The sequence below is a fragment of the Phalangium opilio genome, unplaced genomic scaffold (genome assembly GCF_054372755.1).
Source record: "Phalangium opilio isolate 3A_F unplaced genomic scaffold, DU_Popi_V2 ptg000231l_1, whole genome shotgun sequence".
Classification (NCBI taxonomy): Eukaryota; Metazoa; Arthropoda; class Arachnida; order Opiliones; family Phalangiidae; genus Phalangium; species Phalangium opilio.
Window position 1 is genome coordinate 202959 of NW_028324222.1, and position 72089 is coordinate 275047.

A 72089-nucleotide genomic window follows, 5' to 3' on the forward strand; every position below is an offset into this window, starting at 1 on the left:
AACTAGACATGCAGGGCACCCGCAGTGCCACAACCCCTGGGCGCATGCCGGCTCGACCAAAGCCGGCAGCCCGCGCGCTGGGGAAACCCCGGCCGTATAGGACTTCGGATCTAATACTAAACGGCCCTCTGCTTGTCCCAACCCTGGCATCCCTACGTACAAAAGGGAAACACAAAAACATCTTCACAAGTTTTAAACGGATCTTTGCCTTAGTCCGAAACCTCAACAGAGGACGGATACACTTAGTCTGGCACCTCCACGATGACCAACCGGCATAAGAAGCTCTACCGGCTACACTCATCGCTTCACAGGTGCACGCAAACCCCCGCCACCAGGACAAGGTGGTATCCATGGGGGGAGTAGATAGGGACAGTGTATGTTAGATTTATATTCCCCTGCACCGTTCGTGGAGAACACAACAGGGGTAAGAGAAAAGTTATGGTTATAAATACAAAGTTAAAGTTAAGAAAGAGGGGAAATCAATGGAAACAGCGGAGTTTTTTTAAGTACCAATTTGTATTTTTTTTGATGGAAAGTATAGTTTGATTGTTTCATATATATATATATTATCATTTTTTGTTTAAATAACTATAATTTTTTTGGTTGCAGAGCGTAAATAAATAGATAAAAAACAATTGAATAAATAAATAAATAAATAAATAAAGAAATAAATAAATAAATAGTCTTCAATTATTGTTATATGCAGAATTTATTAAATTTGTTCGCTATGCGAGAGTAAATGGAAACTTTTATTGATGAAAATATAGAGATTTTTAAGGCTGGAAACACCATTTGGGGATGATGCCAGCTCTGACAAAGTCAGTCCTGTATCGCGAGTGATGAAGCCCTCAGTTAAAGGACAGGAGGAGACGTAATGGGTGACGTCTGCTTGGATATGGCCGCAAGCACAATCGGGGCTTGGTAAATGGCCAAGTTTATATAAGTACAATGGAAATTTTCCATGATTGGTAAAAACTTGAGACAGATAATAGTCGGTTCCGGGCCCAGCCTCCGAGACAATGGGGAAGAAAGTGTGTTAGGCGACCCGTATCACCATTATCCCAGAGCTGCTGCCAATGACGAATTGAAGTTTTTGAAGCGAATCTTTGATGGAATTTCGAGAGCGAGGGAGGTCAACAAAAAGGCTAGAATGATTGGAAGCAGCTGATTTTGCCAGCAAATCAGCGCGTTCGTTCCCGACCGCGCCCACATGGGCCTTTGTCCATGTAACTCGGATAAGAGGGGGAGAATGTAGTGTTTCTTTTATTAGTTGGATGGCAGAGTGAGTGGTTGTGCGGTTTCGTAGAGACATAACAACGGAAAGACTGTCTGTGTATATAGTAGCTGAGGTATCCGGCTCGTGAACTTCAACCCAATGAACGGTTTGGGTTAAAGCTGTGAGCTCAGCGTCATAAATTGTGCTGTGTAAAGGAGACGAATTTCCCTGTAGAAAATTTCTTGTTGATCATAAAATACTACGAAAGCACACCCTACAGCGTCTTCCGACTTAGAACCATCAGTATAAACTTCCAAGCCGATACCAGAAGGTTCCAATATGGGACAAGGAAATGATAATTTTTTTGCAGGGTGAGTTGTAAACTTCGGGCGATCATACGCGTAGGGGAAACCCTCCAAGTGTAGATCGAGATGGATGGAAGGTATACGTAGATTGTAGCTTCAAAACAAGGAAGCTTCCTTACTAGCCGTGAGATGCACTGGGGCAATGCCCGTAAGCACCTGAAGAGCAGCAATAGAGGTTGTGCGGTAGGCCCGAGCTATACGGATAAGAAAGGTGCGTTGGATGGAGCTTAGTTTCCGGAGCATGGCAGAGTTGTTTTGTTCGCGGTACCACACACCAGCGGCATAAACTATTATTCTCTCGATAGCGGATTTATAAATTGCCTTGAGGGCCTGGCCGGGGACGCCCCAGATACTGCGGGCGATAAGGGCTACTTGTTGGGTGAGACCAGTGACTTTTTCGTGTATATGGTCAAGATGTTTTAGGTAAGACTGGTTCAAGGCAATTATAATGCCAAGGACGGAGAGCTCTGAAACACTCGGAATATTTGCACCGTTAATCCGGTAATTTGGCGGGCGGTAGAATGTTATGCCTATTGATTTACTTGAAGAGAAGGAGAGTTTATTACGAACACTCCATCCCTCCAGGAGAGAAAGCAAAGCAACGGCGTTAGTTTGAAGCGTACCGCTGGACGTAGCCCAGATGATGTTTAGTAAGTCATCGACAAAAGATTGGATGTCTGTGCCTAAGGGAATTGGTAAGTCAAAAACTGAGTCGCACGCGACACTCCACAGAACAGGACCCAAACAAGATCCTTGCGGGACACCGCGGGCGAGCTTTTTCGTCAGCGTGATGTTAGGAGTGGATATAATAGCTGAACGTTGGTCCAGATTAGTGGTCGGCATTTGGATAGGATAATATCTGTTTGTTTTATCTTTATTCATAATTTGAAATTATCCACGGGAAGTCTATGATTAATGCAAGGTAATCACGAATAATTATCTGATTATTATCCATTAATAACTGATTAACCAAAATTCTGTGGATTATCTTGTCCAAACGCCGAACACTAGTCCAGATAACTCCGCAGAGTAAGATTTTTGGGCAGTTTTTCCTTTTTAGGGAGAAAAGAATGGCGGGAATCCAATTATTATCGAACGCCCCTTCGATGTCAAGAGATATGAGGGACGTGTGCATCCTCTCAGATTGGTTTTCTTCGATGATGGAATCGGCGCGAAACAAGTCGTGTGTGGTGGACTTGCCCGAGCGAAACCCAAAATGACGTTTGTGGACAAGACTGTTGGACTCAAGAAAGTAGCTAAGGCGTTCAGTAAGTAGTTTATCTAAGACCTTCCCTAGAGACTCAGGTAAGCATATGGGACGGTAGGATCTCGGATTTGAAGGATCCCGGTCTGGCTTGTTCAGAAGAAGAAGCTTAGAAGCTTTCCATGCCACTGGAAAGTATTGGAGCGGCAAGCAGCTATTGTATAAATTCAAGAGAACTGACGGGTTGGCTATATGAACCTGTTTGATGACTTCAATCGGAATGGCGCTGACTCCAACAGCGCGATTAGGCGGAAGGTTGGAGAGAACTTCCGCAAGCTCGTCCAGTGAAAGAGGTAAGTCATTCGCGCTGTTTGGCGGGTCCATGACAGAGTTTCGAACGTCAACGTGATACGAAAGATCTTCAGTTGGGTCATCAGGGAGGAACAGAGCACCAGTAATTGCTGTTAAAGTATCATCAACTGTGGTGGTAAGGCTACCATCAGGAAGACTAGCGCAAGATAGTATAGAGGGGCGATGCAACCTGCGTGTACAGATCTTATACGGGATTGAGAATGGATCAGCAACATCACCTCGGAGCAAAACGATTGCCACGAAATGAGTTTGGCTTTTTTTGATTGCTAGTTTGAAACGGGCCGATTCAAGTTTAAAGACAGTGAGGTATTGGGGGCGCAGAAAAGGGTTCTTGCAAAGTTGAAAACGGCGACGAAGCGCATTGACCTTCTTGCGTTGTGTGTGTAAAGCGGGCGACCACCAAGGGACTGTTTTGTAAGCAGGCTTTGAGGATTTTTTCTTAAGATTTGTGAAACACAGATGAGTAAGACAGTCAGTGAGAGAGGTAACGAACGAGTCTACTTCCGCGGGAGTTGACAAGAGAACCCCGTCTAGACTCTCTAGAGCCGCTGAGGCCTCAGTCTGGAAGTGTGGCCAATCAACATTTCGAATATTATAACCAGCATTGTAGTGGTTGGTTGTAGGAGTGGAGTGGAAGGAGTAACAAATTAATCGGTGGTCGGACCATGAAACATCGTCCAGTATGCACCAGTCAGAGAAACGATCAGCGGTATCCAAACTGGTAAGCGTCAGGTCAATGTAGCTTTTGCCATGGCCGTCAAATGTTTGGCCACAGGTGGGATCATTATGAACGTAAAAATTTGAGCCGTTAATGAAGTCAACATTAGAATGACCTCTTGGATCTGACGTAGGAGATCCCCAGAGGACATGCTGAGCATTGAAATCGCCACCGATGAGCATGTTGCCCCGCCCATAATCGGCGATAATGGTAGACATGCCATGCAGGAATTGATCGTAATTGCATGTAGGGGTAGCGTAGAGTAGATAGGGACATTGTTTGTGTTTTTATATACCCCTGCACCGTACTATGTACACAACAGTGGTAAAGATATGGACCACCTGGACGTAATGGCAAGAGCGGTGTGGAAATGAGATGAAGCGAATAAGATATTTGGCTAGGTAAGAAAATTACTAGCAGAGCTATGATATGTATCTAATGATAAGCGAGAAATTAGGATAATAAAAATATGGATGATATGCCAAGGGAACGGACTAGGCGTAAGATGGCTGATTAATAAATAGATGAGAAGATTTAGAAAAATAATGATATAAGACTAAGGTTATGGAACCGTAACCTGTATTCAGTAAATAGAGTATTGTAGGTACTTGTAAGTGCTTGTAGGTACTTGTGGGTGCTTGTAGGTACTTGTGGGTGCTTGTAGGTACTTATGGTTGCTTGTGGGTACTTATGGTTGCTTGTGGGTACTTATGGTTGCTTGTGGGTACTTATGGTTGCTTGTGGGTACTTGTGAGTGCTTGTGGGTACTTGTGAGTGCTTGTGGGTACTTGTGAGTGCTTGTAGGTACTTGTGAGTGCTTGTAGGTACTTGTGGGTGCTTGTAGGTACTTGTAAGTGCTTGTAGGTACTTCTGGGTGCTTGTAGGTACTTGTGGGTGCTTGTAGGTACTTGTGGGTACTTGCCCCGGGTACTTGTGGGGGCTTGTAGGTACTAGTGGGTACTTGCCCCGGGTACTTGTGGGGGCTTGTAGGTACTAGAGGGTAGTAGTGCGTACTTGTAGGTACTTGTGGATGCTTGTAGGTACTTGAAGGTACTTGTGGGTGCTTGTAGATACTCGTGGGTACTAGTGGGTGCTTGTAGGTACTTGTGGGCACTTGTAGGTACTTGTGGTTACTTGTAGGTACTTGTGCGAAGTATATGGGGAAAAGCATGGAGATCTCAGGGAAATTTGTTTTCCAAAAGTTGTATGAACCTTGTTATGGAATATATCTTATAAACTTATGGTTTTAGTTAAATAAAGTTCTTCCAAGAAGCGATATCTAGTTTACGAGGAAGAAGGTATAAGATGGCTAAGTATTCGCGCGCCATAGTCCGAGTCACACTTTCAAAATACAAGGGGGACGTAAAAGGAGGCCGGGCTATTTCGCCTCTCCTCAGTCGGAAAATACGTAGTTTTCGTCATTCGCGTCGCGTTTACGTGAGTTTTCTGGTCCGTGACCAAATAAGGATTTTTTAAACAGGACATTAGGCCAGCGACTTTCCTGACTTGGAATAAATAAACTGGTCCATGACCATTGACCAGAGCACGTCGTCTGCTAAACTAAAGAAGTGGATAATTAATTAGAATTTTAATGTGTGGAGTCTGGTTACCCTTGAACTTTCTTAGTAGTCTCGTGGACCACTGACCCTCCTCCGATTTAATTTTTGAACTGGACCAGGCAATTTTTAAAATGGTCATTTGCCCTGTGTCACCGCCTTATTTCCCACGCTGGCGCGAGTTGCTTTGCGTTGTCGAGCGCGTGATGGAGTCGGCTATGCCTGGAGTCCCAACCTTGAAGGAGAGAGGAATGGAGTGGAAACCCCCATACGTATAGCGTCGCCTGTGTACCCCAACCTACGGCACCACAGTCCTCCCAGCATCCTCAGCGGTTAGGTAGGGTCGTACTGGACGAAATTGTAAAGGGCGCTCCCTCTATCTTCAAAATATAAAACTAGTTCTCATACAAATAGAATGGCGCTACGCGGCAGCACTTAGCAATCGCTTAGCGAAGGGTAGGGGCGTGCGCGAGGTACATTGGGAGAGATAGGTGCTGCAGGTCGCCCATCATCATTTCCAATCCATCTCAACTTCCTTATCCCTGTCCCAACCTCCGCGACTTCCAACCACTAGCATAGCCCACTCGATCGCGCTCTCTTTTCCCCGGCTACATATTTTGAAGATGGCACTTTTTAGGCGTATTAACAATCTAGGATCATCTTTTTGAACTTTTAGGGTAGCCCTGACTATATTTTGTTTAAGGTTTTAAGCTTAAAATCAAAAAGACGTTAGTTTATGCTACAAAATAGTTTGAAATTGACAATCTCGGATCGTCTTTGTGAAGTTTTAAGGATATCCGAATTTCATATTGGGCTTATGACAATTTTGAGCTAAATGTTAAACGGACATAAATCAGCATTTTTAAAAATTTTGAAAATTGTCAATTTGGTCCTATTTCTGGAATTTTTAGGGGGGCGCCTCGCGTTTCAATAAATGATTGTAAAAAATTGTATTATGTTAATTACAATAAGAATACAAAGTTTTAATGATATACGTTTTTTTCCGAAGTATCATTATAAATAAATGTCTGATTGAGCTAAAGTTATGGCCCCCTTTATACATGTTTCTGCTTAGTGCAGATTTTGAAAATGTAAAACAGTTTCTTAACATTCCTAATTAAAATGAAGACTGAAGGAACAGATATTAATCAAAAATGTCTTGATTAGAATCAAGACCTAAAAAGTATCGATAAGACTGAGGTTATCACTTGTCTGAAGGATCAGATATTAATTTTTCTTTTTAATTGAAACTTAAATGCATGGTTAAGAAAAAACAACGTTCCATTACCGTTTACCGTTGAAATAAATTATTTTACTGGTAATCAATTTCAAAAATTTACTTATCTCGGCTTTTCGACCACAATTCCATTCCCCGAAAACATTTTATCATTACATTAATTACTTTTGGGAAATAACGTGTCAAAAAAACCTATAAAACAATAAAAAACTGTAAAAGCGGTCTGTTTTGCCTTGACAACAACCTTTTAAAAGTTGAAAGGACTATATAACCATTTCGAGACTAACAGGACCTGAGCAAACTATAGCATAACCTGCTACTAGTATTGATGTAAACTGGAGTTGAAATTTCATCATGTGCGACCTGAGGCCCTGAAACTCTCCCATAGTCCCCAGTGTGTGTAGAACATAATTTTTCGCTGTTATCTGCCAAAATCAATCTTTCTTCCCCTTCATCGCGGTAGTCAGTTGTGTGGATGCAAATGACACTGCAATGAAGGGTGATTCATGGGCTAGAATATATGTATCTTTGAAGGATTTATACGAAAGTTACATAAATCTAGCCCATGAATTAAAGTTGGTCTCTTTTCAGGCAATGCCCGAAAAAGACAGTTGGAAAAAATTAAAGTTGGTGCCTTTTCCGTTGGAAAATTGAGTTTGGTCTTTTCTCACCCAACAAAAGCGGCACGAGTTAAAGCAAGACATCTTTAGTTGGACTTTTAAGAGCATAGCTGAGCAACTGATAACTTTCTCCGCGAAACACAGAGCTTATATACTAAATGACCGAGAGCAGATTTAATATTAAACAAGTTCTCTAGATAAAAAAATTTATTTTTTAAGGACCACACCCTGTCGACCACACCCTGAAACGTACTATTAAAGCCCAACGTCTTATATAATAACCGCTTGAAAACAGGTTGAAACCGGCTCAATCTAACCAGGGCGTTGTCTTTTTTATCAGAATCGGGTAAGGTCGATTACCTAGCTACGTAGATTTTTCAAGGGTAACGACTTTAAAAGATTAAGAATTTTTAAAGTTTTTTTGATGAAGATAAACGGCGTGTATTTTAAGATCGTCCATAGCTCAGTGGTTAAAGGCAGGGTCTACTAATGTAATGCCCAAAAAGGTGGCGAGTTCAAATCCCGGCCAGTCTACCGAGCTATGGACGATCTTTTTATGTATAAAATAAGGTTTGTTTAAGAAGTTGGGGTTAGTTGATAAACAGACGTTAGTCATGAATGACGACTTTTTTTTAACTTTAGCGTCTAATACGTGTCTAGATATATACCCAAACAATACCCAATCAAGTTTTAAAAATTATTTGCATCAACCTCTTAACTTGACTAGCGATTATGAAGTTGGGCTGGCAGAAATCATATTTCCAAATCATTGGGTGAATATAAGCGAAGAGTTTAACAAGTTTGAAATTCAGGTTGTAAGTGACCCAAACCGTGACAACTATGCAGCTGTTAGAGAGCCTGTTGAATATCAAAAAATAGAGATACCTGTCAATCGTTATACCAAGACCAAAGAGTACGAACTGCCCCAAAATTTTGTCGAGCTGTTAAATGATGATGTAAACAGTCATCCGTATTTAAAAGGCAAATTATCTTTTAAATTAGTGAATAAATATAAAGACGGGGCCCTGGGAAAACAGTTAGATACAAACTTTCCCGTTTACCTGCAAGTTTTAGGAGAGGAAAACATACGGTTCAAAATACCAGCTGATTCCCCCTTGACCACGCTATTTGAATTTAAAGAGAATAATTACGAAGATGTTCCCTATATATCCAAATATCCTGTATCAAAGCATGCTAAAAATATAAGTTTAAATTACACTCATAATTACGTGGAAATCGAAATTGATAATGTTGGAGATAGTTTTAAAAAAAAATTTGATTACAAGTACATTCCCAAAGCCGCCATTAAACGTAAAACAAGCCACGAGGTTCCGCCAATAAGAAAAAAGCCCCAGCCGGAATATAAACCTGTACCGCCATCTATACCTATTTTACCGCGAACTACGCCTTTTCTCCCGATACCTATTGCTACGACTGAACCCGTAGTATTTGTACAACCACAGCCATCCAAAATAACCCCTCCCGCACCACCACCACCCAAAATAACTATTCCAAAACAAACCTCTCCAAAGCCTTATTATCCAACATATTCAGGGCCTGACCCCTCTAAAACGCCAGCTTCAGGTAAACAGTTACCTCCAACTTCGACTAAACCAATACCTCCAAGTTCAAATAAACCGATACCTCCAAGTTCGGATAAACTAATACCTCCGAGCTCAACTAATTCAGCCGCTACTACAACAATTAATTCAACATCTACCACAACAACTAAACCAACATCTACTACAACAACAACAACTAGGCCAACTCCGTCTACTTCAGATCCCTTAAAGATTCTGACTACAGAGCCACCAAAGGCTGAATTACCAAAGCCAAAGCCGGAGCCAACGAAGTCCGAACTACCAAAACCAAAGGCTGAATTACCGAAGCCAAAGCCGGAGCCAACGAAGTCCGAACTACCAAAACCAAAGGCTGAATTACCGAAGCCAAAGCCGGAGCCAACGAAGTCCGAACTACCAAAACCAAAGGCTGAATTACCGAAGCCAAAGCCGGAGCCAGATCCTCTGAAACTTCCGGATCCCCCCAAAATTCCAGCTCCGGACCCATATAAGCCTGATCTATCAAAACAAGAGGCCCCGAAACCCTCTACCTTCGAGCCACTGACGCCGACCCCCTCGCCAACGGAGGTTGAAGAAATATATATATTTCCAGACCCCCCAAAACCTGACTTACCGAAGCCCGACTCACCGAAACCCGAATTACCGAACCCCGACCTATCGAAACCCGACCTATCCAAGCCTGATCTCTCAAAATCTCCAGACTCTACAACATCCTCTACTTTTGAGCTACCCGTATTACCGACCCCCTCCCCACCAGCGATTGATGAAAAACCCTTGTTTCCGCAGCCGGTTGATCCGCCAAAGAAAAAACCAGAGCCAACTATCTCTGAAAAGCCTAAGCAAATTAACCCCGAAGATTATGATAACTATAAGATATTGTTCTTACCGCAAACTTTTAGAGCCAGTAAAACGCCAGAGAAAAACGCCGAAGGGCTTTATAAAGCCGTAACGCGTACTTTAGAAAAATTAGTATTTAAAAAAATTGAAGTAACATATCACACTATAGATAATCGGGGTGATGCTATCATGTATAATTTTAAAACACCGGAATGGGTGGAAATTAAATTTTCTCCCCAATTAGCTAAATTGTTTGATCTTGACCCCAATAAATACTACACAGGACGCAATCAATCTGGTCCTTTGAGGATGACGGTACAAGAATATACCATAAACGAAAACAATGCATATCTAGAATATCGAGTTAATAGAACCATAATGCGCTATACCCCCTGGGAAGAACCGTGGCTTTATTTCTTTTTTAAAATGTCAAGCGAGTTTAGATCGACAGATGATTATAAGATTTACGAAGATATTGCCGAAAACCTCCAAATAACGGCGCGCAATTTTGACCCTTTAAGATTGCAAAAGGCCGAATTTAGCGTTATTAAACAAGGAGCGGAGCATTATTTTAGAGTCCATTGTCCGGCAAAAATTGAAATGCTCTTCCCAAAAGAATTGCGTGATATATTAAATTTAGAAGCTGAATACGTTGGTGGGACGTTTCTATCCACTAAACCTTTAGAGCGTAATTTTACACATTTCAAAACAACTAATGACACATTTGTCAATTATCGCGTTCATGACTCGCTAATGTATCTATTTACTAGGACTAATTTTACAAAAATTAAAATACCCGCGGGCGAATATACCTGCGATTTGACGGCGACCGGGGCCGTAATTCCCTTCTCTTTACATTTAAAAATTATAAATCAGTTATTGGGTGTTCAAAAATATATGCCTCGCCAGTATTTTAAAATGTACATTCTCAAAACGGAAACGGAAAATAGATACTATGTTCGTCTCGAAATAGAGCCAGGTGTTCGCGTATCAGTAGCTGGTCCAATGGCCAAGTTATTTAACATTCCCGAAGAGGGAGAATTTTTTCAACACAGTCACTCGGGAGTAGCTTTGGTAAATCCCCGATTAAGATCAATGACATTGACAGATAATAATAATTTTTGGACTAGCGAATACGATGTGGATAGATTTCCAGAAGATCCCGACTATGCTGACCAGCCGTATTTACCCGGGTCTCAAGCCAGACGAGTTGATAATTTCGCGTGCGAGATACCTCCCGGGGTATATTATCATATTAGCGATGTTTTAAGTGCTATGAGCGAAGCCATGTCACCGACGCATAGAAAAAGTCTAAAATTTACGCAGAATGTAGACGGAACCGTGACGGTTTCAAAACTGAACGATACGGTCTCAATTTTGTTTCCCAAAACAACACCCGGGAGGGGGCTGGGGAGACTGCTAGGCTTTAGTGCCAATCAATTAGATCGGTATCTTAATAACGAGACTTCGGAGTATCCCGCGGATATCATGAGAGGCGTCGATGCCATGTTTGTTTATACCAATATTATCCGTCAACAAGTAGTGGGTGGTCAAGCCCCCCTGCTACGTTTTATAAAAATGCCGGCTTTTTCGCTGCTAGACGAAGAGAACCAGGAAATATTTAATAATATCGACTTTTATCCAATTTCAACCAGCGATATACAAGAAATTGAAATTGAATTGAAATCCGATTACGAGGAAAATATCCCGTTTAATTTGGGCAAAGTATATATTAAACTGTTTTTTAGGCGTCGACGTCAATAGAACAGGAGCAATGGTGCCTAACAGATACACTCTGTATTTCCAAAGAGGATCGTCCCTTCCGGCTTTACACGCAAACGTTTTCCAATCGGGGGATCGTTTTAGTGTTGGCGGCATCTTTAATTCTTTATTGCGCAAAATTACGCCCTTTATTAGGCCGGCCATTAGTACTTTAGCATCCGAAGCTGTTGGGTTAACGAGTAGAGTAATTAGCGATGCCCAAAACCCCGGAATATCACCTCGAGAATCGATTAAACGAAATGTCAAACAATCAATAAATTCCCTACTACATAAAGGCGTGGACCGGTTCGTCAACACTCAAAGCGGGACGGGCCGAAAACGAAAGAGGACTGCTAAAACAAGCCGGAGCAAACGTGTTAAGCAACGCACTAAACGCGATTTTCTAGACTAAACATGTCGACCTACGAAAGTGTTCTTTCCGACTTTGAAGTATTTGAAAAGCCAGTGGTGAATAATAATATTGTTGGGACTAAAACGACTGCTCATTATCCCATTGCCCCCCTAACTAATGCTAAATATATAGAATTTATTATTCCTCCCTCTAACAATTATCATGATTTGACTAAAACTCTTTTGAGATTAAAATTTCGCGTTTTACACGAGGACGGCACGGTCGTTCCAGATGCGGAAAAGAAAGTTTCGGTAACAAATTTAATAATTGCCTCGCTATTTTGTCAAGTAGAATTATTTCTCAATGGCGTCGCTGTCCAGCAACCGAATAATATGTACCCATATATGGCCTATTTTAAAATACTTTTAAATTATGGACAAACGGCTGCCAATTCCTGGTTAACTTCTATGTTATATTATTTGGATACCATTATCGATCCGGCGACGGCTTTAGAAGACGCCAATATTAACAAAAAAGATAATGGTATTGGTCGTCGCGCTAAACGCGTGGCACAATCAAAGACGTGCGATGTAATTGGCGAATTATTTTTGGATATGTTCAAAACGCCCAAATTCTTCCTAGATAATATCGAGGTGCGAATTAGACTTCATCGAAGCTCCACGGATTTCGCTATTATTCACAATGAAACGGGCAAAAAGTATAAGATTGATTTAACGGAATGCACCTTGTTTACGCGCGAAATTGAGGTTAATCCCGAACTGCAACTAGCTCACGCTCAGATGTTAAACTCGGGAATAAACGCTCGCTACGAAGTAAACTCTATTGTTATGAAAAATTTCTTAATAACCACCGGAACGCAAGATTTTATTAGGGACAGCTTGTTTACGGGGCAATTACCCTCGCGAACTGTCGTGGCTTTCGTTACTAATAAAAAATTTGTAGGGGAAGGAACTTCTAACCCCCTGGATCTCCAACACTTCAAACTCGATTTCATGCAATTCTCTTTAAATTCGCAAAATTATCCCGATATCCCCTTTACGCCTAATTTTGCCGACGACCAGTACGTTAGATGTTACAATTCTTTATTCGAGGGTCTCGAGATATTAGGTCTTGACCGAGGAAATATAATTTCTTACGATTTATATAAGAAGGGCTTTTTTGTCGTTGTTTTTGATTTGAGTAGAGAACATCTCGCTTCGTTAGGTCTAAATTCCATGCCTCAGACTGGTAACTTGCGATTATCGTTAAGATTTAGCTCTCCGCTAACCGAAAACGTCACGTGCATTGTCATGGCCGAATTTCCAAACAACCAATTAATAATATCTAAAAACAGAGAAATTATTTATAATCACCCCAACGTATAAAAGACTAAAACTTTATAAATACAATATCAGTCGCGAGCCAATATGCACCAAGTACACACGGTCACGCCAAAGCTCGACATTTGCGTCATTGAATCGATTGAACCTAAAATATTAATTCAAAGATCGGATACGCGTACAAAAACTATATTAAAACCTAACGCCTGGTACGCATTGTTTCGGTTTCAAAATGAACTCACGTCCTTTTTTGACGGAAAAATACCTCGCTATCATATTTGGTTGCCCGTCAAAGAGCGCATCAAGCTGGAATGCTTCGTCAACTCGAAAGATGAACGTCTAATCGATCTTCGATACTATGAACGAGGCAGCGGCAGTCGTTATTTCCTCAACTTTAGCACCAGCGAAGGATTCAGCCTGAACAAAACAGGATGGCAGACATTGATCGACTTAAAGCCATTGATTGACGAGGATCTCAAGGCTAAAGGGATAGCTGTCTGTCGCATGCGCGAATTAATTTTAAACGAGCTCACTACCACTTTGTTTGACGTCACTTCCACTTGCGCCAACGTCGAGTGTCGAAAACAAATATGCCACTCTCAAAGCTGCTCGGAATTTGACACAAATTTCAGCGATCGAGTCGAACGTAATTTGCACGAAGCGCTGCCTCAACTGGATCGTGAGAAAATTTTGCATCAATTTGAGACCGAACACGGATGGATCGAGGATCAAGAGGATATTTACGCTTATTTTGTTAACAGTTTTGCCGATTTAAAGAATGCCTTGATTTATGGCTATTAAGATAAATGTACTGATATATCGTATTTGTTTAACTGATATTGTTTTTATAAAATACCTTTGCGTGTATTAAATAAAGTTGTTTATTGGTAAACCATTTAGTCGTTATTTATACTTGTTAAGACATGGACGCTAAAATTAGAAAAATTTATTACGACATGGCTAATCCGGCCGCCTATGGGTCGCTAGCCAGATTACAAAAGGCCTTACCGGACGTGCCAAAAGCAAAATTAATCGCCTTTCTCGAGAAACAACCTGCCTACACGAAACATCGATTTCGACGTTTCCGATTCAAAACTAACCAGGTGTACGCCTCGACTATCGATGACGTTGTTCAAGCTGATTTGTTGGATCTACCGAAATTAAAACGTTTTAATAAAAATGTTCGCTATGTTTTGTGCGTCATTGACGTCTTAAGCCGCTACGGATGGACAGTACCTCTTAGAAACAAAACATCTGGCGAGGTTATCGAGGCTTTTAAAAAAATATTTCGAGAGAGGATCCCTTTAAAAATATACACGGACTACGGTGGGGAATTTAGTTCGCGCAACTTTGACTCCTTCTTGAAACGGCACAATGTGCAAATACATTTTGCCCGGAGTCAGCATAAGGCCAGTCTCGCGGAACGCTTTATTAGAACAATTAAGGAACAAATTGCCCGGGTTATTACGGCCACAGGGAATAAAAATTACGTTAAATATTTACCTTTAATTACTAAAGCTTATAATGAACGGGTTCATTCAACTACTGGAATTGCACCGGTTCATGTTAATATAGATAACGAATCAATCATTTGGAATAAACTGTACGGGAAATCAAACGGTCTTACTCGATACGCACCGAGGCTTAAAGTTGGCGACTACGTGCGTCTCTCTATAGCTAGTAGAGTATTTAGAAAAACCAGCTCGGGAGGCACCTTTACTGACGAAATATTTCGAGTTGTTGACGTCATACCCAGGTCACCACCCGTCTATCGCGTAGCGGATTTAAAGGGGGAGCAAATTTTGGGTGTTTTTTACAGCGCCGAATTACAAAAAGTCTCGTTACCCGAGACGGGTCTTGTCAAGAATAAATTATGAACACTTCGCAAATAAACGCTCTTTTAACTTGCGACAAAAGAACGCGACCCTACTATTTAGGATGCTTCCCAGTAGACAGACTCCCAGAACGGCCAAAAAGGTCCAAATTTTGCTTTATATTCAATAATGAAGCAGCTGGAGAGGCTGGAGAACATTGGATAGCGTGCTTTTCTAACAATGACACGGTGGAAATGTTTTGCACTTACGGAAATTCGCCGCGATACTATAAAGTTAATTTAAAACGATACGGGAAACGAGTTGTTTACAATAAACAACAAATTCAACATCCATTTTTTCAACTGTGCGGCATCCATTGCTGTTTATACCTAGCACTCCGCTGTCAGGGCGTGGCTAGAAAGACGATATTAGACGCCATCTATGACCAGAATCTTAAACTTAACGACTATGTCGCTTTATTATATTTATCTTTACATTTAAAAAAACATGTACACAGATATTGTTCGCAATAAAACAATTTTTTATTTGTCTAAATATTACATTTTTTTATTAATCAATATCACGCCATATATTATGCCTCTTTCTCCTCTCGTTAGATGGAACCAGCGGTCCTAAGTTTTGAAGTTCGTCTTTCTTTTTCCGAGGTTTTTTCTTTTTTTTCTTGTTCTTCTGTTTAGCGGAGGCCGTCTCAAACAGGTTTTCCAAGTCCGTTAAATTGTCCCCGTTTTCCTCCGCTAAATTCTCTTGTTCATCGACAATTTCCTCTTGTAAATCGTCGTCACGATTTGCATAACCGACAGCTCCTTCTTCTAGCTCTCTTTTTGGCGTGAAAAATGTGTTTTGCAAATGATTTGCAAGAACTTCGGCTTGCCGTTTCACCATATCTCCAACATAGGTCGGCCCATATTGCTGGTAAAAATCTTCTCGTGTTGGTGTCCCCGCAGCCGTTTCGCTTTTTAAAACTTTTTGCCGAGGCTCGGTTCGTTTAGGCGTAGTAAAAGAACTGCCCGAAGCGCTTGTTGTCGGTGATGACGTGGCATAGCTCGGCCATGACAATTGTTTTTTTCGTGGGGGCATTTTAGGGGTGACCGGTAATGGCGGCGTGGGGACATTTGGCATTGTTTGTGTTACGACTTCAAATTTAGGTAAAGGAATTTGTTTCTCGATACTTAAATATTTCTTAAAAGCGTCTAAATATTTATATAATTTATCGTAGGCATTCAATGGCGATTTTAAAATATCCTCAATCTCTCGGTCCAAAGCAGAGTGTTCTTGGGCAGCTGTTGAAGTTACTGCGCTAGCGGGCACAAGAACCATTTGTTTCATAGTTTAGCAGCTATGGCTTGGACAATTGAAGGCAAGATTGCGGCAAGCAACGTCGTAAGAAAACCACCTGATTGCTGCAACAACAGCTTTTTTTTGCTTTTCTGCGACAAGGTACTTGATCCGAGTTGTCTAATAATTTTCTTGTACTTTGCTAGCTTTTTCTTACGGTCTTTACTCAAATAAATACCCCCGCCCTTTAAATTCTTACAAATTGTCTGAATGCTCTTTAATTGAGGCGCGCTACTATTGTTTAAGAGGGTTCGCCGTTGTTTACAGCTAGTTTGACGCAAACTCTGTAAATAAGGGACAAATTTGGCAAACTTGGTCGAGGGACGCGCTACGACGAGCCGGGAGCGTTTTGCTGATCGACGTTTAACGCGTGGGGCCATTATTCAAATGACAATTAAATTTAATCGACATAGACATACATAGGTGATTCGTGAGGTAGAACTCGCGACCTTAATCGTAAATTTTCCGGAGTTTCTTGTTTTAAATCAATTAACAAATAGCTATAGGGTTCTTTAGTGGCTAGTCTGTACGCCTCCATTATACGCTTCGGGTTATCTGGACTTATTTGTTGCGCTAAATATCTAATAGAGGCGACATCTCGAGGATTTTTCATTATTATAAAATAGGAAGAGTTTTGAGAAATTATCCGCGATTGGCTACCCTTGGGAAACAGTTGTTGAGTAATAATAATAACCGTATACCCTAAATGATGCGACGTCACGCACACTAAATCGGCAATATGAGCTTGTTTAAATAATTGGCTAGCTAAGTCGTCTAGTATCAAGTAGGAGTCGCGATTCATTTCCCAAAAGTCCGGATCCGCCGTTGGCAAGCCTTGAATAAATTGAATTCCCGGAATCAATTGTTTCAATTTTTCGTAGTTTGGCTGCCAGGCGGCGTAGCAATAAATAACCTTTTTATGCGGTGGGTCAAACATAAGCTGATGATTTTGCCATAAGTTACTTAAAAGAAAACTTTTCCCCGCTTGCGTTGGCCCCACGATTAGAAACTGGGCGGGTGTTTGGAACTTTAAAGAATGCGAGACTGACTCGGTTGGATTCATCTTGATTAATAAACATTTTTATTTTAATTAACAGTTTATATATATATATAATCAAAAATACAATTAACCCAAAACCCAAAGACCCTTAATAAACACAAATTAGAAAATATTTAAACAATATAAACGAAACCCTTTTACCCAAAAAAAAAATCCCCTATGAAGTAATTGTTTTTTTAAAAAGTTTCTCTTCTAATTCCAGACAACGCTGGCGGAAGCGTTGGGCGTTGAGGAGGTTAAAGTTGACGCGAGACTCGGAGGGTAGTTGGTACACACGCACTACAGAAGAAAACACGACGGATTTATGCGCACGCGCACTTTTTCGTTTCCCGACCGCTCGTTGTTGGTGGCTGGGCATGTTTGGATTAGAGGCTCGCAAACATCCTCGCCCTCGCTGGTCGGGAAGTCGGGAAACCCCTGACGCAGTGGTTTATTGTTGCACGGTTTTTTGGAAACCATCGGACACGATGGGCTGTGTTTCCGATGTTCCCTCGATGGATGGTCCGTGCAACGCCACTGGTACAAGGCGATGCCGCAAAAGGCGCAGCGCGTCGTCTGTGTTTCTACATCTGCAAGATAGAAACCGTCTTTGGCCAGGGCTTCGATAGGAACGCAAGATTCCCACAAGCCCTCAAAAGTATGTCTTCGCCTAGCCTCGTAATTCATGCGAAAGAGATGTTGAAGCGGGTGTTGCCTCTTTGAAACCGTAGGGTCGACTGGTTGTCAAATCGGCGTTCAACAATCTCTTATTCGAGGTTTGGCGAAATCTTTTGGTGATTTTAACGGCCTCTAGCTGCAGCTTGTATTTATCCCGTTTAAAATTAAAAGGGACATTGACTGTAACTTCCTTTTCCGGATTCATCGCTACACTTTCAAAGGTTTCAAAGTCAAGTTTTTCAAGATTTTCTCGATTTAACGTCAACCCTTTAATTTTCTTGACTTCTTTTCCTTTGCTAGTGCGAAACGAGTAACGTTTGGCACCGGTACTACAAAAGGAAGTTATATAATCACCGCCGAGTTCGTCCGCCCAGCAACCAATATGATTGCCAGTTGGAATGTCAAACTTTCCCGGTAGATGGCGGTAGATTATCGAGTCGGTGTCACAATACAAAGCTGCGCGGTCTAATTGAAGCAGCATCTTGTTCAATTCGAGTCGCCCGTAGCAAGAAACAAAGCTCCCCACAATGGCCGACCCCAGTTTGTAGTCTAGAATGTAATCGCTTTTGGCTTTGTACGATAAGAGAGCGATCGACTCCGTAACTGGCCGTAAGTCGACTAATTCCAGAGTGTAATCGCTCGCGTATCGTATCAATTCGTAATAATTGTTGATAAAGATGCTGCGAATCTTTCCCGTATTTAACGCCATGCGACCCCAAAGAGAATTTAAATTAATTTTAGCGATATTACGCAGGGAAGGATTTGTTTGAATATCCGCCACTGTCAGAGAAAGCTTTTCATTCTTGTTTATATCAGCGATATACGCCTCTTTTTGCAGAGGCGTTTGCGCGTGAGCGGGAAATCCGGAATTCTTCACTTTCAAGGCGATAAAATCGGTCATGTACTGGGCGAAGAAATATTCCGTTTTTGGATAATGGTACACCTCGAATATATCGAGGAGTTTATAACCATGTTCCATAGCGGCATAGACTTCGACCGTTGGCCAGACTGATTCGAAAGCCCGTTCATTAACAGTGTGATCGCAGATTTCCGCTCGCAATTCTAGGCACGTGCGACAGAGGGCGTAGGCTAATTTACCACCGCTGCGAAAGGGAATTAAGGGGATGTGGAGATCTTGAGGGGGCAGCAGACGACAACTCATAACGCCAAAATACCACCCTGGCGATTTGTCAAAATCTCTGTTATAGATTATGGGGTGGCCGCTAGGGTACGGACAATCACGACAAACTTTCGGGTACAAAGAAATAATATCCTTGTAGAAAATTTTCTCCTCACCTTGCACGTGGCAGTTAAGAACAAAATTTTCCGTTCGTCCCCCATAGAGAGCGCTACGGGCTGATATTTGAGGTCGAAAAGTTAAACTTTTGCAGAAAGCCTTTGCTTCGGCGTTTTCTTTTAAAAGCTTAGCAAATTGACACTCAAAAATCGAGGTATATTCATACCCGACCATCTTCTCTTTAATAAACAGCTCTCTATCTAGAGTCCGTTCGTACAGAAATCTGTTGCTGGCTTTGAGTTGGGTATTGTAGGCATTAAGTTTTTGACATGGACAACCGTGAAAGTAGCAACCGTGGAAATCGTAGATTTTGGGCGGAGTTTCGCTATAGCCGTCGACTAAATAGCGCCCCACCCGATATTCACCCCCATAGCTTAAAGCCGTTCGCAATTTTATATTTTCCGTTTTCTCCACCCAAGCGAGATATTTTAAGCTAATCTGACTGTGATTAAATTTTGCGTTATAGCCGTTAGAAGGAACAATACCCATGCTGTAAGGTTTATAGTAATTGTTAAGATAAATAGTGGTTAAAGCACCCGCCAAAGTAATATTTTTTAAGCAAAAAGGGTCTAATTTTGTTAGATCTACGTAAATTTTTCTAAAAGCTTCGACGCCTTGTCTTAGGACTTTGACGTCTTGAATGCAATATTTAATAAGCTCCTCTTTGATGTTGTAAATAGATCCTTCCATTGACGCGTACCAAGCTTGAAAATCTCGATAATCATTGGCCTTCATTTGAGCTACGTTAAAGTACGAAGCTTCAGGGATGACGCCAATGTAATTAAGATTTTCTTCGGTATGAAAATCAAATGGAAAGAATCCTTTCGCCACATCGCCGAGGCTAAACATGCTGGTGAAATTACGCAGAGGTTGACTAATGTAATTAAAGCTATCGAGGAATCTAATTTGCGGTCCCTCAAGATGAATCATGAGAATTTTACTACCGTCAAAAATAACGGCAGGGGTAACGTGTCTATGAACTAAAGCGTTAAGAATTAAGAAGTTATCAAAAGCTTTCGCGTAATGAGCTACGACTTGAGTGTTAGTAAAGCGCGGTTGGTACGTCTTACGTTTTTGTCCAGTCAAAACTACCTGCTCTACGCTAAATAAATAATTTAAAAATTGCTCGACGCAATTGGCGCCGTAAAAAATTTTAGTTTCAAAGCCGGCTTCAGTCTCTACGTCGCAAACTAATAAAATAGGGACGTGGATATTATTTCTAAGAATAGTCTCAATGTCGTAATAAATAAACCGCGAGGCTTTCATTTTGGTTTCCAAAGGCATAACAAAATGTTCACCTGGCGGATGGACTATTTTACACTGAGAGCATTTGTGATTGCAGTCGTGATCGTCACCCATTAGTCGCCCACATTCTAAACATCGTTTTTGGCTCGCGCAGGTGCCATTAAGTAAATGAGTTTCGTAGCAGGGGCCCGGGAAAAAGTAGCGGTGGCATTCGTCGCAACGTTTTAAAGCATCCTCGTTGGTTAAATGAAAAGCTTCTCCTTGACACCGAAAACATATATAGGGTTTTGTATCCTCGGGGCATTTATGCTCTTTTAACAATTTGTATTTGTAAAAGGATTTTAAGCATAAATCGCAAGAGACACAACCGCCCATCATACCGTGCCAAGTTTTCGCGGGGTGGATATGATCGCCAATTTTTAATAAATAAATAAATTTAGGAGCTTGGGGGCCTTTGAAAAATATGGTAAAATTATTCGCAGCATCAACGATTACGATTCGATAATGGGGAGCTAAATAATTTTGAAATTTTTGAATATCTTCTAGAGTAACAAAACCCTCGGGGACGCCGGCTTTCCTGTGCAAGATTTTCGCAATATTACCTTGAAGGTCGCTACTGCGTCTCAGTTTGTCAAAATTGTTCCGGTTAAAGGGCTGACCTTGATTTTTTTGTCGATAAAAATTGCGATCGGCCAGCTCTTTACCCAAAACTAAACTCCGAGCAAAACAAAGGTTATCATTATTCTCCATAAAAATAAATTGGTTATTTTGTTTAACGAAATAATCCAAATTAACCAAAGTTCTATTTTTTATGGACTTATAATAAACTCCTATATTCGCGTCGAGGTTTAAAAAAATAATGTCAAACTGAAAATCTTCCCCATTAAAGACAAAGTCCCGACTAGATTGCGTTACTCTATAGATGGTTCGCATGATTCGCTTACTGGTGAATTTGTCAATTTTTATAAATTTAATATTAACGGGAGTCGTCAATCCGGGGGAGCTTAAAACAAATCGAACCCGATTATACCCGGGATTCTCGGTTACTAATTTACGTATAACTTCGTCGAGAATTTTTCGAAAAATTCGAAAAAAATCTCGCGTTGGAATGTCATTCAAATTTTTAAAAGCTATACGCAAATCAATTTGTTTACAATGCCACTTGCGACTCGTTTTGTCAATCTGCCGCTCAATTGTGTAGTACCGGTTTACCTGTGCGTGTTCCTCTCCGCCACTACCCTCCGAGTCACTCCCGCTGCTGCCGCTGCTCGAACTCATTTTTTGAATCTCTATCAGAAATAAAAAAAATTGGAACAAAATTTTGGTTTGTAAATTTATTGTTAATAAGATACGTACTTTGCTAGGCGGCTGCTGAGCGGCTTCTGCGTCGTTCTTCACGTCGTTCACCAAGCGATGGAAAGCGTTAAGAAGTTTGATGGCGTCTTTGTTTTTAGCGTCAACGACTCTTTTTAGCCGCTTATGTCTACACTCCCACAGTTTGTCCGCCTGGGCGTCTTTTATATCTTTAAATTTGTAGACACTTATGTCTACAAAATAGTCCCCTTTTCGCGGGGGGATTTTAGTTTCGAAATATTGCCCGTCGCTTCTCAAGCGATAGGACCCCTCAACCCCGTTGACGCCGACAACGTGTTTCTGCAACACGTCCTGGACAAACTCCTCGTCGTCAGAATCGAGGAGGATCTCAACGGGGTCGGGTTTTACAAATTGACTCAGCGTTCGTTGACCGCTGCTGGATCCTTGTCGATTATTAGGAGAAGACGGTGGAGATTCAAACATAGATTGAGACTCTTGGTACTTGTTCATGGCTGGATCGATTGTGAGAATCCAATACCAATGCTCAAGCTTTTATACCCAAAATCTTAGACCATTTTTTTTTTTTAGAATACAGGCTTAGACATGGTTTTTTTTATTAAGAGTTTAAAAAATATAATTATGTCTGATACGCTATTTTTAATTTGACCTAAAAAACATTTTTTTATTGTGGAGTTGGTACTAAAGATTATAGAAGACATTAGGATATCTATCTATATAAAAAATACCTCTATAGTTTAATATTAATATACATTTATTTAGATTTAAATCATGTCAAAAAAACAATTTCCGTCCCTCCCAAAGTAATTAGTTTTAACCTTCACTAATAAATTGTTTTTCTTATATAAAGCGATCTCGTGAGAATTATTCAAATTATTCGAAACACGCCTAAACAAGCTTTTGCATACGAATAATATTTGTCCCCTTAGGCATTTATCAAAGTAACTTCTTTTTAACCTTCGCTAAAGGGTTTTTTATATAACACGATCTCGTTTGAATTATTTAAAACACACCTAGACAACTTTTTTGCATACGAAAAAAAAACTTAGACCTCGGAGAGATTTTGTAATTTTATACCTATATATCTAATTAACTTTTTGGCTATTTATTGAATTTTAAAAATCTTGAAAGTATTGGCTAGACACTATTAGATTTGACCTCGCTAATTTTGTATATAAGCCCCAAGTTTCAAAATGAAAGTTATCAGTTGTTTAACTTCTGTTTCTGAAACACTATCCCAAAAACTTTAAGATGTCTTTTTCGACCGCTCCTCGTTTGCCCTGCCTGCCCGTGATCAAAATCCATCCGGCAGCGCTTACTCCCCGTCGTGCCACCCCCCAGTCGGCCGGACTGGACTTATATTGTCCAGTCGATACCATAATCGACCCTCACGGTATCAAAATTGTGTCGACTGGGTTAGGCGTGATGCTGCCCGAGAACAGCTACGGCCGCCTTGTTGGCCGTAGCAGCTTAACAGCCCAAGGGCTGTTTGTTGCCGAGGGGACGATAGGTATGTTTATTAGTTATTTTATAGTGTGTAAAAGTATAATAATTCTTAACAATAATAGACGCCGACTATCGGGGACCCCTAAAAGTCGTCATCGCCAACGTCGGGGACACCGCCTACAATATTCGGCGGGGCAATAGGCTTGCCCAATTGATAGTGACACCGGTTATATTGCTAAGACCGGTGGAAACGGCGGTAAATATTTTCAAGTTTTTTAATTTAGAATTCAACTTGTAACATGTTTTTATGTTGTTTCTAGACTTTGACCCCGACGACACGCGGCAGTGGGGGGTTTGGGTCGACCGGTGTTTAATCTTTTTAAATGGTGGTGGGTTTTTTCATATAAATATTTGTTATTGTATATATTATATTGTTTGTTATTAAAAATTTTTATTTCTATATTTGTTATTCTTGTCAGACTTATAATTATAGGCTTATTTTCTAACTCCACCTTAATTAGCCTATCCAATGATATTATCTCTTTACTTACGCTCCGCCTAATGTGACAAATAGGATCCAATTAAAACTGCCGCTTAACTCTCTAGTATGTTACGTATAGCACGTACTAGCAATTTAAATATCATTTGTTATCATAGCCCTCGCAATATGTTGTGCCTCATTTTCTTTTTTGTTTACGGGTTAATAGTCAACGTTTTGTTAACTCTTTACGAAATTGAACGGCGAAGCAGAAAACAATTAGAAAATAAACCCAAACGTCCCTCCGCCGATTGCACTTCCGAGTCAAATAACGATACAGGGTCAACGTGAAAAAATGAACTCTTTAAAACATGTTTGTTTATCCTTGCTGGTTGTTGATTATTTTGTAATATATATTCTGTATTTATTTATCACCCATATCTGTACATCTTATAAAAAGTAAATATTTGATGTCTTAAAATCTGTGTTTTTTATTAACTTTAGGCTTACAGAAAGCTGGAGTGGTTAAAGGGCAACACCCAATGCTAGCAAGCCAGGGATGACGTCAAGGTTGACTATAGTTTTAGTTTTAGTTTAAGTTAAGAAGATGATGTCATGGGGGTTGAAACTAACAGCTCGGGCTAGTCCAGACTTGTCTGAAAAGTTTGGTTTGAGTCTGGTGGATGGGGAGAGGGCGGCCATCTTGAGGTGGCGGCCATCTTGGATTCATGCGTATTTGTATAGCTATCACTACTGAAACCCCCATACGTATAGCGTCGCCTGTGTACCCCAACCTACGGCACCACAGTCCTCCCAGCATCCTCAGCGGTTAGGTAGGGTCGTACTGGACGAAATTGTAAAGGGCGCTCCCTCTATCTTCAAAATATAAAACTAGTTCTCATACAAATAGAATGGCGCTACGCGGCAGCACTTAGCAATCGCTTAGCGAAGGGTAGGGGCGTGCGCGAGGTACATTGGGAGAGATAGGTGCTGCAGGTCGCCCATCATCATTTCCAATCCATCTCAACTTCCTTATCCCTGTCCCAACCTCCGCGACTTCCAACCACTAGCATAGCCCACTCGATCGCGCTCTCTTTTCCCCGGCTACATATTTTGAAGATGGCACTTTTTAGGCGTATTAACAATCTGGGATCATCTTTGTGAACTTTTAGGGTAGCCCTGACTATATTTTGTTTAAGGTTTTAAGCTTAAAATCAAAAAGACGTTAGTTTATGCTACAAAATAGTTTGAAATTGACAATCTCGGATCGTCTTTGTGAAGTTTTAAGGATATCCGAATTTCATATTGGGCTTATGACAATTTTGAGCTAAATGTTAAACGGACATAAATCAGCATTTTTAAAAATTTTGAAAATTGTCAATTTGGTCCTATTTCTGGAATTTTTAGGGGGGCGCCTCGCGTTTCAATAAATGATTGTAAAAAATTGTATTATGTTAATTACAATAAGAATACAAAGTTTTAATGATATACGTTTTTTTCCGAAGTATCATTATAAATAAATGTCTGATTGAGCTAAAGTTATGGCCCCCTTTATACATGTTTCTGCTTAGTGCAGATTTTGAAAATGTAAAACAGTTTCTTAACATTCCTAATTAAAATGAAGACTGAAGGAACAGATATTAATCAAAAATGTCTTGATTAGAATCAAGACCTAAAAAGTATCGATAAGACTGAGGTTATCACTTGTCTGAAGGATCAGATATTAATTTTTCTTTTTAATTGAAACTTAAATGCATGGTTAAGAAAAAACAACGTTCCATTACCGTTTACCGTTGAAATAAATTATTTTACTGGTAATCAATTTCAAAAATTTACTTATCTCGGCTTTTCGACCACAATTCCATTCCCCGAAAACATTTTATCATTACATTAATTACTTTTGGGAAATAACGTGTCAAAAAAACCTATAAAACAATAAAAAACTGTAAAAGCGGTCTGTTTTGCCTTGACAACAACCTTTTAAAAGTTGAAAGGACTATATAACCCTTTCGAGACTAACAGGACCTGAGCAAACTATAGCATAACCTGCTACTAGTATTGATGTAAACTGGAGTTGAAATTTCATCATGTGCGACCTGAGGCCCTGAAACTCTCCCATAGTCCCAGTGTGTGTAGAACATAATTTTTCGCTGTTATCTGCCAAAATCAATCTTTCTAGGTAGTTTCGCCTCCTCACTTGAATTTTTCATGATATATTAAGGTTTGAACGAACAAAATTCTAGATTACTATTTTCACTACCATGTCCCTCTGCTAACTTGAAGCAAACTTTCCTCTCTTTTTGCTGCTCATTACCGGTGCCATTCCCTTGACTTTCTGTTAGTTATAACTACTATCATGAGTTTATTTATTTCAAACAAAAATATAAAAAAATGGATTCTTTTTCCTTTTGTGCTACTTAGAATTTACAAATGTATATAACGTTGTGCCGTGCCATATCAAATAGTCTCTCAAATAGTCTCTAACCATTGTTAGAAACTAGAGAGAGAAATTGGGCAGTAACACTGACAATGACCTGAACTATGAGAAAGACCAATACGGCGGTGAACTAAAGTACACTTGATATTACAGCATTTTGCAAAACCGCGAGTAAAAATCTTACTGTCCCTATTGAATTTGGCGCCATTGGTTTTTGAATAATTAAAATGTTCCACTGCGAAGCGTGCCGGTCTTGAATGGGGATGTAACGTCTTTAGGTACCTTATAAAATGCAAAACCATACACGTACTCTTCCAAAAGTAATTAATGTAATGATAAAATGTTTTCGGGGAATGGAATTGTGGTCGAAAAGCCGAGATAAGTAAATTTTTGAAATTGATTGCCAGTAAAATAATTTATTTCAACGGAAAACGGTAATGGAACGTTGTTTTTTCTTAACCATGCATTTAAGTTTCAATTAAAAAGAAAAATTAATATCTGATCCTTCAGACAAGTGATAACCTCAGTCTTATCGATACTTTTTAGGTCTTGATTCTAATCAAGACATTTTTGATTAATATGAAATGAAATGAAAGGAGGATTTATTATACAAGATTATCGTTTGTTCTCCTTATGTTAATTATTATATATTGCAAAATACGCGTAGTGTATAGAGTTAAGCTGTTTTTCCCTAAAAATATACGAAAGCATGATAAAACCTTGAGATAAAAGTACCCTCAAAACTCCAAAAAGAACTCCCTATTCAAAATTGAAACCTTATCAATAAATCTATTTACTGTAAAATTTTCTAACCAAAAGTAGGCCTACTTTCCTAAGCCGACAGGTAAAAATTGTAAAGAAGGGACGATGAAAAATGGGAGCGGTACTTTAGCCCTTTCTCTCTCCTACCCTTATTGAACTTGACGTTTTAACCCGTCTTACCCACGACTGGCCGGAGCAATAAACGTAGATAAAATCGCTTTCCCATGTCGCCTTCCCTTCTAATTGTCCTGGGACTAGCCATTTCCTTTGTACAACTAAAATTTTCAAGATCAGTGATTGGCTAAAACCTTAACCCAGCTTTCAAATGTAACAATTTCTCCTCTTTTTTTGTAACAAGAAAATATTGTATTCTATTTTTATCACCATTCCGAAAAGCTCCTCCAAACCGAAAGGGTCGATTCTGAGCTACCCTAAGATCGAATCCATCCAAAAAACTTAGAATTTTACCTTTATTTACTATGAAATTTACCTTTATTTACTATGAAATAAAACTTTTATGTTTAATTTAACCGAAGTCCATTCAATTATTTAATCAAAATTAAATAGTTAGTCGGGACATCAAAACGCGATATCTACTGTTTCAGTCCGGTAGTTATACGCCATCAATAACCAGCCATAAGCTCTCCCAGTTACTACACCTTAGGTTAAAGGGGGTAGTAAAGCTAGAAAGATTTCCACCCTTGGCACGCGCGGACTACATTCCCCTCGTTCCCCTTTCTTCTCCCTTTACTGAATGCCACTTTCATTTTCTGTACGAGCTTTTTCCAACAATATCGTCAAATACAATGGAACTAATGAAATTAGGTTTGCCCGTGGCGTTAGAAAAAGGGTCTAGTGCACCGTGGGTCACTAGTTGCGCTTGTCGTCATAATTGCGAAAGAACAAAAGGCAGAAATGTTTGCCCGTGCAAATGTCTAGGGTTAAATTGCACAGATATGTGTTCTTGTGGGAACGTGGGCAAGAAGGAGGTTGGGTGCAAAAACAAAAGTTTGTCGAAAGAGAAAACGTCAAGCGCCAAAAAAGGCGAAAAACGCGGTAGAGACCGGATATATACACAAGAATTAGAAGAAGCGGAAATAGAAAGTAGTGCTCCATCACCGACATCGAAATTTTCGGAAGATTCAGATGATGACGATTTCATCCCACACGCGTCATTCCAAGAAGAGGCTGCGTTAGAAGAGAGCTCTAAGGTAAGATAACTTTCCAATAAAAATTCAAATCCCGTATGGAAATAATAAGACTTTCTTTATAGCCTAATTTGTCTACTCACTGTGAAGCAGCGAATACTTCTTCTGATTCTGAGAGCGAACAAGTAATTGTATATCAGGCTTTGATTCGAAGTGCTAATAAATGCAAATTCAATTCTATCTACTACTTAGGAAGTAGTGTCCAAAAAAAGGAGGAGAAAAAAGACACATAGACCGAAAAAATTAACATTAAGCGAGGAAATTCTAGAAGCAAGCGATTCAAATGAAGAGGTATGCCATTCAACAATTTTCCGAGCAATTTTCTCATTAACGCAACATCAATTTATAATCTTAAAAAATGTAGGAAGAGGTTCGTTCAAGTTCAATCTAAAAGGAAGAAAAAAGCGTCCCTAAAACGAAGCCAGCACAAAAACGTAAAAAAACTGGAAGTAAGGTCTTGAAGGAAGCAATGGAAAAAATAGACCAGTCTTTCATGGAAAACCTAACTGACAGCCTTGAAAAGCATCATGCCTCTCTACAGGTAATCAAAAGTGATATCATGGATAAAGCATGCGCGTGACGAAATTTGTTTTCAAGCTATGGGACAGGCAAGTCCCCATCTCCGACGGCAGCTTATTCAATGTATACTCTGTTTCAGCTTCGGTTGTCAGCACGCTAAAACGTAGGTCTCTATGTTGGAGCGGCTTAGCGGTAACCTATAACGTGGCTTTGTGCGTGCTGACAAGAGACGAATAGTCTTTTTCAGATTTTACTGAAAATCATTTCTTTCGTCGGTTGTAAGCGCGCAAAAAGCTACGTTAGATAGCTACCAAGCTTTGCGAGTTCTGACAACTGAAGCTGGAACAGGGTGTGTATCTCACGTCGGAGATAAGGAGTTCTGTCATATAGCGAGAAAACAAATTTCCTCAGCCCATTCTTTTTACCATAGTTCAGCTTTGCAGTAAACACTAAATAAAACAATTTTTAAATATTTTCAAATAATTAATCAGGTTTTAATTAATCGAATGTCACCAGAACATAAAGATTGCCTTTTATCCAAAATCAGCAAAATTTTAGCTCAATTTGAAGTTTTAGCGAAAGAAGGTAAATAGCCTATAGTCTTTGAGCGGATTATAAGAAATACTGGGTTTATAATAAGCTTTGGTGTAAATGAAACCGCTGAAAGACGTTTTTTGGTTGAAATTGACATTTCCGTTTTTAGTTCTTGGTGAAATTTCTACGCAAAATGAAGCTGATAATCGAGAAAATGAGGCGGAGTGGGACGAATGGGAGACTCCTAACTCAGCCTTTTGTATTGACGTTGAAAATACAGAAACGGAACCCCTTACACCCTCTAATGACCCCCCCCCCCCGCGATACCATCGACATCCACTGCTTTGGAAAAGACTACCCCAGGTCCTGAGCCATCTCCAACACCCCCCGGGAAACACCCTAAGAAATGTGTGTGTTTGCGATGCAGAGAAATGCCCTTATTAATAGAAAACAAGTGCTGCAGGGATCCGGAATGTATAACAACATCAGAGTTCAGTTTACTCTGTTTGGAGCCTTTCGTCTTGGTTTTGAACATGAGAATGCGGAACGGGCTTCTACTTGATCGGGACATGCTAATTATCGCAAATAACCGATTAAGATTTGCCGCGTACTCCAACCTTTGCCTTTAGTTGTACGGGCGGTTAGGGGTTGGAAACCGTTTAGTACTCCCGTCGTGTGCTATACTAAGAATTAGGGCACGTTTCCCGAGCGAAAACGGTCAATACAGAGGATTTCGCAGAGGATATTATCCTGACTAAGTCCCACATAAGAAGTGAAGAAATAAAAATTTGCCTATCTAAGAGACTTTCTTTGTTTTAACTTCGATTATTTTCAATCTACGTAGTTTCTCGGACAATGTTCTACCTTACAAATATGTCTATCTGTAAACTGACAACATACGGATTTTACGTAAAGGCCTATATTGTATCTGGTACTTCCTCCGTTATCTCTGGTAAGACAAGGTGCATCTCATGCTTGTGACAATAGGGAGCTTAGGGGTTAAAAAAAGTGTTGTTTCGTCCTTCCCGAGAATAGCATGGCCCGAAAATACAGGGTGTAATTTAACTTACTCTAAGGGCAAAATGCCATGGAACGGACTGTACTGTATGCAAACGTCTATCTGTTAGCTCAGTGTCATCCCCCCTACTAGGCGCGTACAGTATCACCTCTTACAAGAGCGCCGCGGCCCGCGCGCCTAGAGGGAAGGATAAACAGTCTACACCCGCTCTCTAACGACACTAGCCTATTTCGGTCTTAGCTACCTTTTTGGAACATCCTTTCATGATCTTATACTTTAACCAGGGAGGGGGATTGTTGCTCTAAGGTTAAATTTACAATAATATAGGGGGAAAAGGGTGGGTAGGAATTTTTATCTCTTTCCCTAAATTCTAGCCTCTTCATATACTCCCCCCTTCTCTCAGCTAGAAAACGAAATCTGTCACCTCCATCATTCTTTAGTTCATGTTCTATCATAGAGAATATAGAAAGGGAGTCGAATTCTGGGAATAGAATATAAGTTAAAAACAATTTGTGACGAACAGTTCCGGGTGAGGTCGATTTGGCTGTGTCGAAGAAACACGTTTCTGTAACGACACTACACGAAACCGCTTATTTGAGCTACCTTGCCTTTACCATAGTCGAAGGCAAATTCCACTCCTTTTCTTAAACCTCTCTGTTTCCCTTTGGGGTATATGGAACCAAAACTACCTATACCTCTTCATGTTTTTTTTTCTGTTAGGGAGGGGACATAAAATATTTCTATGGAAAGGAGAAGGGCGTGCAGCGTGCACTAGTCACTGGACAGAAAGTGCTTTTGAACAGTTTTGTGTATCTTTTAAAAACTGTCTTTCAACAAGTTTTTACAACTGTAATCAAAAGTGGATGGGAAATAAATCTTGGCTAATGTATTACTGCCGTTTCTTTTCGCCTTCTCTAAATATTTCTCAATAACAGAATTTCACATTGATTTGACATTTTCGGAGTAATAGGCGAGAACTCTACACCCTGCTGAGAGAAAAATCTTCCTTACAGACCACGGAGCTGATACAATAGAGTAATTTCTTTACCATATAAGGCAACGTCATAACCCTCTTATCTCTTACCTTAGTGATATCCCCCCTTCCCTTCCCTTCCGGGGGCAAATAGTATTCTCTAGTACAAAGTTGCCCCTAACGTAGGGGATACACAGTTCACACCCCCTCTCAACCGAAATTACTCTATACAGCATGTATTGTAGATACAATACACATCGGTGTACCATTTTACAAAAGGACGCTCAGAGGGAGGGATACAGTCTACTCTGCTATAGTAACAACCAAAATCAAAGCAGCAACCCCCCCTTTCGAAACAGTAGTCTTAGGCTGATCTCGGTAGTAGCAGCCTATTCTTATAGACAATTTCGATATAACTAAGAGAGTAAGACACAGGGGTAAAACTTTTCCTTCAACCTCGCTTTTTGCAGAGGCAATGTACGGTATCAACCCACATGTAAGTCTCAATACTGAGGGTTAGAGAGCTGCATGGAAATGGTAACATAGATAATATACACAAGGATCGGAAGGTATGCCTTCCGTAGTGTATCTCTCTTTGCCGCGCCTGTGCGGGGGGGCCGCACGCCAAACTTCTGCAGTTGACTTCCGCTTCTGCGCAGACGAGGTCTGCCTGCTCGTTTTTCGTGCATGACTCGCCGTACGCATGCGCTGGTATCCGGAAGTAGAACCTACCCAGTTTGTACAAAGCGCGGCAAGCTCTCCCCCGACCTTCTGATCCTGGTGTTTATTATCTATGATGGTAAATGGGGTAACCCTCCTCTCTGGGGTAACCATGGAAAACCGTGGGAATGGATGGCTTTTTTTAGTAATATTACATATTCGGATCGGGCTCTACATAAGGCACTCGCCCAGGCATTTGACTACTAAAAAAATGCCTTGATTACTAAAATTAATCGAAATCTGGGGGTTCACTAGTCAACTTGACTAGTAAAAAATAATGTCCCAAATATTCGTGAACCATGCGTCTCACTAGTCAGTCACAGTGACTACTAAAAAAAATTGGGATAGTGGGGCTCACTAGTTAGCAGTCTGGGAAATAAGGATATTTTTTGAACTAGTCCTTGTGACCAGTGACCCCGCTAGTCCCCGAAATAATTAAATAAACTCGTCCCAGCCTTTGTTCTCCTATAGATTTGCAATTAATAAACTGGTCCTGAGGACCAGTAACCCCCACTTCTTGAATTAAAAAACTAGTCCAAGCAATTAATAAACTGGTTTTGGACCAGAGGAAGTGTGCTATTTCCCAGACTGCTAGTCAGGCTGACTTCTAAAAAAATATCCTTATGTAGAGCCCTGGCCTCCACTGCAAGATGGATGATATGGAGGGCCGACTTAATATAATTATAGGAAAGTGAGTGGTAGCCCTGCTTACGCTAGTGGCCCCTGGTTCATCTGCGGAAAACAAATGTTTTGTCGTCCGCAACATATTCGGTCCGCCATCGCGATTCGCCAAAAGAAATATCCACCTACCTCACCCCCCGCCAAACCAAGTAAATGAACCAGGTGTCAGCAGGATCGAGCTCCAAAAATCACTTAACACCCCCCCAAGGCTAAGTCGGCCCTCCATATCATCCTCCTTGATTCAAGACAGACAGAGTGACCATTGGCAGTGCGGGACGATTTTACGTGACTTTATATGTTATGAAAATCTTTTTTTTATAAGAATTCCCGATAATTAGCCTGTGGTTCGTAAATTCAATTTGTAGCCTTTACGCGTGTCTATTTAATTATAAAGAAATGGTATGAAATTATAAAAATACAGATGTAAAAACGATAGCATCCAACATATTTTTAAGCTTTGGTTAGAAAGGTATTAGTCTTTTCATAGGGTGCTAACAACTGACTAGGGGGAAGAGATAGTCTGACGTCACGCAGCCCCTCGTTTATAAATTGAGATTGGATATGACGTTGGACGTCTAGGCCTACGATTGCGTCTTCGAAAAGCGGAAAGTAAGTGAATACATTTTACTATTAACTTGATTGAGTTTCCTCTTAATTTTACTCGAAAAAATCTAACTTAATTAACCACCCCTTGGAGGGAAAAAACCAGTCCTAATCTCCTAGGCAAAAAAGGGAGCCGATGTAAAATACAAAGATGGCCGCCTCCACTCGCTCTTCAACATCCCCTCGTCATGAAGAGGCTGTTTTGGCAACCCGGCTATCACGAAGAACGCAATGATAGCCGGGTTGCCAAAAACTCTGATTCCTCAACATCCGCTCGTCAAGAAAAGCGCAATGATAGCCAGGTTGCCGAAAAACCTGAATCCACAACATCCTCTCATCAAGAAGAGCGCAATGATAGCCGGGTTGCCGAAAATCAGGATTCCTAAACTTCCTCTTACGAAGCTGTTAATTAGTAAACGGTAATTAATAAAGGATAGAACAAATTGAAAATAAACTTATTGATAGCGGTTATAAGAACATCAAAAGAGAAAATCATTTCGAAAATAGGACAGAAAAATCTTCGATGACAAGAGCCAATAATCAGTTGCGAGGTCAAATCTTGGAAAGGATTGGAAAAATTAAGACTGCCGACTCCTCCGGTATGTTTGCTTTCTTTTCATATCCTTGAAGAAATTTTGAGGCGCGACCTTTCTAAATTGCAAAATTTAGGTTCTAAATTACAAAATTTAGGTACTGCCAACTCATTTCAAATTAAAATCAAGGGCCCCGGCAAGCAGCTTAACCCCGGCAAGCAGCCTAACCCCGGCAAAGAGCTTAACCCTGACAAAGAGCTTAACCCCGACAAAGAGCTTAACCCTGACCCAGACCTGGAACCAGCCAGAGACCTTGAACCAACCCGTGAGCTTCAAGCAGCTGGAGATCTTCACACAGCTCAAGACCTTAACCCTGACCAGGAGCTTAAGTCTAACCTAGAGAGTAACACGGAACAAGACAACAAAAAGGAGTTAGTCAAAGTAAACAGTGAACGGTAAGTATCCCTGTTACGTTTATCGATAATCATGTACGTTTAGTCTGACTAATTTTTTTTCTCATAAACTTCACAAACCAACATCAGTCAAAAGGAAATTGATCGACTCACCGCTCTAAGTCCTAGTGACGAACTGAACGTTATTTTAAACATGGCCAAAGAAAATAATGCGCATGAATTTTTTACAAAATCAACTGCGATTTTAAAATTAATTCATACCGACAAGGCCTCCGAAAAACTTCCCAACGAATCTCAAGCCGTTAAAAGTCCGTTTCATTTCGTCCATTCCCAGAAATATTCCGAAATCATAGCTAACTGAAATTTTGTCTTTAAACCTCAGCGTAGCGAGGAGCAGAATTAGAGAAGTATTGCAAGAAGAAAAAGCGGCTGCCAAAGCTCAAGAAAATAAAACTCATCAAATTGTAATGCAAAAACATATTCAACCGTTCGTCGAACTCCGGGTCGTTGAACAATGCGTTTTAAACGAAGAAGAGAGCGTAATTTGGGGTTACCTTCAAGATTAGGATAAAGTTACAATAACTGGTCCGGAAAGTAGTCTTATTCGTATTAGCGACGCCATCCGGCAAAAAGAAAATCTGATTTCTTTGGCGATTAGTTTCTGGTTTTTTTCTTTTTTCCTCGCAACACTCTAATAAACCTCGAATCATGTTTTTTCAGCCTGGCAATTTACCCACTATTCCATATCCACTTACCGAGAAAACACTTCAAATTTTGGCTCCATCCGGAATCCTTAATTTTGTCTTGTCGAATTGGAGGAAATGCGGTGTTTACGTTAAGATAGATAAAAATCGGATGTCATGCACGACCCTAGTTGCTTTAAAACACAACGCATTCACTTCAATCACCAAAAACTTCTCCCTCTTGGTATTTAAGCTTTTCCTATACATTTATATATATAATTAAACACTTGAATAAACGCTTCATTTTAGATCTCCACCTTTCAAGAGGCGTTTATCGAAATATAACAGTCATTGCAAAATTATCTCTCTTTAGACAACCTTAATTCCAAAGTCGAAAATGTAAAATTCACTTTTCAAAAGAACGGCGTGACGCTAAACGGAGGTGGCGAAAATTTTGAACTCGCTAAAAAGTTTATTGAATCCCAAATAAGTTTAGTTAAGGCTGAAACCCTTAACTTTTGCAACAATTTTGACCGATCCAGCAAAGGTCAGTGTTTAGAAATGTCTCAATTTTTTTTATACTTTTTAAAATCTGCATTTATTTCCTCAGATCTCAACCTCCTCCTCGAGGAAATCAATTCGAAAATTTACTTACAACAAAATCCGTCGTCTGAAACGTCTTTCGTGGATCACATTCGAAACAAAGTACGAATTTTCCTCTTTTCATTTGTTACATCAACCTTAGAAAACTTCTCGAGCATTAGACTCGTGATTCCCCAAGAAATCGAGCGTTGGGCTTAGGTCAGGGTCGTTAATCACCAACAATTAGAGCTTTAGGCTTATCTCAGGTCATTAGTCCCCAACAATTAGAGCTTTAGGCTTATCTCAGGTCATTAGTCCCCATATAGGAGTGGATGGGGTTGGCGCTTTCGCCTCGAATCCAATGGTTCACCCCCCCCCGTGTTAAGTCCCTGACAGTGGCACTGGGTGATAACCCCGAAGGACAAGCCCATCCGCGTTCAGTTTGCAAGTTCTTTCCTAGTTTTCCTTCACGGTCGAAAACCCAGTTTCTCCTTTCCATCGAAAATTGTTGAGGGTAACGTAGGGCGTTGTCAGTTACAACTTAAGTCTTATCTCCGTGTCTTTAAATCTAATTACTTCATTTTTTAAAAGGTGTCCGACGGCGTAAAACTACCAGACATTTTTAGTGTAGCGCCCTAATCCCCTCTATTCAACCGGAACAAATTACGAAGAAAATCAGTCTCGCGAACAAAACATTTTACTTTGTCTGCGGAACGTTTGAGCAAAATTTAGAACTTTTGAAAGAAAATCTTCACGTTGAAATTGTCGTTAACCAAATTAATTACGAATTAACAATCTCGGGATTGATTAAAAATGTTGACGAAGCTATCGAAAGCTTGTGCCATTCGCAATCAAACTTTAGTAAAAACCTAATCGATATTACTTACAACGTAGATCGAGAACTCGATCCCTTAAACGTATTTAACAATTTCGGCGTTTTTATTGATAAATCCGAGAGCGAGGGGTCGCAGATTTTCTATAATATCGAAAGTGATTTACCAAACTTTTTCGAACATCGCAATGCGAACGAGGAAATGGACGTCAATATTTGAAGCCAAGAAATAAGTATTAATTACGGTGATGTAAAAGAATGCATTTCGCAATGAGTGAAAGTGAATTTTAAAAGCTATTTTCGTATTAAAAAAAAGTTAAATATTTAAAAACTAGTTTCATATTTGAAAAAAAAATCATATTTAGAAACAATTTAAATTTATTTTCTTATTAAAATATAAATATTAAAAATAGTTTCTTAAAAAATGTTTCGTATTTAGAAAAAAAACTTTCAGATTTTTAAAATGTTCCATGTTCTGATAAAGTTTGATATAATATTATGAGAAAGCTAGACATTGTCAAAAAAGGTAGATATTTAAAAAAAAAGTTTAGTATACATCGATTTCAAATAAAAGTATTATTAATTTCAATAATGTTAAAGTTACATAAAAAAGTTTGATGTTTTGAAAAAACAAGTTTGATACTTTAAAAAATTTTGATATTCTAAAAAAAAGTTTGGTACTCAAACAGATTTTGATATTCTAAAAAAAAGTTTGGTACTCAAACAGATTTTGATATTTTGATACTCAAAAAAAAATTGATATTTTGAAAAAAAGTTTGATATTTAAGAAAAAATGTTTAAGATTGCAGCGGTTTCGCCCAGAAACCGTTGCAGACGACATAGGGACAGACATTTTCTCCGGAATATGTCCGCTCCTTTGTCGTCTACGTCACCTCCTTCTTCCTTCTACCTCCTCCCCCCTTTCTCTATGATTTTTGTACTGTATAAACCCGTGCAAGACCCGCGGCTCTCTCTCTCTCTCTCTCACTTCTTCACTTGAAGTTCTCGGAAGCCGCCATCGGGGAGAAGCTACGTCCCGTCGCTTTTCTTCTCCGTCTGGGTGGTCGGCCCGATTCGCGTGCTTCGCTACAGGCTAGTTCTAGTTTGAGCGAGATAGCCGCCATTTTGGGTACTGAACGCGCATACAATCCGAAATACAACATACGAAGTACTCTAAGTAATTTAAATATAATTGCAGTTTTATTCACGCATTTTACTACATCGTCTAATTCCAATAAAATAACAACAACTATTACAACTGACTTTTCTTCCCGTATGTTTGCTTATTTATCAATAAATTTTCAATAGTAAAAAACATGTTAGCCTAATATTAGATTACAAGAAATCGCCTTTTTTACATAGCTTGCTAAAAAACATATTAGTTAAAACATAGTCGTGAACAGGTACTCTTCTTCAAGAACATTCTAGGGCGTGCTTCCCAAGTTGAACTTTAAATCGATTTGAATCATAGATTTTATTTATTATATTATTTATTTAGATTAGTATTATTTATTTTTAGAATTAAATCTCGTGATATATCAAATTATTTTTCGGATAGATAAATTTTTGAAGTTAATTATTCTTTAATAATCCCGAATCGTGCCCAAAGTTAAAATTTTATCGCAAACGCAGGGATTCGGATATTTCTTCGGTTTCCTCCCGTAATTCGGACACTTCGGAAAACACGTTGACGGTAGCTAAGCCTAACCTCGTGTTCGGAAATATCCTACGTCCGTCGCGACTAAACGAATCAAATATGGCTAGTGCCTTTAACCTTAATGATGAACCCTTATGAGATAGTAATTTAGATTTAAGTATATTTTTAAATACTCAGGAAGAAAGTATAGAAAATCCCCCTTTAAAAATTCAAAATCAAGTAGAAGACAAGATGGATAAACGCGCTAGAAACCTAGCCTCATTCAAACGCGCAAGCCAAATTTACAGCCCCCAGGGGACCATTAAAACTCAATCTAGACATGGAGGGAGTACCCCTGATTTGATTAATTTAACTGAACCCCCGCAAACTAGTCAACCAAGCCCTAGAGTCGAAATAGTTCAAGACAGCTCATATACTAGGGCCAAGAGATTTATGAATAATTGGGCCCCAATTAGTCAAGTTAATAACCCGGTAACGTCCTCTATACCAAATACAGTACCTACTACCTCTCCTTGTGGAACAATTCCACGTAGTAGCTCAGTCATATACACAACAGCCCCTCTTAGGCCGAATATAACAAATGCCATATCTGTCAGACAGACACTGAGACCCACTAGACAGGTACCTAATATCCCTCAAGGAATCTCACAACCCCCTCCTGCTCAAGGCTATAGTCAGCCCCCAGAAATGTCAAACCCTCAACCCCCAACAAAGCAATCCAGCTAGTGGAGGTGCTCAACAGGCTGCCTTCTTAGCCTCGATTTTGCAATCTTTCTCGAATATGGCAATCGCTAGCCAAGGCGGCGTAGAAGGTTTAGATACCCCAGAGAGACTAGCTTTTTACGGCAGGCAAAACGAGAGCGTACCGGAGTTTCTTAGGCAGTTTGAAGAGTACGCGACATTCCATAAAATCAGTAAGGATGAAAGAATGCATGTTATGCCTCTCCTCTTGCGATAAAATGCCCTGTATTGGTTTCGATCCCTCCCTCAAGGAATGGGATGGCCTGAATTTAAAGGGAGACTGAAACGGCACTATAAAATTGAGGATGAGGAAGCCAAGATTAGAATAGATTTAAATAACAGGTTACAAAAACCCAATGAGTCAGTAGACGAATTTTTCGGTTTTTTTGCAAGGGTAAACCAAAACCTACATCCCCCAATACCGGATAATGAATTATTTAAAATGATAAAAAGAAATTTGAGAAATGAATTAAAAGGGCTTCTTATGTTTATCCCCCTGTGCACTACCGCGGATTTACATGATGCTTGTTTAAAAATTGAACAAACCTTAGGCCTAAATAAACCCAAATCTAGCCAAACCCTAATTAAGACAAATCCTAATGAGGAAAAAGCTCAACAAAACCCTGAGACTCAAGTCAAGACATATCAGGAACCCATAATAATTAGAGAACAACCAGTATGTCAGATACAACCCCAAGTAGTCTCACAGTCACAAGTGATACCCCAACCCCAAATATTGCCTCCACAGCCACTTATACAGCAGGTAGCTCCCCCAACAACGGGTTATACCCGAGTAACAACTCCACAAGGGTACATCCCGCATATGAGAACATATTATACAAACACGGACACAAACTTAGAGCGGTTCATCCCTCATGGGAACACAACCCTCTCTCTTCCGGAAGGATCTCAAAATCCCTTCCCTGTCCAAAACATTCCTCAAAGCTACCCAGCTCCAAATTATAGAACTCCTGTCCCGAGTCCCAACCCCCAAACAAGGCAATCCCATCTTGAGTCAAGAAATCAACCAAGACGACAAAATCTACAAAGAGACGAATATCCTCGCCGTACACGAGTCTTCGAATCAGGGAACGAGAACCTCGACAGCTAGCCCTTCCACCAATTCCAAGACATCAACAGAACCAGACCAAGGAAAAACAAATCCCTCCGGTAGTCAACCAGGACGCCCGTCAAATATTCTGTTTCAACTGCGGTTTTTTGGGTCACTACGCAAACGAGTGCCCGTCCGCCAGAATGGAGAGAAATCGAGGTCAGTTTCCGGGAAACTCCAACTCGGGGGGAATACCAGAGGACGTTTCCCTCCCGCAACTCAAAAGTCCCTGAAGAAGAAGACCGAATTGTGACCACACCACTTCACCTGGCCACAATTCAAAGAAGAGGACTCCCAAAGAGGAACCCTCATTTTATAAAAATTAAATTTGAACACACAATCCTACATACAAGAATCGACAATGGTGCTGAAGTATCCATGATAAGCCTAGACCAGTGGAGGGCCATACAATGATTTATGGGAGAAAATAGACTTGAACCTAAGTCAGAAAGATCAGAATGCATAGTTTTGGGGAATGGACAATAATCTTTTACTAAAGGATCAACAGTATTAGATTTTGAAATAAAACTTGAACAAGACATCATTAGAAGATTTAGTCAAGAGTTTCATATTGTCCCCTCACTCCTGTGTGACGCTATATTAGGCAGAGATTTCCTAGAAGATTGGAATACCATTATCGTTTTTGGAACTCAAACTTGCTCAATAAATGGACTAACACTTAAACTATTAGAGGTGTCGGAGGACAAATTGCCCCCGTCACCACAAATGGTCACTAACGTCAACGAAGCAGTTGATTCAAGTCTCTCGTACAAGCAGAAGAGTGAGTTGAAGGAACTCCTCAGATTCCCTGAACTATTCAGCGACAAGTTAGGACGAACCAGTTTGGTCGTCCATGAAATACACACAGGTAACGATAAGCCTATACATAAAAGAGCTTACCGAGTTAGCGACGAAAAGAAGAAAATCATCGAAAAAAATATCTACGACATGCTAAAAGATGGCATCATAAAACCATCAACTTCACCATGGGCTTCACCAGTCGTAATCCTTGAACAAGACGACGGATCCGGAACAGGAAAAAAGAAGTACCGCTTCTGCATTGACGTTCGGGAACTGAACGCAATCACCGCAAAGGATCCTTACCCTATTCCTCGTATCGACGAAACCTTAAGTAAGTTGGGGAAACCCAAATACATCACAGCGTTGGATCTGAAGTCAGGCAAGTCGAAATGGAACCAGGAAGCTCACCAAAGACCGTCTTCGTCACTAACGCTGGGAAATACGAATTCAACGTCCTCCCTTTTGGACTTTGCAATGCACCAAGTACCTTCCAGCGTCTGATGGATGAAGTCTTCCGGGATGGAGAAAATTTCTCTATCGTCGTATACCTAGATGACATCTTGATCGCATCCGAAACTTGGAAGGAGCAGAAGAACGCACTGGAATACGTCATGACCAAATTGAAGAACGCCGGCCTCACACTTCAACTGAAGAAATGCCGATTTGCCCAGTCAGAAGCAATAGTCCTGGGACGCGTCATAAAGGAAACAGGAATTTACATAGATCCGTCCAAAGTGGAAGCCATCAAGAACTTTCCCCAACCGAAGACGCTGAAACAACTTCAACGATTCCTTGGAATGGCTGGATGGCACCACCGATTTATACCACACTATTCGAAGATAGCCACTCCCCTTAGGAACCGTCCATAAACTACGTCACACTCTTATGGGGGGACGGGGTTTGTAAGTTTGTGACGGTCCGTGACAAGGGGGGAGGGAGGGGTTCTTCGGTGTGTGACGTCACATTTAACATTAATTTTAAAACGAGGCAAATTGGCTCCCTTTTGTAGAAGAAAAAACACTAAGTCCACCCTAGGAACGATTTCTACAATAATTTAACCAAATTTATATTTCTTCATCGCTTAAATAGTAGATACTTTAAGCAATGATCTACTACTTACGCGTACGTGTAGCCAATTTAAACAGCGCACTTAAAATAAACAAACCAGTTCATTTCAGAACTAGCTTAAAAACGGAAGTGAACTTTGAATTTCAAGCCGAGAGAAATATTTCTGAGTGGACATATTTCTGTTAAGACAAATCATAGTGCGTATGGGAGGGGGGGGTTAAAGAAATGTGACGTGGTTTTTAGGGGAGGGGTCTGAGAAAACGTGACGAAGCGTGATCTGGCGGGACGGGGGGGGTCAGAAAATGCCTTTTTTACATGACGAAGTTTATGGATGGTCCCTAAAATAACCACCTAAAGAAGAAAGGGATCAAGTTCGAATGGGGTCCCGCTCAAGAGGAAGCATTCCAGAAGATCAAGGAAGCCATCTGTAGCTCTCCACCTCTAGCAGCATACAAGCCAGATGCTCCAAGTATCCTAACGACGGACGCCTCAGATGCAGGACTAGGAGCAATGCTATCACAGATCCAAAACGGAATTGAAGTCCCGATCGCTTACGCCAGCAGAAATCTAAGAAATGCCGAAGCAAACTACAGCACATCCGAGAAAGAATGTCTCGCGATCTACTGGGCCATCGGACATTTCCGCCCGTACCTGGAAAGCAGACCTTTCACCGTCGTAACCGACCAAAAAGCACTACAATGGCTATTTGGACTCAAGGAGCCAAATTCAAAACGTGTCAGATGGGCGATGTATCTCCAAACCTTCGACTACAAAGTCTAACACAAGAAAGGAGTCGAAAATATAGTCGCAGACGCCCTTTCAAGAGCTCCTCTTGGACTGTTTGCCATGTCCGTCGCCTCCACCATGGAAGAAGAAAATCAAGAAGCATCATACGAAAACTCTAATGTCCCTTCGGATCATTCTCATCATGCATACGTTCTTCCTCCATTGCCACACGCGAATTTTCACATTTTCGACCGCGATGACATCATTACCGCCCAAGGAGAAGATCCCATTATCCGCGATATTATAGAACTATTACGGCAAGACAACCCTCCGGAACACCCAGAGTTCGAGATGGTCAACAACTTAATATACAGAAAAGCGTCTGGAACACGTCCAGCAAGAATCTATCTACCAAAATCTCTCCGAAGGGAAACCATGAGACTTCTGCACGACCATCCTCTGTCCGCTTCTAAGTTGAAAGCATCTTGCCACACTAATCCTGACAAGCCATCAATCTCTCTGATAAAATCTGTATGCTATCCAAAGTCATGCAAATTTTAAACCAAAGCTACTAAATGGGGGTCTACTAATGAACGGGATGCGAGAAGTCAATATTACAATTTAATGAAGCACAAGCACAAAAATCTACGCGTTGAGGAGTGTGGACTTTTCTTAAGCGAAGATTATCCCTATCTTGGCGCGTCCCCAGATGGTTTAATATCTTGTGATTGCTGAGGAGAGGGAGTTTTGGAATTGAAATGCCCTTATGTTTTTCGCAACGCGGTAATAGAAGAAACCATTGGTTCAGAAAATTCCTATCTCGATGGGGAGATGTTGTTGATTAAAAATAATTCCTATTTCTATCAAGTTCAGGCGCAGATTTTTATAAGAAATAGGAAATTTTGTGACTTTTGCATTTGGACAACAAAAGATTTTTTTATTCAACGAGTTCTGCCTGATCAAGTTTTTTGGAATTCTGTCCTTAGAAAGGCAGGTTTTTTTTCGACAACGTGATAATGCCTGAACTTTTGGGGATTTTTCACGCGCAGTTGGCAAGTTCCAAAGGAAAATGTATTGTCCGTACAAGAATCAGACAGTCTATCTTCATTAGTTCCACAACCAGGAACAGCAAATTTACAAGCTCAAACTATTCAAGCTTTCGCGCCTCCTAAAATGAGTCAGGTGCAAAAACCCTCGCAAAGCGAAACCGACCCAATTTCAAAAAAACCTGAGACTCAAAGTCCCTCACCTTCTAAAACACGTTCCCCTTCAATTCTACAAGCAACTCTGGCGCAATCCCCACAAAGAGTGAACCAGAGAATTCTTACTCCTCAACGTCCTAACATCAGGTGTAACAGTTCTAAGAAATTGGAAAGAAAGCGTAAAAAGTGGTGTTTGCCTAACTGTAAAGACAAACGAACGGATAAATTCATTGCTTGTGATAACGCGACCTGTTCAGTAGAATGGTTTCACGTGAAGTGCTTGGGAATGAAATACATTCCTCCAGGGTCTTGGTTTTGTCCTCAGTGCAGAATCCAAACAAAATAATATATGAATTAACTGAAAACATTGTTATATTTTATTTATTTTAAAAAAGGTTAAAGGTATCAAAAACCTCGGCATTAAAACAAAGCTTAAAAAGTTAAGTTCCTATTATTTATATGTTATAATCTATTTATATATAATAATTAGAGTTTATGTATTTTCTAATATTTGTTTGGATTTAAATCTTAATATATTTAACTCCTTTTTTAAGTACAAAATAATAAAATATGGGATATCAATAAAAAGTAAATTTTCTTTTCCTTGAAATAAACCAAACATAGTTTTTCTAGTCAATGATAGTTATTCAAATGGTATAATTGGACTAGAAAGATTCGTCAATGCACAACAAACTACCGCAATTTTGTCAATTGCCGCTAAATCTTCGCCATCGCAACATCCCAAAAGTTCAATTGGCATTTTTATATTGAGAATCCTAAATTTTTGGCGAAGAAAACCGATAACACGCTCTACATGTATCCTTACATGTGCTATATCTCTCGTGGACTCCACGTCTTTTGCCGCTAATTGGTTTTTTCTTCCTTTTTTCGTAGGGATTTTAACTTCGGCATAATGAAATGCAACACTCTTCTCAATGTCAAAACCCCTATCTGCTAAAAGCACGTCTCCAGGCGGAAGATTTTCCAAAATACCACAATTTTCGGTGATGTGTGTGTTTGTCACATGACCTCCCCAGCCGTTCGAAATGAAAGTTACTGTCCCTTGAGGACTAATTCCAATTAAAAATTTCACAGTATTTTGATGTTTATACTGAGACCAAGTTTGCGCTTTTGCCAAGAGCGAGGCTGATTTGTCACAAAACACCTCAAAACAATCTATGACAACAACCGCCTTTTTACCAAATTTTTCTTGGAAAGTTATGGGCATTGTTTTTTAAAGGGCCTCTCGTTCTGGCCAAAAAATGTTTTTACAATTTCGATGGTATAAAGCATTTAGACAGTTATAAAATTTTCTCCCAACAGTACGGTCTGAAACGTTAAATCTGTACGCAAAATCCAAGTGGGTGCAACCTTATCTTAATTTCATAAGCGTTAACATCAGTTGTTGAAACTCGGTTAATTTGGCTTTCGGGGCTTAAAAAGGTAAGGTTTGACTTCTTCATACACTACGAGCAATAATTCATAATTTTCTAATCCCGTAAAAAAGTTCACCTTTGCGTCTTGGTCCTTGAAAAATGACTGCTTCAACGAATGTTTTTCTAGTTCCTTTTTAGTTTCAAGGAGACTAGAATTTAATTTCTTCAAATCATTGATAAGATTTTTAGTCTTCTCTTCCGACACTTTCAGCTTTTCTTTCAAGTTTTCAATTCGTAACTCTGCACTTTCTAATTCAAAAGTGTAAGAAACCCTAAACTTGGTTTGCGTTCCCTGGTGAATTAAATCAGGTCTTGCTGGTGTTTTCTGCACTATTCTACAGGGCCGGTAGGCCCTTGTAGATATGACATGACACCCTTCCGTAATGTTAAAGAAAAAGTCACACCTTTTAGGGTTAGCGTCCCATAGAAAAAGCATTAAAAAAATTTCGGTTTTTTAAGGAAATTGAGACAGGCCATACGGAAAAACTATAGCGAAGTTAGTTTTAGGAATGCTTCTAAATTAACAAGCATTTATTAAATGAGAAACTTACCTGTTTCGATTTTTAATTAATGAATTCTAATTTTTGTAATTTAACTAATTAAGATAGTACGTCAAAAAATTACTTTTGGGTCAGAAGTCAGCCTAACCTGCTAGCGCGTTTAAACTTATTTCCCCATTTTCGTTCTCATTGATAACTAGAACGGCCTTGCTTTTTGCGTGCTAACAAGTTACGTTGATAAATTTCAAACGTTTGCTTTTATGTGGAAAATTCCTAATTTCATAGCAGACGACAGTAAGGCAACTAAAATTAATTACTTTGGTATTTCATCCGAGCTTGAACACCTTTATTTGGATTTGCTAATTATCTATAACACCCTTAAGAACAAATACTTTGTTATCAGGTCGAATTTTCATCTAAAAAATTAATTCAGGTAAATAATTACAGTTAATAGAGGTTTTTATATCTTTTGAAGTAAGTTTTTCGACGTTCTTTACGGCCAAGGCTTAAGTTGTATTTTAGTTAGTCTATGAAATTATAGTCTTTATAGTGTAGTGTCTGTCCTCTTCAAAGATTATTAAAAGGGCTTATTTCCAGCTCTCATTTGTTTTGGAATTCTTTATATAGTCTGCTCCGTTTTATGCTAGAAGCATTTCCTAACCAGGCTAACCCCAGGTTTTTTTACTGTATTTACCATGTGCGCTTCCAATTTGAAGTAAAAAATGGCATATTTATTCAAATTATTAAGGTGTTGAAATAAAGGTAGTGCTTTTCACCCTTTGAAAAGATCGAGAACTTCAAAATACTACTGGAAAGATGACAAAAAGTTCAATGTGTTTTCCTTACGGCAGTTTTAAGAGTCGTCGTGTTTACGTTAGCGCAGTTAATTCAACATTCTCATTTGAGGTATACAAGGTTTCATTATTTGTTAATCTCACTAAAATGCTACTAATTGTGAAGGTGTGTGATATAATTCCTGAAACTCAACCAACGTAGAGGACCAGATCATTCATTAAAACAATTTCTATACTTTTGAACCAGTATGTTATGTTACGTTAATCATTTTAGAAACTATTTGTTACCAACAGTGGATTTTGTTAATTCATAAATATAACAGTGGTGCTGGTTGATCCAGGAGGACAGTGTCGTTATGTAATTTAATTAGTCAAATAATTTCCATGTTTACATCTGCGCAGATTTTTCAAACGTAACCACGTGGGAAACGGAGGGTTATGTTGTTCACTATTTCCACAGTTCACATTGCCGTTTATTTGACTAAATTGCTATGAATTGTTTAGGTATTTAATTTAATTACTGGTATTCAAGTCAAAGTTGCCAAACTATAGAATCACATCATTCATTAACATATGTTATAGATGATCTTTATGTTACCGAAAATTTAGCACGGGGTGTGATAAAAATTGAACGCAATGAGTTGGCAAGAATGAAAAAACTCTTCTGAACTTTACTATAAAGGTAATTTGAAACTCATTTTATAAGCTAAATCAACACTGCCAAACCTCAATCCTTCATAAATTTAAACTTAATTAAGTATAATTAGCGTGAATTTAAAGATGAAATGTACATATTTTGGATAAGAACTCGAGTAACTTAAGATTTAAACTGGACAAGCTGTTGGTATACCCCATGTTTTCTATTTCATACTTAAGTTAATTTAAATTATCTTTAAAGTACATTAGTAGGCGCGAAATTCGAAAGTGTAGGGTAAAATAAGATTCAAAAGCTCCACTAAAAATTCCAATTAACGTGAAGTATATATTGAAAGTCATTTTATAACCTAAATGTACACTGCCGAAACACAATCCTACGTTAATTGTCACTCAATTAAATATAATTAACGTGAAATTAAACCAAATATATTCATTTTTTGGATAAAAACTCAAATAACTTTTAATCTTATTAAAAATTACCCAAGCCATTGGTAAACCCCAATGTTTTCTATTTCACACTTAAGTTAATTTAAACTATCTTTAAAGTACATTAATTTGCGCGAAATTCAAAAGTTTTGGGTAAAATAATGACTGGCAAAAATGTTAAACTTCACTAAACGTTGCAATTAGGGTAAAAAATGCCAATAAATTATACTTTTAAGCTTAATCCACTCTCCCGAACCGCGCTCAAATTAAGATTAAAACATCACAAGTTTTTCGCACAGCCACAGATGTTTCCTATTTCACTTTCAAATTAATTTAATTCATCATTAAAATACATCGAAAGCTCTTACATATTTTAGGGTAATTGCAATTAAAGTTAATATTTTATCGAAACTTGTATCCACACTAGATAAACCGTTAAATTAAACTTAACCAAGTTTAATTAATGTGAAATCAATCCAAAACACGAATGTTTTTGGAAAATTCATGGATGCCTTATAATTAAACTAACAAATTATAATTAAAACTACACTTATCTTACACTCAGCCTCCATTTTCCTGTTTAATTCTTACACTTAAATAAATTGTCATTTAAAAGCATTTTTCCCATATTGAAAGAGAGCCATTGAAAAGGAGCGAAACTTAAAGTTTGGGAGGGGATGTTACAGTATTTGTGCCATGTTACAATTTTAACACTACCAGACTTAGAAATAGCACACGTCCACTGGTCCAAAACCAGTTTATTGGTTGCTTGGACCAGTTTTTAATTGAAAAAATTAATAATTAAGTTTTTTGATGGGAATTGAGGCGGGACCAGTTTAAAAATTCAAGCTTTCTTCCAATTTCTACTCTTAACTTTTCTCTTTCAAACACAATAAACCGCATCACTCTAGAGTTTAGACCCAAATGAAGGGCTTGCCAAGTGGTACCAGGTTTTGGTAGTGGTATTAAGTTAGATTTAAAACTACGCGGCAGTCGGCAGTCTCGGCACGATTGGAATTTTGAAGTCTCGCAGAGTCAATTTAGTCAAACCTATCCTTTATGGTCAAACTACCTTGAACCTTCTCGCAAGTGGGCTAGCGCCTATATATATAAATAGCCCACGTATATAAATATATATATATACGGTAAAGCTAACATAATTATTCAAAATTTAATTACATTAAGACTGAAGTGACAGATATTATAAAAAAACGTCTTGGTTTGGACCAAGACCGAAAAAACAAACGATATGTGTGAGGTTTATCAATTGGCTGAAGTTTCAGATATTGCAATTGTTTTTAGTTATTTTTATCCATTTAATCCTTAAAAATATTAAATTCAATCAACTGATTTTACTAAATTAATTGAAAAAATTACATATCTACGCTTTTTCAAGAACAATTACATTTTCCGAAAACATTTTATCATGAAATTAATTATTTTCAAGGGATTTCGTGTAAGCACCTTGACGGACGTAGATTTAATTGTTGCTGGCTTGACAAATTTTCAAATTTGCACCCAAAAAAGTTTAAATCTGTAAGTTGCTAAGAAGACTGATGTTCAAAAAAATATGATAATTTAAATTTATTTTGTTCAGACTAGTTAATAAACTAAATAACTAATGTCGTCTATTTAAGACAAAGCAACATCGTTTATCCTGTGTGGTTTCATTTAGTAGGTAGCTATCTGTAACACTGGACAAATATGATAACGGTATATAAGCAAAGGTAAGGGTAAAGATTACATAAAAAGAAATACGTTTCAGTACCAATGGCTTGTTATATTCATCTCCATTCATTACCAGTTAAACGAAGAAGGTCACACTTAACTTAAAGGCCGACTTCCATCGAAAAGGGTTCTTACGAACTGAAAACCGTGCATCGAGAGTAGCAATGGAGCGACCGTGCCGATTTTCGAATCCCCGCTGGACAAAATTTTGAGGGGTTCTTACGAACTGAAAACCTTGATACGGGGGTTCTTACGAACTGAAGATAAACAATAGATATTTTCCTTCAGAGGGTCGTAAAAATCGGGAATAAAATATTTAAGAGACTTTCTATTGTTTATCTTCAGTTCGTAAGAACCCGCATAGCAAGGTTTTCAGTTCGTAAGAACCCCTCCAAATTTTGCCCCAGTGGGGACTCGAAAATTGGCATGGTCGCTCTATTGTTAAGAATCGATGCACGGTCTTCAGTTCGTAAGAACCCTTTTCGGTGGAAGTCGGCCTTTAACCCCCCCCCTTCCTCCATTTCCCCAATATATAAAATTTTACAATCACCAGTGGTTCCAGTGTTTTGGGTCATCTGAGCCGACGCAATACACCCAGCAAATATTACCATATAGGTCGAAACCTTTTCACATTAGTGAACGGTACATGACTCTCCGGACTTGCCCACCAACCTTAATAACCTAAAACTATAAAACGTTCGTGTACAAGAATGATTATTGTTGTGGCTTGACACTCGCTAGCGCCTGAAGGACCGATCACTCAGTCTAATCGGTGTACATTTGTAAGAGAGTAGACCATTTTAGAAATTACATACAGAGAATTAAAACACAGGTGTGATGCCGCCATTAAGGTCTTCTCTCTCTCTCGCCCAGAAGCACCGCTATAGGCAGTGCAAGTTGACTAGCCTCCTGCTTGTAGTCAACTTTGTTACCGTCTGGCGGTGACCCTTGGTACGAGGGAGAATACCCAATGGTGGCCTCGCCACTGTGTGTTTTCCGAAATGGTATTTACGCGTGCTAAAATGATTATGCGTAATACGTTACCGGTGTACAAGTAACGCCAACAATGTAGAAAGGGGTGGTGACGTTATAAAACTCTAAAGTACGAAGAGGGAAATTGCAGTGCAACCTTTCCTTCATAGTCGCGACATTAGAAATTTAGCATTTCGATATACGAAATTAAATGTGTGAATTCGTGCAACACCCTGGTTTGGAATCGACTTTTAAAAATTTACATTTTCCTTTCGAATTATGTCAAAGTTCGCTTGGTCTTTTTAGACAGAGTGTTTCAAATATTCATTACTGATCCCTCAGCACGTACTCCCTTCAAAATAATTAATTTCATGATAAAATGTTTTCGGAAAATGTAATTGTTCTTGAAAAAGCGTAGATATGTAATTTTTTCAATTAATTTAGAGGGAATAGATCGATTAACAGTAAAATCAGTTGATTGAATTTAATATTGATTAAGGATTAAATGGATAAAAATAACTAAAAAAAATTGCAACATCTGAAACTTCAGCCAATTGATAAACCTCACACATATCGTTTGTTTTTTCGGTCTTGGTCCAAACCAAGACGTTTTTTTATAATTCATTTAGGCTTAGAAAATGGAAAACGTTGTAAACCATTTTAACAAAGGATGCCTCGTTAGTTTTTATGGCGGAGGAGGACGTGGAGGAAGAGGGGGACGTGGAGGTAGGGGAGGAGGTGGGCGTAGAGGCGGAAAATCGTGTGGAAAAAGGATTTGCTACAACTGCAAAAAAACCGGGGCATATTGCCAAAAATTGCACAATTAAGGAAGGTAGGACAAGAAAATAATTTTATAAATTTACCTGGGTCTTTTGTTGAACAAAGGACAATATTCTTAGTTACTGTCAATTAATTTTATATCCATCAAATATTAGACGAAAAAAAGAAGAAAAAGAGGAGAAAGTAGAAAAAATGGAGGAAAATAAAAAAATTGAGGAAGAAGAAAAAAGAATGGAGGATGACACCGGAAAAAACATTATAAGCATTATAATTGTAAGTTTCCTTGAATGAAAAATAATGTTGACATTATGTTTCACGTAGGTTCAGGAAAAGGCGAATTTTTATTTCTATTGTATAAACATAATTTTTTTTGTTATTTTTATTTTTAATTGTATAAACATTATATTTTTTTATTTAATTGTATATACATTATAATTTTTTTTATTTAATTGTATAAACATTATAATTTTTTTTATTTTTTTTGAATGTATAAACATTATATTTTTTTTTATTTTTTTTAATTGTATAAACATTATAATTTTTTTTACATAACGGCAACGCTACCTTGACCGAGGCTTAACGAAATTAGCTTAGAGAAATTCGTTAATAATAAAATATTCTGTTGGCTTTTAAATTTAAAATTAATTTTAGTAAATTTCATTGACGTTTTTTGTTGTGAAAACAATAAAAATCGTACCTAATTAGCCTCCAGTTTAATTCCAAATCCAAAATTTTAATTTTAACCGAGAGCTCAAACGCCATGTTTATCTAGCTAAAGTCCCTCTAACGGCGTGAATCACGACAAAAACGCCGTAAATCCAATATAAAAAATTAGGCTAAAATGCGTTTCTCTAACAGTGCTAAAACACTGTAACTTCAATACCCAAAACAACGTAAGTCATAGTAAGTGTTTTTAATGATAAAAATCAATACTTAAACTTAATTTATCTAATGAAACTAAGAAAAGGCACATCTATGGACTGTTATCTTTCATTTAAGATGGTTCCCAAACTTAACGAATGAATAGTTTTCTTTATACACGATCCCAATTAAGGTCATTTTTCAAAAAAATCCCATGTTATCTCAATGGAAAAATGTAGTATTTTTCACCAAATGTCTGATTAATTTTATGGATTCTAAAACCACCCTTAACAACTTATTTCTTTATAGAATTAACTATTAGTTGGATCTCTTTGAAATTCTAACCACAAAATAAGGGCCCGAATTTTAGTTCACTGGCAAAATTTCAAAGCTGTAAACACAATACGAAAAAAGTTACGGTCAATCAAAAAAACCCTCCTTTAGCATTAGAGGCAGTATCAAGTCTTATCTAAGAGAGCGACCGCTCTCCTAGAATTGAGCGAGTCCAAAGAAAGTTCATAGAGTACTATTATTTTAATTTCAAATGTGAAAGTAATGGAATACTTTACGTGAGTTTTCTGGTCCGTGACCAAATAAGGATTTTTTAAACTGGACATTAGGCCAGCGACTTTCCTGACTTGGAATAAGTAAACTGGTCCGTGATCATTGACCAGAGCACGTCATCTGCTAAACCAAAGAAGTGGATAATTAAAACATTAGATTTTTAATGTGTGAAGTCTGGTTACCCTTGAACTTTCTTAGTAGTCTCGTGGACCACTGACCCCCCTCCGATTTAATTTTTGAACTGGACCAGGCAATTTTTAAACTGGTCATATAACGTTGTCCGTGCCATATCAAATAGTCTCTAACCATTGTTAGAAACTAGAGAGAGAAATTGGGCAGTAACACTGATCATGCCCTGAACTATGAGAAAGCATAATACGACGGTTGACTAAAGTACACTTGATATTACATCATTTTGCAAAACCGCGAGTAAAAATCTTACTGTCCCTATTGAATTTGGCGCCATTGGTTTTAGAATAATTAAAATGTTCCACTGCGAAGCGTGCCGGTCACGAATGGGGATGTAACGTCTTTAGGAACTTTTTAAAACGCAAAACCATACACATACTCTCCCAAAAGTAATTAATGTAATGATAAAATGTTTTCGTGGAATGGAATTGTGGTCGAAAAGCCGAGATAAGTAAATTTTTGAAATTGATTACCAGGAAAATAATTTATTTCAACGGAAAACGGTAATGGAACGTTGTTTTTTCTAAAGCATGCATTTAAGTTTGAATTAAAAAGAAAAATTAATATCTGATCCTTCAGACAAGTGATAACCTCAGTCTTATCGATACTTTTTAGGTCTTGATTCTAATCAAGACATTTTTGATTATAGACAGATGGCCCTAGTAGCGATTTCCGAATTTTCCCTCTGAAAAAATGAGACGTTCCAAATGGAACGTGGCAATACTAAATGAGGAAGTAAAAAGTTCTGGAGCATCACATCTTTGTTCACCAGTGCCATAATCTATTGCAAATGCCACAGCCCTTCACAGTCTCATCCAACTTTGGTGTATACCAATCAGGGCTGGCCATCATAAGATTTGAAATAACCATGCTATTAAGGACAAATTTGTCTCAAGCCGGTCCTGTTTCTTGAAAATGCTTGCATGGTTACTTGATATTTTACTTCGTAGCCAATGGCTGATTATAGCTGCACAATATTGCAGAAGCTGTGCGAATTTTTGCTTAAAGTCTTCTTATTTTAAACTAGTCAACTTGAAGCTCAAAAGCCAATGGACCACTGTTCGTCCTTTGGAGATTATGTTGCTACCCTTTTAAGGCAGATTTCGACACCAGCAAAAAGAACGGCGTGCGAAATGGAAATAACAAAATTTATTTATGGTTGTATAAATGAACAATAGTCATTTCTCTACTTGTCATCACTTTGTATTTTATCTCCATATTATTTGTTATAAATATTCATTTGTGAAATAAAGTCTGTGTTCAAACTCTGGGTCTATTAACTCCTGGTATATCCCATTGCCACTCAACAGCGCCAGAGTCGCTGTAAAAATAGTTCGTGTAGGTGTTTCTAAGTTCTATTGCTGTGAATGAAGCTCTTCGTCCTGTTGTCGGTGCAATTTGTTGAAGACCATTGGCTGGATGCTCCTGTATATCTTTACGCCACTCTCCAACAAACAGATTCCCATTTTCGTCCATTTGGTCAGAATAGTTGGGCGGGTTGTAGGATTATTTGACGGATTTTTCTTCCTCTTTCAATAAAAAATTGTGTAGAACTACTGTCGCTTTGACTACAAGATCGGCGTTTTTAGGTTTCATCACGATTGACTTTGTGAAAACCCTCCATCTAGCAGACAATAATCCAAAGGCGTTTTCGCTACATCGACTAAACATAACTATTGGTTATACTAATGATGACTTAAATAAGTGTATTTTCTCAAATTCACCTTGCCCTGCTAAGCCTATAGATAAACACTCTCTTTTGAGAGTTCAGTTCTTTGGCAGCGTATGGACGTACGAAGCAGGGGAGAAGCTGAAAGGCTTCGTCTCCAACGAGGACATGAGGAGCTTTAAAATTAGTTCCTGGTAAAATTTTGGATTCTGGAAAATTAACTTTTCCTTTAGAAATGGCTTTTCCGAAATCCGATGATTTGAACACTCCTCCGTCGGAAGATGACCCGTAAGCACCAATGTCAACCGTCAAGAACTTATAATTGGCATCCACAACCGCCATTAGGACGATGGAATTAAAGCCCTATATGTTCAATTATAGTAAGGCGAACGAGAAGTATCAAGTCTAGTTGGTAATGTTCACCTTGTAGTTGTAATAAGTAGAACCGGAATTGAATGGCTGTTGGATTCGCACATGTTTGCCGTCTACAGCACCACAGCAGAATGGGAAGTTCCATTTACTTTCGTATTGCTGAGCAGCGTTTGCCCACGTTTCACGCGTTGGAGTCTATCCAAAACAATCTCTCGTATGTCGAGTATTTGAACGACAATAATCGGCCAATAATGTTTAACTCACCGGCATATATATAGGTTGCAGAACATCCCAGATAACTTCGCAAGTTTTTTTAAATTTCTGATACGCGGTAGACACACCAACCCTAAACGCGTATGCCATACAAGGGAGTGAATCCCGTAGCGAGAAAGCTGCCGAAATATGATAAGGTTTAGGTATGAGTAAATACAATTTGAATTTTAAGTGGGCTGAAGAACACTGTAGTTCAAACGACCATATTTAGCCTACTGAAAATGATCTACCCATTGTTGATCGGGGGGAGTAAATAGAAACATGTATATTTTCGATAGGCAATGGTAAGTTTTAGCAATCACCGTAATGTTAATGCCAGTCTTTCAGATGAGGAGATAAGATCATTTCGTCCTAGACAACGAGTCTGAAGCTTTTCCGCCACGAGAGACAATAGCATATCAAAGGTGGATGGGTACATCCTTGTGAAATTGGCAAACTTCGATTCGTCAGTCTTTCGCATATCCTTGAGCTTATTTTAAAAATTAATTAAATGAAACTGTTTCATCACTAAATTTTAATTATTATTTTCGTTATCATTCCATCTAGACGTGGGCACATCATTGTACTGACCCACTCAAGAAACTCACTAATGTACCGAATTGGCCTTCTGATTTACAATTTTTCCATATAGGATGAACCCACCATCTTTTATTTGAATATGCGCGTTTCTTTTTCAATTTGAGGCGTACGCACAAAGTCATTAAAAGTAACGTTTCCGCAGAAGTAGTGTTCTTTTTCGAGAAACCATTATGACTGTTTTTAAATTTAGGCTTAACAAATTTCAAAAACAAAGAAGTTTTATATTTTCGCGCCAATGTTTTTAAAAGCATGTAAAAGACGAAGCTTGAAGTTTGTGCTTGAGCAGGTAAAAATAAGTAAAAAAATATCTCGAGCTCAATCGCAAAGAAGAAGCTCACGCTACAAGCGGATTTTTTGAGACCATTAAATCAGCCTTTAGAGTCCCCATTGCTATGAATTTTATTTATTTAATCAGTAATGTCATCACTACTACTTTTGTTGAATATTGAGCATATCCACTTTTTCCTCAAGAACTCTTCTTTCGGAAAAAGATGAAAACTAATTTGGTTATTCCAATCTTGATGTTTTCAATTTCTTTGCTTTCTCCTCTTCTCGTTTTAATTACATCCAGGTACTATACACACTACCATTTTGATTTTTCAAATGATACATTCCTTCACGCTTCAAAATATGCCAATGAAATGAATTCTTAACGTTTTCAAATAGGTAGCTGACATCCCTTTAGCCTTGGTTAGGATACCGCCCGATTGTCAATTTATATACCAGTGGTGCTTAAACAAAATTTGAAAACCTTCCCATTTCTAAAATATTAATAAACATCTGTTAACGGCGCCCATAGCCACCTCCATATTTTCCCCTAGATGGCGCGAGAACCCCAGGTAACACGAGATAGATACACGATAGAGGTTAGGAGAGCTTTAACAAAATAGAGGCAACACACTCTTTCCCTGAGACGTTGGTACGAGAGGTAGGAAACGGCGACGACACAATGTATTGACTATTATTTTATATTACTTTAACCATTAAACTACTTAATCAACTTCAATGAAGCCTCATTATTTAACCCGAAAACAACGTTAAAACATCATTTCGGCTAGTAAAATAATTAAATCGAAGTTGCTTACTTACATTAAAAGTTAACTAAATGTCCAAAGCAACCAACCCAATAGACCGCTGCCGCGTACGCGTACGCGCACGTAGTATCACGTACCTATAATCCCACCGTTGCCCAGTTTCGCCCGGAGATTTTCGCTCTTTCTAGCGCGGGAAAATAAGTATTTCAAATAATATGACGTCACATAGGTCCAGCTACAAGCGCACCTGGTGGGAAAAAACGGCGAATTAAATTGCCAGTTTTTCAATGGAAATTGGGTGCCGTACTTGGGCCTTGATATAGCGTAGGCAACGGTGGGAACATCAATGGTATCCGTATCAGGGTAAATCGGGAACCAAGCGACGAGAACAATAAGCCCGACTTTTTAGTCGAGAAAATGAGAGTCAAGTTCTTGCTAATGACCAATTTATACGTGAAACGAACGCAATTTCCGGTAATCTTGGCATACGCCATTACTATACACAAAAGCCAGGGAATGAGTTTAAAATGCGCAATTATGGATTTGGGATCAAATTTACTTGGAACTGGCATGGCGTACGTTGTTCTATCGCGAGTGACTTCCTTGGCCGGTCTCCATCTCTTACAATTAGGCCCGAATAAAATTATGGCAGATGGACGGGCCATCATGGAATATAAAAGGCTGCGTCAAAAACACAAACCTGGGACCCTATTCTGTAATTTTCTCGATCCCGACCGTAAACCTTACGGTTCCAGTAAAGTTTCCAGTTTTCCGTTTTTCGCATAGCGGTCAAATGAATATTCCAGAAAAATGCTATTCTATAACTTATCCGTTAGGTAAATGCTTTTTTCCCGTTGATTTTTCAATTCCCGGTAAAATTTCACAGTAGCGTTTTCGTTAGGCTTAAAAAGAATTATTGTCAGATAGTTCACTTGGTTTTTCTTTAATTGTTTATAAATTGTCAACTTAATTCCCTTTCATTTATCGCTAAAAATGCGTTGATAAGCAGAACATTACCTTTTTTCTTCTTCAGCAAAGTGAAGAATTCCCAATTTCATAAATCGGTAGATCATTTTAAATATCACTCTCGAAACTTAATTGAAATTATGACCAAAAATAAATACATTTGTAACAATTTAGTATATATCAGTTTAGTAGCGTTTTTGAAATAGGCTTAACAACTCGTTTTCAATCCATAAAGTCCCAACGAAAAGTTAACGTTTACCGTTACCGTTAAGTTTTCGTCCAAAAAGTTACAGAATAGACTTTTTCTCAGAACGGTTTTAGCCGACCGTAATCTTTACGGTTCACGAAAACTTTACAGGCAAAACGCTTACAGAATAGGGTCCCTGATCTTCCACTTATAGAAATAGTAAAGTCGGAAATAAAGATAGGTAGAAATAGACCGGCGTCGAAGACTGTTTTAGAAGGTGAAGGAGAGCGATCTGGTGAAACGGCAAAAGAAAGTCCAAAAAAATTAATTCTAGGAGAGCGGTCGCTCTCTTAGATAAGACTTGATACTCCCTCTAATGCTAAAGGAGGGTTCTTTGATTGGCCGTAACTTTTTTCGTATTGTGTTTGCTGCTTTGAAATTTCGCCAGTGAACTAAAATTTGGGCCCTAATTATGAGGTTAAAATTTCAAAGAGATCCAACTAATAGTTAATTCTATAAAGAAAAAAGTTGTTAAGGGTGGTTTTAGAATCCATAAAATTAATCCGACATTTTGTGAAAAATACTATATTTTTCCATAGAGATAACATGGGATTTTTTTTGAAAAATGACCTTAATTGCGCTAGTGTATAAAGAAAACTAATCATTCGTTACGTTTGGGAACCATCTTAAATGAAAGATAATAGTCCATAGATGTGCCTTTCTTTAGTTTCATTAAGATAAATTAAGTTTAAGTATTGATTTTTATCATTATTAACACATACTTTGACTTACGTTGTTTTGGGTTTTGGAATTACGACGTTTTACCACTGTTAGAGACACGCATTTTAGCCCTAATTTTTTATATTGGACTTACGGCGTTTCTGTCGTGATTCACGCCGTTAGAGGGATATTAAGCAAGAAAAACATGGCGTTTGAGCTCGGGTGCTTGTACTTGTGGGTGTTTTTAGGTACTTGTGGGTGCTTGTAGGTACTTGTGGGTGCTTGTAGTTACTTGTGGGTACTTGTAGGTACTTGTGGGTGCTTGTAGGTACTGTACTTGTGGGTGCTTGTAGGTACTTGTGGGTGCTTGTAGGTACTTGTGGGTGCTTGTAGGTACTTGTGGGTGCTTGTGGGTGCTTGTAGGTGCTTGTAGGTACTTGTGGGTACTTGTGGGTGCTTGTAGGTACTTGTGGGTGCTTGTAGGTACTTGTGGGTGCTTGTAGGTACTTGTGGGTGCTTGTAGGTACTTGTGGGTGCTTGTAGGTACTTGTGGGTGCTTTTAGGTACTTGTGGGTGCTTTTAGGTACTTGTGGGTGCTTGTAGGTACTTGTGGGTGCTTGTGGGTGCTTGTAGGTGCTTGTAGGTACTTGTGGGTGCTTGTAGGTACTTGTGGGTGCTTGTAGGTACTTGTGGGTGCTTTTAGGTACTTGTGGGTGCTTTTAGGTACTTGTGGGTGCTTTTAGGTACTTGTGGGTGCTTGTAGGTACTTGTGAGTGCTTGTAGGTACTTGTGGGTGCTTGTAGGTACTTGTGGGTGCTTGTAGGTACTTGTGGGTGCTTGTAGGTACTTGTGGGTGCTTGTAGGTACTTGTGGGTGCTTGTAGGTACTTGTGGGTGCTTGAAGGTACTTGTGGGTGCTTGTAGGTGCTTGTGGGTGCTTGTGGGTACTTGTGGGTACTTGTAGGTACTTGTGAGTGCTTGTAGGTTCTTGTGGGTACTTGTGAGGTCTTGTGGGTGCCTGTGGGTACTTGTGGGTGCTTGTGGGTACTTGTGGGTGTTTGTGGGTACTTGTGGGTACTTGTGGATACTTGTGGGTGCTTGTGGGTACTTGTGGGTACTTGTGGTTGCTTGTAGGTACTTGCCCCGGGTGCTTGTAGGTACTTGCCCCGGGTGCTTGTGGGTACTTGCCCCGTGTACACAACTGGCTTACTTGACATAGGAAGCTGTAGTCTACATACAATCCACAATAAACTTAGAAAAGGATTAGAAATTCTTTGGAAAGATGTGTCTGATCTGGCACATAAGGTATTGGTTCCTGCAGTCAACGGCCAGAGAATCTGACTTATCCAAGAGCAGCTAAATCTACCCAAACACAAGTTCATTAAACATATGGAGACCAGATGGTTGACTCTTCAGCCAGCTTCTGAAAGAATTTTTGGAACTAATAGATGGACTTCGCGAATATTTCTTAAAATTTCTTTCCAAACCAGAACATCAGCTTGGTGAAATCAAAAATTATATCAACATTTGTAAACTTCTGAAGAAACCAACAATGAAAGCAGAAATTTATTTCATCATATTAGCGTGTGAATTGCTTTCCCGTACTTTCTTTATATTGCAAAAGAAGGAACCAGTCATCCACGTACTCTATGAAGAACTCAGAGATTTAATCATTGTTATTTTATCACGAATATTGAAAGCGACCATAATAGAGAAGGATAAAATTTCACTTCAAATGATCAAATTTGGCGAAGACAATTCAGTATTCCTTGAAAAACTTTATATAGGTGAAAAAGCAACTTTGTATCTTCAGAAAGAAAAGGAAGTGGAAAGAAAATTATTCCTTCATTCGACACAAAAGTTTTACATTAGAATGGCTGAATATTTAATGAAGAGTTCTGCGTTTTCGAAACCACTTCTGAAATACTTCAAATTTTTAAAACCGAGTGAAATCAAAAAAGGGACAAGTTTACAATATCTCAATAGGTGGCTAATGCACTGTCACTGGAAAATGACGTGAAATTTTCTTCGAATCTTAATGCTGAATGGAAATTACTTCATTTTCAAGACCTGAAAGTCGATGAATCGACCAGAATTGACCACTTCTGGAGGGAAATTGGGGAAATTTAAACCAGTCTAGGACACTCCAAATTATCTAATTTGTTGAAAGTGGTACATTTGTATTCCACATGGAAACGCAATTAGACCCTGTAAAAGAAATCTCCATCTTTTTTCTATTACGAAGGACCTGATTATGAGCGCTAAAGTAGCTCATTCGGCTTTCAAAGCTAGATTAGCTCAAAAACAAATTGAAGAACAAAAATAGCAAACACTGCAAGCAGAGAAAGAGAAGCTTGACGCACTGAAAAACTTAAGCGAGTCTGATTTAAAAAAACAAAAACCAGATCTCTCCACATTACAATCCGAAGTTAAAGAACTGAAGGACTCTAAAGAGAAAGAAACTGAAGTTAGCGATAGCTTGTTCCAAGAGGCTAGTGCCAAATTAAAAGACGCAATTGTAAATAAAGATGTGACTGGCATAAAAGTAGCCCAGGCTTTGCGTGAAGCTTGCGAGTCACAGACAAGTAAGGAAAAAAGCACCGAAAAAGTTTTAAGAGTTGAGGAAAAAACTTTCCAAGCGGCAGTCAATGGTTATTGATTCCTATTTTGCTAAAGAACCAAAAATGTAGTTTGACACATTCCTTAGTCATTGTTGTATGTGATCTAACTTGTGATAACAAAAGTTACTGTTAACAACTTTGCTTAATAAAGATTTTTTAAATATCTCAATATGCAAAGATTCTGTTTGATACACGTATAAAAGTTATAAAAACTTATTTTTCAGATAAGTTTGCCAAAACTTTGGTATAATTTTGATGTTTTTGCCTACTAATAAGGGTAACTTATCTCAAAATGCGATCCTATTAAATCCAATAATTTTGAGAATTTGATCCTATAATTTTAAGCTTTTGATCCTATAATTTTTTTGAGAAATCGGTACGAGCCCTGCGAATGTTATATTATTGCCACTGTCTTTCTTATTATTATTCAAACCCTCAGTCAAGCTCAAGTACTCCCTATTACACATATTTTGCGCGAATAATGGTCTGAAACCCTCGTTAGGGAACCTCTGATTACCGATATTCACCTCCAAGTAATTTTAACCTAAATGTTCAAATGTGAGAGGGTTTTGATGGTAGTGACCATTGAAAGCTGATGAGCGCACAATTTCTATGATCAGTTTTTGAAAGTTTCGCCATATATAAATTGTCACGTAGGGTCTCCATGGAACCGGTGGGAATTGTAAAAAGTTTACATTCTATTAGATTCAACAGGTATTTAGCTGTTGTTTTCTCTAAGGCCATTAAATGACTGACTACTATATCCGGATGAACTTAAACCCTTCTGATATACAGTGTGCTGTCTATGATATTTATTTTTTAACTCTTTGTATTATTAGTTGGAGTCAAGAGTGCAAATGCAGAATTACTTCTATAGAATTTCAATCTCAATGATACCCCGTTAAATAGAAATTTATCAGAGTTAAAGGTTTCATGATGAATATTAAAAATTAATTGTACGGATTTTGATTCTGCTATCTCTTCCTGACGTTTTTTTGGTCCGCTTTCCGGCTTTGAAAATGCCGTATTGATGTTAATACCATCATTTCCTTCAGTTAGTAAACGTGTAGCGAGGTATGTTTTCTTCGCTTCACTGCACTTTTTCCAACGCTAACGTCTGTCGAACATATGAAAGCTATCGCTGTACAACCTTTAACATCTCTGAAAGGAGATCAACCTATCGAATTTGATTACCTTGGTATGGAAAACGAATATACCGATACTTCTTTAATAATGTTATACACTCGAAATAAAATAACCGATGAAAATGGTGGTGATATAAATGATACGGACAACGTCGATCCCGTAAATAATTTTGGACATAGTCAAATTGAAGGAGTAGATTTATACGTTGGAGATTGTCTTGTTACGGCTTCCGCTAATATGTACGCCAATGGCGTCATGATATCTATTATAACGACTTACGGTTCCGGCGCTATGAGCTATCCGGGTGTACCTCGAATGAGCAGTTCTCGAAATAGCAGCCGCGATTCCAAAAAACGGCAGCGTTGTTCAAATCTGCTGTTTTAGAAATAGCGGCTGCTGTTTTAGAAATAGCGGCCACTATTTTGGGAAATAGCAGTGTTTGTCTTGAGTTTTTAGCTTTTCTTAACGATACAGTGATATTGGTTGTTTTCAAAAGCTACCTTTTCAGTGATCGAATGTGACCTAATAATGGATCATGTATGTGAATTTTTTTTCTAAAAAAAAACTACATTTAGGCCAAAATATTGTACTATTCTTCAAGCTGCATCAGTTTAATAGTGAAACGAGGGAATATTTTTAGACCTATTTTTTTGTCATGTAGGGTCAAAGATAAAAAACGTAAACTTAATCTGGTTGTGACAGTAAATCGAAGGTATTTAAACAAAGATTTTCGGTACTTTAGAATCACAATTAGGATTGGGCTAGAATGGTTAACAATGGAAGTTTACAAAACACAAAAAGGAGGGGAGGCGTGCAACTTTAAGAACTTTGGATATCGGATTGAAGGTACCAGTAGTAAACGAAAACGCTGGAGTTGTTAAATAAGCGGATGTAAGGGAAAACTTTGGACGACGCTTGACAATAAGAACCCAGAGGAAAGGGGCAGTCATAGTGAGGACCACGCTCTCGGTCTCAAGGATTCGTTGGAAATCAAGCGGCTGGTGTGGGAAATGAAGGAAAGAGCTTCAAACGAAAGTGGTCCAATTACGAAGATATATCGGGAATTCGGTAAAATAATGGATTTAAGTTAGGTTTAATAGTTCTGTCCAATTTCATTGCTAATCCACCACGATTTTTCAGCTTCTAATATTCAAAGAAACGAACCTGCTCTAGGGACAATATTTCCAACCTTTCAATCCGTGAATAATAAACTGTACAGAGAACGAAATGCCAGTCTACCTCCCGCTCCAAAATCCAAAAAGGACATAGAATTTCCAGATCACCTTTCAAAAACCATTCAAGGTGAACCATTTATTCTTTATGGGGATGACGATATTGACATAGTGATACTTGCAACAGAAACAAATGTTGTTCGGTGAGTAGCGATATGAAATAGGCCCAATTATAAGAGGTTTTTTTTGTAAAAATGTAACAAAAGTATATGGTATAGATTAGCAACAAATAAGGAATGGTTTATCGATGGGACATTCTAGGAGAGCGGTCGCTCTCTTAGATAAGACTTGATACTACCTGTAATGCTAAAGGAGGATTCTTTGATTGGCTGTAACGTTTTTCGTATTGTGTTTGCTGCTTTGAAATTTTGCCAGTGAACTAAAATTTTGGCCCTAATTTTGTGGTTAAAATTTCAAAGAGATCCAACTAATAGTTAATTCTATAAAGAAAAAAGTTGATAAGGGTGGTTTTAGAATCCATAAAATTAATCCGACATTTAGCGAAAGATACTATATTGTTCCATAGAGATAACATGGGATTTTTTTGAAAAATGACCTTAATTGGGATCGTGTATAAAGAAAACTATTCATTCGTTACGTTTGGGAACCATCTTAAATGAAAGATAACAGTCCATAGATGTGCCTTTGCTTAGTTTCATTAAGATAAATTAAGTTTAAGTATTGATTTTTATCATTATTAACACATACCTTGACTTACGTTGTTTTGGGGATTGGAATTGCGGCGTTTTACCACTGTTAGAGACACGCATTTTAGCCCTAATTTTTTATATTGGACTTACGACGTTTTTGTCGTGATTCACGCCGTTAGAGGGATATTAAGCAAGAAAAACATGGCGTTTGAGCTCTAGTAGGTGCTTTGCCCGGGTTCTTGTGGGTACTTGTGGATGCTTGTAGGTACTTGTGGGTTCTTGTGGGTTCTTGTGGGTACTTGTGGGTACTTGTGGGTACTTGTAGGTACTTGTGGGTGCTTGTAGGTACTTGTGAGTTCTTGTGGGATCTTGTGGGTACTTGTGGGTACTTGTAGGTACTTGTGGGTTCTAGTGGGTAATTGTGGGTTCTTGTGGGTGCTTGTGGGTACTTGTGGGTTCTTGTGGGTGCTTGTGGGTACTTGTGGGTTCTTGTGGGTGCTTGTAGGTGCTTGTGGATACTTGTAGGTGCTTGTGGGTCCTTGTAGGTACTTGTGGGTGCTTGTAGGTACTTGTGGGTACTTGTGGGTGCTTGTGGGTGCTTGTAGGTACTTGTGGGTACTTGTGGGTGATTGTAGGTACTTGTGGGTGCTTGTAGGTACTTGTGGGTTCTTGTAGGAACTTGTGGGTTCTTGTGGGTACTTGTGGGTGCTTGTAGGTACTTGTGGGTGCCTGTAGGTACTTGTGGGTGCTTGTGGGTACTTGTGGGTTCTTGTGGGTACTTGTGGGTGCTTGTAGGTGCTTGTGGGTGCTTGTAGGTACTTGTGGGTGCTTGTAGGTACTTGTGGGTACTTGTGGGTGCTTGTAGGTACTTATGGGTACTTGTAGGTACTTATGGGTACTTGTAGGTACTTATGGGTGCTTGTAGGTACTTATGGGTACTTGTAGGTACTTATGGGTACTTGTAGGTACTTATGGGTACTTGTAGGTACTTATGGGTACTTGTAGGTACTTATGGGTACTTGTAGGTACTTATGGGTACTTGTAGGTACTTATGGGTACTTGTAGGTACTTGTGGGTACTTGTAGGTACTTGTAGGTACTTGTGGGTACTTGTAGGTACTTGTGGGTACTTGTAGGTACTTGTGGATACTTGTAGGTGCTTGTGGGTGCTTGTAGGTACTTGTTGGTACTTGTGGGTGCTTGTGGGTGCTTGTAGGTACTTGTGGGTGCTTGTGGGTGCATGTGGGTGCTTGTGGGTACTTGTGGGTACTTGTAGGTACTTGTGGGTTCTAGTGGGTAATTGTGGGTTCTTGTGGGTGCTTGTGGGTACTTGTGGGTTCTTGTGGGTGCTTGTGGGTACTTGTGGGTTCTTGTGGGTGCTTGTAGGTGCTTGTGGATACTTGTAGGTGCTTGTGGGTCCTTGTAGGTACTTGTGGGTGCTTGTAGGTACTTGTGGGTACTTGTGGGTGCTTGTGGGTGCTTGTAGGTACTTGTGGGTACTTGTGGGTGATTGTAGGTACTTGTGGGTGCTTGTAGGTACTTGTGGGTTCTTGTAGGAACTTGTGGGTTCTTGTGGGTACTTGTGGGTGCTTGTAGGTACTTGTGGGTGCCTGTAGGTACTTGTGGGTGCTTGTGGGTACTTGTGGGTTCTTGTGGGTACTTGTGGGTGCTTGTAGGTGCTTGTGGGTGCTTGTAGGTACTTGTGGGTGCTTGTAGGTACTTGTGGGTACTTGTGGGTGCTTGTAGGTACTTATGGGTACTTGTAGGTACTTATGGGTACTTGTAGGTACTTATGGGTGCTTGTAGGTACTTATGGGTACTTGTAGGTACTTATGGGTACTTGTAGGTACTTATGGGTACTTGTAGGTACTTATGGGTACTTGTAGGTACTTATGGGTACTTGTAGGTACTTATGGGTACTTGTAGGTACTTATGGGTACTTGTAGGTACTTGTGGGTACTTGTAGGTACTTGTGGGTACTTGTAGGTACTTGTAGGTACTTGTGGGTACTTGTAGGTACTTGTGGGTACTTGTAGGTACTTGTGGATACTTGTAGGTGCTTGTGGGTGCTTGTAGGTACTTGTTGGTACTTGTGGGTGCTTGTGGGTGCTTGTAGGTACTTGTGGGTGCTTGTGGGTGCTTGTGGGTGCATGTGGGTGCTTGTGGGTACTTGTGGGTACTTGTAGGTACTTGTGGGTTCTAGTGGGTAATTGTGGGTTCTTGTGGGTGCTTGTGGGTACTTGTGGGTGCTTGTGGGTACTTGTGGGTTCTTGTGGGTGCTTGTAGGTGCTTGTGGATACTTGTAGGTGCTTGTGGGTCCTTGTAGGTACTTGTGGGTGCTTGTAGGTACTTGTGGGTACTTGTGGGTGCTTGTGGGTGCTTGTAGGTACTTGTGGGTACTTGTGGGTGATTGTAGGTACTTGTGGGTGCTTGTAGGTACTTGTGGGTTCTTGTAGGAACTTGTGGGTTCTTGTGGGTACTTGTGGGTGCTTGTAGGTACTTGTGGGTGCCTGTAGGTACTTGTGGGTGCTTGTGGGTACTTGTGGGTTCTTGTGGGTACTTGTGGGTGCTTGTAGGTGCTTGTGGGTGCTTGTAGGTACTTGTGGGTGCTTGTAGGTACTTGTGGGTACTTGTGGGTGCTTGTAGGTACTTATGGGTACTTGTAGGTACTTATGGGTACTTGTAGGTACTTATGGGTGCTTGTAGGTACTTATGGGTACTTGTAGGTACTTATGGGTACTTGTAGGTACTTATGGGTACTTGTAGGTACTTATGGGTACTTGTAGGTACTTATGGGTACTTGTAGGTACTTATGGGTACTTGTAGGTACTTATGGGTACTTGTAGGTACTTGTGGGTACTTGTAGGTACTTGTAGGTACTTGTGGGTACTTGTAGGTACTTGTGGGTACTTGTAGGTACTTGTGGATACTTGTAGGTGCTTGTGGGTGCTTGTAGGTACTTGTTGGTACTTGTGGGTGCTTGTGGGTGCTTGTAGGTACTTGTGGGTGCTTGTGGGTGCTTGTGGGTGCATGTGGGTGCTTGTGGGTACTTGTGGGTTCTTGTGGGTACTTGTGGGTGCTTGTAGGTACTTGTGGGTGCTTGTAGGTACTTGTGGGTGCTTGTGGGTAATTGTGGGTTCTTGTGGGTGCTTGTGGGTGCTTGTGGGTACTTGTGGGTGCTTGTAGGTGCTTGTTGGTGCTTGTAGGTACTTGTGGGTGCTTGTAGGTACTTGTGGGTACTTGTGGGTGCTTGTAGGTACTTATGGGTACTTGTAGGTACTTATGGGTACTTGTAGGTACTTATGGGTACTTGTAGGTACTTATGGGTGCTTGTAGGTACTTATGGGTACTTGTAGGTACTTATGGGTACTTGTAGGTACTTATGGGTACTTGTAGGTACTTATGGGTACTTGTAGGTACTTATGGGTACTTGTAGGTACTTGTAGGTACTTGTGGGTACTTGTAGGTACTTGTGGGTACTTGTAGGTACTTGTAGGTACTTGTAGGTACTTGTGGGTACTTGTGGGTACTTGTAGGTACTTGTGGATACTTGTAGGTGCTTGTGGGTACTTGTAGGTACTTGTAGGTACTTGTGGGTACTTGTAGGTACTTGTGGGTACTTGTAGGTACTTGTGGATACTTGTAGGTGCTTGTGGGTGCTTGTAGGTACTTGTGGGTACTTGTGGGTGCTTGTGGGTGCTTGTAGGTACTTGTGGGTGCTTGTGGGTGCTTGTGGGTGCTTGTGGGTTCTTGTGGGTACTTGTGGGTGCTTGTAGGTACTTGTGGGTGCTTGTAGGTACTTGTGGGTGCTTGTAGGTACTTGTGGGTGCTTGTGGGTAATTGTGGGTTCTTGTGGGTGCTTGTGGGTGCTTGTGGGTACTTGTGGGTGCTTGTAGGTACTTATGGGTACTTGTAGGTACTTATGGGTACTTGTAGGTACTTATGGGTACTTGTAGGTACTTATGGGTACTTGTAGGTACTTATGGGTACTTGTAGGTACTTGTGGGTACTTGTAGGTACTTGTGGGTACTTGTAGGTACTTGTGGGTACTTGTAGGTACTTGTGGGTACTTGTAGGTACTTGTGGGTACTTGTGGGTACTTGTAGGTACTTGTGGGTACTTGTAGGTACTTGTGGTTACTTGTAGGTACTTGTGGGTGCTTGTAGGAACTTGTGGGTGCTTGTAAGTACTTGTGGGTACTTGTGGGTGCTTTTAGGTACTTGTGGGTGCTTTTAGGTACAGTCCCCGACAAAAGTTTCTGGACATTTTCATTTGGCTGCCATTTTGTTCCTATTTGAGCTAGAGTAACAAAATAGGACTTTCTAGATAGGTTGCCTTCTCAAGATTATTTTAAAATTACAAATGACACTGTGGCGCTAATAGGGCGTTAGCCATAGCGGAAATAGTAAAGCCCCCCGATAATGACGTTACGAAATAATGCTTCAAATGGATCAATAATTCTATCGTTGCACGCGTCTTGTCACGTAGAATCCGAAACTGTTTTCAAATTGTAAATCGGTTCAGAAAATCAAAAGTTATGACAAAAAACGTGACGTTCAAAACAATAGCAAATAAGCCTAACGATTATTTATTTGTTCTATATCAACTTAGCTCAGTAGTAAAACATTACGATTAGAAAAACAAGATGTTCCAACCCAAGAATTTTTAGTTCCACACTGACATATGAGTAATGGGAACTTATGAATTAGACTCGGTCTTCGGAAATGGAGGATTGTTGGTGGCGGTTTGTAAACGTCTAAATATTTAGAGATTTGGATATGTTTAAAGATTTTTTATAATTTACTAGTTGCTTATACAGTGGGTGGATATTTAGGGATAATTCTTTTGACGGATATTTTACGGCAGACTGCGTTATGTGTTGAATTGGTATTAAAAGTTGGACGAGCCGCGGTATTGGATGATGGACAGTGTTTCAAGAATATACTTTGAGATGGTTTAAGGAGCAAAATAGGTGGCATGACTAAAATAAAGGTGTAACAGAACTTATTTGACGTTCGGTAATCAATTTTTGGACGCCTGAGAATTGGATGTTGAGAAATGCTCTGAAATTAATATTGTGGGAATAATATTTCGACGGCAAATTCATGAGGATGGTTGAGAAGACATATTGTTCAATTCAAAGTGGATGAGAATGGTTGAGAAGACATATTGTTCAATTCAAAGTGGATGAGAATGGTTGAGAAGACATATTGTTCAATTCAAAGTGGATGAGAATGGTTTGAATTATAATAATATATATATACAGGTTAAATTATACGCAAGTTCTTATGACATGAAAATATTTTACGACGTGGATAATTTTAACGTATTTCCTGCTTTCTCGGCTTTATTCTGCATGTTTTCTTATTCCCAGCACATTTTAAACGTGATAACTATCCCTTTAAACTTTACTTAAGAATTTGGTTTTTTGAAAATTATGGCTGTTTTTGGAACATAGAGCAAAAAAGAGAGAGAGGCCCTACAAACGATAAAAATCACAGCGTTTGCAATTGTGTCGTGTTTCAGCGTATGAAGATTGCTCTATATATTTTTTAGCTTAGAGTAGAGCAGTTTCAATGATCATCGGAAAACAATCAGACTCAATAGCCTATACTTTTCCTGCTGTAATATAGTCGGTAAGCGCCTTGGTTTGTGACATTGAGAATTTAGTATCTCAATTTTTCTATCGTTAATTTGGCAAAAAAATAGATTGAGTCTGCTTCCATTATTAACCTTGACTATTTCCCCTAAAATAATTTGATATTATTCTTTTGTAGTTTAAAGTTTACGTTTCATAATCTATATGGATAGAGGGACACTTAGATTTACACAATAATCTAAGACGCCTTGGATTTTTTACTTGAAATGAGAAATTTAACGGGCGCCCATGTATAGAGTTAAATACCATTTTCTTGCCCTGTCAAAGGTTGAAGCTTCTCCAAGGTTGTTCGGATAGAAATTTTATTTTATTTATGTATTTTTTCGCAGATGAAGTTTTACTGAAATTATTCAATTCAATTTCAAAATATTTATTTTTTACTTTTCACTACATATACATTACATCATGAATATTTAGAAAAGAATTCATCTTGAATATTTAGGAGAATTCCAACTTGAATATTTAGAATAAAAAATCCATCTTGAATCTTTAGTATTAACAGAGTAGAAAAAAAACAACCGGCGTTGCCCATCGAGATATATTATTACATTTCAGGCCGCCATTTTTAACGAAGGTGGAAAATCGAGCTTCAAAAGACATGAAGTCAGTCTTACGGAAATTGGGAACGAGTGTTTTAAATGTTATAGATTCGGTTGAAACACGTAGACGCCGCCATTTTTCAAGATGATGAGGAATTAGAAAAATCTAAGAGCCCGCCTACTGCCTTTGAGTACCGTCCCTGCAAAATTTCAAACCTCTAGACAAAGCTGTTTGGACTAGGAGTAGAATATCAGTCAAATTGTAACTATAGATGTTAAGCATACAAGTTACTGAGGTTTAAATAGGCGTCCATGTGATTTAAATTAAAATTTCGAGTTTAAAATTAAACTTGTTGTTTTAGATTAGTGGTGTCTTTCAAGTTTGAGTAATAAATGGTTTAGAGAACACTTTAGGACACGGGTTTGATTTGTTGGTTTTCGAGTATTGTTTCCGGTTTTTAGTATACTTTTGACGGTTTATATACTTTTGCTAAAAACGCTATAGACTTTTGCGCGCAGTTCAATGTCGCCATTTCGGTTATTGGAAGTAATTTGGTTTTAAATAAGATCACAGGACAACTTTTGTAATGAATTTTAAAAGAACTATACGATCATATTTAATGCTGTTTTTATTAAAACTTGATCAATGAAAAAACAGTTGACATCGACAGTTATCATTTCAGTATTTACATGTGTGGACACCTTTCCACTAAAACCAATAATTATCCGTTAGAAATAATTCCTACGATATTTATAACACAAGATTTTAATCAAATCTAATATTAGATCTAAACATACTCTAAAAAATTACACAAAACCAATTAAAGTTTTTACATGACGAAGTTAACGGTCTAATAATGTGACCAATATCCCTGGTTTTCGTAAACCTCCCGAACTCTACCAGGCATTGAATGATGATACGCCTGGAATAGTTCCACGTTCAACTTGAGATCGCGCCAAGCATTTTGTACCGCTTCCAACAACTCAGCAGCGTTCCTGACGTTGACATGGTCAACTTTCCGAACCATCTCTGCCCACAGGTTTTCGATTGGGTTCAAGTCACAACCTTTTGAAGGCCAATTCATCACCTTCATGAGAAATTAACGGTTGCAACGTATAAAATAGAGATTAAATCAGTCTAATGAATTACATTGTTAACTACAGTGACAAGATATTTACCGTAAAACCATGAACCGCACTAAGCCTTTCCAGAGCTTGAGTGGTCACTCTTGCCGTGTGGATCGGAGCTCGGTCGTGCATAAAGGTGAAGTTCCCGCCGTGAAACCTTTCCAATATGCTAGGAAAACAATCGTTCTCCAGGAGCTGGACATATCGTTGGGCATTGTTCCGTCCTTCGATATGAACCAAACACCCAGAATTCGTTGCCTATAGCCACCTTCAAACGTTGATTGAGAAACGGCCGCTGCGTTGGGCCTCGGCGATGTAAGGCTCATTGTAGCGCGTGCAGGCAGGTCTCCTCACCCATATCTTTATAACATTAAAGAAATATAAATATTTGAATACTCAAGTTCACTGATAATTATATTAATAGACTATGTTGATCTTATTCTGTCATTCATCTCATTGCTTCCTCTCAATAAATGAAATTACCTGCCCATTATGTCCGACGACGAAACTGTTCTCGTCCGTTAAAACTACTCTTTCCCACTGCTCTAGTGTCCAATTTAAATGTAAACGAGAAAATTCCAGCCTCCCTCGTCGGTTAATGGCGCTCAACTTTTCTTTAGGACACGCGATCCTTCCATGAAGGCCTTGACTTGCCTAGGCTCTTCGTACGGTCCTCACACTTGTCTGCAGCTCAAGTTCCGTTCTAACAAGCCGCGCTGTTAGAAATGGCTGTGCCCTGCTTGTCCTACCAATTAGTCGAAC

The 72089-nt window shown here is 39.2% G+C and overlaps 1 protein-coding gene and 4 long non-coding RNA genes across 5 annotated transcripts; 2 read left to right on the forward strand and 3 right to left on the reverse strand.

The window, feature by feature from the left end:
- Window positions 1–14534: 14534 nt before the first annotated feature.
- Window positions 14535–14964, reverse strand: LOC149612794 (uncharacterized). The gene is made up of 3 exons (XR_016376293.1): window positions 14797–14964; window positions 14662–14703; window positions 14535–14584 (listed from the first exon to the last, which is right to left on the reverse strand). It is a non-coding gene; the product is annotated as an uncharacterized LOC149612794 (long non-coding RNA).
- A 2855-nt stretch (window positions 14965–17819) lies between these two features.
- LOC149612795 (uncharacterized) lies at window positions 17820–22109 on the reverse strand. The gene is made up of 3 exons (XR_016376286.1): window positions 21944–22109; window positions 21800–21876; window positions 17820–17957 (listed from the first exon to the last, which is right to left on the reverse strand). It is a non-coding gene; the product is annotated as an uncharacterized LOC149612795 (long non-coding RNA).
- Window positions 22110–31356: 9247 nt separating this feature from the next.
- LOC149612796 (uncharacterized) lies at window positions 31357–33706 on the forward strand. The gene is made up of 3 exons (XR_016376292.1): window positions 31357–31831; window positions 33183–33304; window positions 33393–33706. It is a non-coding gene; the product is annotated as an uncharacterized LOC149612796 (long non-coding RNA).
- Window positions 33707–44290: 10584 nt separating this feature from the next.
- Window positions 44291–44875, reverse strand: LOC149612797 (uncharacterized). Its single transcript, XM_089858169.1, has one exon. It carries the CDS (start codon window positions 44873–44875, stop codon window positions 44291–44293), a length of 585 nt encoding a protein of 194 aa, XP_089714295.1.
- Window positions 44876–46267: 1392 nt separating this feature from the next.
- On the forward strand, window positions 46268–47171 carry LOC149612798 (uncharacterized). The gene is made up of 4 exons (XR_016376288.1): window positions 46268–46298; window positions 46371–46623; window positions 46780–46881; window positions 46960–47171. It is a non-coding gene; the product is annotated as an uncharacterized LOC149612798 (long non-coding RNA).
- The last annotated feature ends 24918 nt before the right edge of the window (window positions 47172–72089 follow it).

Bases quoted from the DNA above. Each gene is read 5' to 3' on its own strand.
- LOC149612797 (XM_089858169.1), bottom strand. From the start codon at position 44,875: ATGCCCATAACTTTCCAAGAAAAATTTGGTAAAAAGGCGGTTGTTGTC.